This window comes from Pituophis catenifer, unplaced genomic scaffold (genome assembly GCF_029215685.1).
Source record: "Pituophis catenifer annectens isolate HBS135680 unplaced genomic scaffold, rPitCat1.0.hap2 SCAF_15, whole genome shotgun sequence".
NCBI lineage: Eukaryota > Metazoa > Chordata > Lepidosauria > Squamata > Colubridae > Pituophis > Pituophis catenifer.
In genome coordinates this window covers 18,684,276-18,756,364 of record NW_027256895.1, presented here as the reverse complement: position 1 = coordinate 18,756,364, position 72,089 = coordinate 18,684,276, and the positions used below count along the sequence as shown (strand labels likewise).

Below are 72,089 nucleotides of genomic sequence, written 5' to 3'. Positions count from 1 at the left end.
TATTCGTTGTTGTTTGAGAGCATTTGTCTTGATGCCTAGAACTAATTGTTGAATAGTTGTCCAGGAGACCATAGATAGGCAGGACCCCGAGTCTACCTCCATTTTGCAGGGTCTCCCCTCAAGGAGTATGGTCGCCGCCATCTTGTTGGCTCTTCCCGCGCTCACACGACCCACTATTAATATTTGGTGGGTTTCGCCTCGCTCTGATCCGGAATCCTCGTTTCTGCGGTTTCTTCCAAATGGCTGTTTCTTTCCGGTCGGCTTGAATGCTCGGTTGGATGGTGGTGGGCTTGGTAGGCAGTTCTAGCGGAGCGGCTTCTTCGGGTGGCTGGTTGAGATGCTCTGCAGGGTCTCACTATGTGCCATTTCTGGTTGCACCGTTGGCATATGGCATCACGGAATCTGCACTCTGCCCTGGGGTGATTTCCTTCGTAGCCTGTGCACTGGAATTCTAGCTTCCCTTTGCTTCGTGGCTTGCCTCTCCGGTTGGTTTGAAGGTGATGGACCTCATCCTCCTCTTCTTCTTCTGACTCTGTTTGTACATCCTCATAATGGACCCCGGATTCCTCCTTCCCTTGTGGTCCTTTATTGAAGCTGCCGGCTTCTGGGTTGCCGCTGATGCTGTGGCTTCTTCTAGGGCCTCTTTGAAAGTTATCTGAGGCTTGGCTAGTAGTCTGCTTTGTAATGTAAGATCACTTAGTCCCAACACTAGTCAGTCCCGCATGGCCTCTTCTAAGTTTAGGAAATCGCAGGCTGCTGCTATTTCCCTCAAGGTTGCAACAAATGCACTGATTGATTCACCCTCTTTCTGGTCCCTCCGGTAAAATTCGTGTCTTTTTACCAGGGATGATGCTTGTGGGGCATAGTGCGCCTTGAGGATGTTCTGCAGATCCATCCAGGTCATTGTTCTCAATTCTGTGGGAGCCACGAGCACTTTTGCCATTTTAAATACCGCGGTCCCATAGTGTGTGAGAAAAATTGCTCTCTTTCTCTGCTCCGATAGACTTAGGAGGTCGTTTCCTTCAATGTACAAATGGAACCTCTCCATGTACGATCCCCAGTCTTCTCCAGCTGGGTTGAATGGTGCGGGTGGGCTGATTGAAGGCATGGTGGTAGCCGATGATCTGACTGAGTCTCGTGGCCGTTGATTGGTTGGCTGTGATTGCAGTGGAGGTTTCAGTGCCTCGTTCTCTGTCCTAGGATCCCACCTACATTGCCAGTGTTAGATCATGGGCGCAAGAAAGGACAGGACACGTAGTGAACTCCAACACTTTTATTAGCTCCGTAAATTGCAATCCCAGCTGCGGCAGCTCCTTTTATAGGTAGGTGCTGTCCGCGGCTTCAGCCACTGATGGTCCTATGAATTTCCCGCTCTTGTCCCTGATTGGTCCATTCAAATCTGCCATTCAATACTCAACAGATCTCAAGTTACTTCAAGCTCTCCTGTTATTTAAAGAAAACAATGGTCTTAGAAGAAGCATTTGCATTATATAATTCAGGGGTTCCTAGTGAAATGTTTTGATAGAACTATCAGAAACCATTGTGGAATACAAGGACACATTCCTTATATCCTATTAAACAGTCCCATTCATTTGGAAACTGATTTACCCGACATTCCTTCTAAAACTCCTCTTGAATTAATATTTGACATTGCCTCCTTCTCATTGTGCATTGTTGCACCCCGTGTTTAGTGTTCTCTGGAATTATTACTTAAGTTCCCATATATCACTTATGAATTAGTTCAGTGTCAGAATACTTTTATTAGTTATACAACTCCAAAATACAGTAATATCTGAACATTTATATGACTGGCCCTTATATAAATATATAATATATTTTCATTCATGTCGTTTTTACCTGCCACGACTGTTGACTGAGATCCCAAGCATTTCTTCTTTTTCTGCTCTTAGATGAAAGCATAGCTTGCAAAGCATGGGCCACTGCATAGACAGCGTTGTAAATGCTATAACTATGCCCAGTAATACTAGATTCAATCACAGATTCAGGAAGGGTCTCCAGTGACTCCTCACCAGTGCACTGATTGTCACTGTCCTCATCTAACCCAGCATTTGGGAAAGAACATTCAAATGCATTTTCCCAAAACACTCTTGTCAAACTGTCCTCTTCTTCTGAAGAAGGCTTTCTCATCTGAGCAAATTTCTTAAACCCTAATATTTCCTTTGAGGAAACTGCCAACGATAGTGCACCATGGATGAAATCCATGGCCCTGTATTTTACAAAGGAGACTGATGTGAATTCCATCTGTGCTGGCATGACCCAAACTTTATCTTTTCTCTTCATTTGCATGTCTTCATATTCTGAAATAAATAGCAACATTCTAAGAATAGCCATGTTCTGATTTTCACCATATGTGATTACAGCGTTGGCAGTACTTTTCATAATAGTCTTATACAGCAAAACATAACCATTCAGTTGAATTTCAATATCATTGGTAACAGAGTTCTTTGACAATTCTTCTATGAAATCAAAACAGATGCCATTCTTAGAAAATATATCAAGCCTATTCTGTATGAACCTCTTCCCATTTTCAGGGTTTGGGACAATGAGCCCAATCCATTTCCACTGGAAGTGAAGCAACAATTGGACCAGTCCCATAATTTGAAGGTCTTCATTTGGAAATAATTGACGGAAGAAAGCAGCTTCTATGTTGTCATCTATCTCTGCAGTTGAACCATATATGAGCTAAGAAAAAAGAAGAAATTAGAGTATATACTTGCAAATTACTTATGTCTATTTTAAGGATCTTATTTAAATATGAATGTTCTCCAGGCAAGGGCAGAATTGATTACTATTTGCATGTTCCAATATAATTTCTATGATAGTTGTTTCTTTTTGTTTTAATAAACAGAGCTCCAGAAATGTAAGAACTGCAAGAATGAATATGAACCTCCGGATTATGCTATGTTTACACATGTTTCCATGACATGATTTACCCCATAGATTAGCTATATGCAACTTTCTAGCATTTTGAATCATTCCTCTCTGTCCCACACTGGATGAAATATATTTGGATGTTTAGCTTGATTGTGATTTTCCCCAAAACACTATATGAGGCGATGTTGGTTATCCCTTTGTTTTGAATGTTTCTGACACTAATAGATTCAAAAAGATAAAAATTTGGAATATAAATTAAACTAAATCAAGCAAGAAATACTGTATTTAGATTTGACTCCTTTCTTTATGGGATGGCTCTTACCTGTGGGATCTTATATTTGCTGAGAATGTTTGACATGAACTGACCAATGAAAGCATTATGTCCTGCAATCACAGATATTACATTGTCCTTGAGGTCACATTTGTAGTTGGGGATGAACCTTCCCTTTGTAGAGAGAAGCTCCATGGAAGCCAGATAAATCCATTTTGGCAGGTAATAGCTATTGGAGATATGGATACCGAGAGTGATGTTTCGCAAGATCCTGGAATTCTCATTGATTTCTTTGATTGCAAATTCCAAAGCCAAGATGTGCTGGTAGTTGTGCATATAATATCTGAAATGAATTTTACAACATCTGTTGCCAAATCTGGAATTGATTGCATTCTAATTGTATCACACAAGTTTAGATTGTGCAGGCCACATGCACTGATACAGGTGGAAGCACTAGCATCAAAGAAACCATTTGTTTAATATTTCAAGAAAGAGGTCTAAGCAATATATCAATCCATAGGCATTCAGGCAGCCCAATTGCAAAATGTAATAAACATCAATAATTAGTGGGTTTTTACCCCTTAATATGGAGGTCTATATTTAATTTTATTTCCTACCCTAATTTTCTAATTTACTTATTCAATACACTGGAAATTTCTGAGGAATATTGGATATAATATCTGCATATAGGACTAACTGCAATCATGCACACCTTAACATATCACTGGTATGAAGCAATGCTCTGCAGGCATTTATTTCATGTTTTCTTCATCGAGTTATAGCGATATGAAAAAAGTGTATTAAAATTTAACTGATACCTGCTAGAATGGTACCAAATCCATAGAAATGAAAACACATTGGAAAATAACTTGTGTAACATATGGAAATTGAAGCAATATTACTGAGAAATAATAGTGCAGGATAGGCAATTTAACTTTCATCCTCCATCCTAATTCAATCATGTCACAGGCTTTAACTATTTTCTGTATTTGCATTACTGAAAAACAGGAATTCCATACATTAAATCACCAAACAGTTCATCTGATGTATTTCTTCTGAATGTTATTTCATCAGATACCATGTACATTTGATAAGAAATGCCTGCAATGACCAAATCTTCTGAATGATATCGCTTGTGCTTAATGAAAGGCTGATTTCCTACAGAACATTTAGCAAGGGTTGCATCAGCTTCTACAAGGAAGGACAATATTGCTATTGCAAAGAATAATATCATTTTGTACAACAATTTATCTCTCGTCCATCTGTTCACTCCCCTGAGAATTAGGCATTTGAAATAGAACAGCCTAGAGATACAGTGTTCCATGAGGCTGCTTTAAAGTAGAAATTTACTTTTTTAAAAATCAGAATGACAGGATTTGGTCCTCTAGCTGTACCCTTGGAAAAAAGAATATTGCATCTTTATTGCTGGGGAAATATATTACTTTTAATATTTTCTGTAACTCCTTAGAGATTGAAAATAAGAATGCATAATTGATAATGATTGTACAGGTCTAGACATGTTCAGGTGCACAAACCAACTTGTGATTCACAGGGTATTGTAACCTGCAATTAAGGACAAAATTATAGTGACGGGGACAGAAAGAACTCAATGAGAAATGTAAAAAGTTTTGTTCTCCTGGATCTGCAGTTGGCTTCAAATGGAAATTTACAGCTGAATTCCAATGGAAATTTCAGTCATGATTAATTAAACAACAAAGTAAATCAAATTAAATTGCATTAAATGAAATTTGGACCTCACTGTTAAGAAGCATCGTTCTCTTCAGATATTTTAAAAATAATACAATTAATCAAAATACTGGTACTGTTTGAATTTTGTTTGATATACCAGTTGGTCACCAATGTGCTTATTTGTGTCACACTTATAATATTAGCATTAGCACTGCATACATAATTCTTCAGTGGAGGTTTTCCCCCTTGGGGAAATCAGTAACAGAAGTAGAATAACTATTACTTCTTGGCACATTTATGGCATTTCCTCCTCTTCTATATGGGTCCTTGAGTGAAGCCCAACTTGAGATAGAGGGAGAGAGAGAGAGAGAGGGAGAGGGAGGGAGGGAGGGAGAGTGAGAGAGGAGAGAGAGGGGTGAGGAGAGAGAGAGAGGCCCATACACTTTATGTGTATATAAAAAGTAAAGGTTCCCCTTGCACATATGTGCTAATCGTTCCTGACTCTAGGTGATGGTGCTCATCTCCGTTTCAAAGCCAAAGAGCCAGCTATGTCCAAAGATGTCTCTGTGGTCATGTGGCTCGCATGACTAAACACCAAAGGCACCCAGAACGCTGTTACCTTCCCACCAAAGTGGCCCCTATTTTTCTGCTTGCATTTTCTACGTGCTTTTTAGGTTGGCAGAAACTGGGACAAGTAATAGGAGCTCACACCGTTATATGGCACTAGGGATTCAATCGACAAGCTCAGTGTCTTAGCCACCGAGCCACCATGTCCCCACCTATGTTTATATACATACACATAAATATAAATGTACTATACATACATAGATTTTTTTCCAAACTTTGGTATTTCAGTAAAAGAGAATATTTGTAGCTAAGGGTTGAAATGTCTGGACCTTAGTGCTCACTGAGCTTGTTTGCTTTCTTGCAGATTTTTCATTGGATTAGTAGATAACATCATCTGTACTACAAAGGAGTGGGGTTTGCTCTCATTGTATATGGTGGCTTGCCTTGTCAGTGAGGTCTTCATGGTTCCTTAATTTGGCTGTTGTTCACTGGTAGCTTGTTTGACAGCATTACTAGTTTCTTGATTGGACTTGTTTATCTGATTGTTGGTCTAGCATTAATCTTTCTGTTTATTGCCAGTGATGAGGTATTTTAAAATTTTTGTTTTCTTTTTGGCTTTTTGATTGTCTCTTTGGAAAGATATATAATTGTTGTTACCTTTATATGCATTTTTGGACTCGTTTTGTCTCTGATTCTCAGTTGAAAGTATGGTTTCCCAGCTGAAACTATGGTTAAGACATTCCATGTGTTCTGACATAGAAATTAGCATGGAGATTAAGGCACTTCCATCATGTCTTCTGATGATGATTGGTTGTTGGTGTTCATGGATGCGCTCAAGTAGTCTTCTGACTTTTGTCCTACAAAGGGCCTGTTACAGTCCTTACACTATATGTTGTATTTCTACTCTGGGACTGCTGGGTCTTTTGATTTACTTTAGATGCTTTGGGGGGCTTTAATTGATTTATGAGAGATACAGGAAAGCCACCTAGTTTACCCTTTGCTGTATATTATTTACTTTTGTAAATAATTGTATGTTGTGTTAGTTATTTCTTTTATGAAATTTACATTGACAAGTAGATAATATTAGGGAATTGTCAAAACTGCTGAAAGATTTCAATCCCTAATCCTAGAAATACTTACACATATATCCTCTTTTTATTTTTTCAATTCTGTTTTAGATGTTTACCTACTGCCAACAGATTTACCATCATTTCTATGAGTTACATCTTTTTTAGACATACTCAAACCAACTTGTGACACACAGGGTATTGTAACCTGGAATTAAGGACAAAATGATAGTGACAGGGGACGGAAAGAACTAAATGAGAAAAGTAAAAAGCTTTGTTCTCAGACTATTGACTCTGGAGGGCCATGATTTACAACTCGGTTGGCAAGCCTTCTTGTGGCATGAGAAAATCAAGGCTCATGGTTACTTTCAAAGACATTACAAAAGGAATGCACTATTGTTAGTATGGGAGAAATTTAGAGAACATTATTTGAGGATACCAGTTTGGCTTTCAACAGTGGAAGCACTGATCCACCCAAACGTCATTAACAGTGGAAATATTGTTAGATATAAAGATATTTTGAATGAAATGGGGAAATTTAAAACCAAACAAGAGCTGATCAAGGCATCGACATGGCATGGTATTCACAAGTGCAGATACATTCTAGATATGAGAAAGATGCTAAATATGGTTTCTATAAAGAATTAAGAGTATTAGAGAAGATGTTAACAGGGACAGAAGAAAGATTGATAAAAAATTACTTATTGGTCATTATACTGGAAGATGAACAAGTGAAGGAGACAATGATAGCATGGGCAAAAAACTTTGGTTACACAATAGAATTAGATAAATGGCAGAAGTTTTTTTTTTTTTTTAATTAATTTGATTTATATGCCGCCCTTCTCCGGAGACTCAGGGCGGCTTACAATGTGCTCAGCAATGTTAGTTGTGGGACAACTAACAATGTCAACTGCATATAAAGAAAATCTGTATAAGATATTTTATAGATGGCATCAGCCCAGAGTCCTCGGAGAGTGGGCAGCATAGAAATATTATTATTATTATTATTATTATTATTATTATTATTATTATTATTATTATTATTATTATTATTTATTGGTTAATCTTTAGTGAGATTCACAGCCTTTGAGGCTGGTTAATAGCTCAGCAGCTCGAGTCCTAACCAAGGACCTAGGAACTGTTAAGGTATCGTCGGAGGATGTAAGCTGTTCCGAGTAAGGTGGTTTTTTGTAGAGTCAAAATGTTCAAGTCCGGCAAATTTAGAATTTCTAAATAGCGGGGTAGCCCTTTGGGTATTGCTCCGAGGGCTCCAATTACAATCGGGACAACACACAATTTCTTTTTCCACAGTCGCTCAACTTCAATTTGTAAGTCCCGGTACTTTGTGATTTTTTCTTGCTGCTTATCTTCAATTCGTGCATCACCAGGTATTGCAATGTCAATGAACCATACTTTTTTCTTTTCAACTATTGTTATGTCAGGTGTGTTGTGGACCAAGTGCCTGTCAGTCTGAATCCTAAAGTCCCACAAGATCTTGAGTTTCTCATTCTCTAAAACTTTCTCAACCTGATGTTCCCAGTGGTTTTTGCTGTACTCAAATCCAAACTTCTGGCACAATTTCCAGTGAATGATTTTAGCAACACGGTCATGGCATTGTAGGTAGTCAGTTTGTGAAATTTTGCTGCACCCACTGATCAGGTGGTCGACTGTCTCATCTTTCTCATTGCAGAGGCGGCATTTGCTGTTGGTGGTAACATGTTGAATTTTTGCCTTCATACAGTTTGTGGCTAGGGCTTGTTCTTGAGCTGCCAAAATAAAGCTTTCAGTTTCTTTTTTCAGTACTCCTGATGTTAACCAGTTCCAAGTTAGTTTCTGGTCAGCTTTGCCTTCAATACTTTTCAAGTATTGGCCATGCAGAGCTTTGTGTTTCCAATTTTCAGCTCGCTGCTCAATTACTTCTTTCTTATATTCTGCTTTTGTTTTAGTTGTCTTTAAAAGGCCTCATTTATTTACTTCCTTAATCATTGGTTCTTCACTTTTATGGATGTAATCATTCAAGCTGCATTTTTCTTCTTCCACAGTCTGCTTTACTTGTAGGAGTCCTCGACCACCCTCTGCTCTTGGTAAATATAATCGGTCAACATCACTTTTAGGGTGCAAGGTATGATTCATTGTCATAAGCTTCCTTGTTTTTCTGTCCAAATTGTCTAACTCCATCTGGGTCCAGTCAATTATTCCTGCAGAGTATCTAATCACAGGTATAGCCCAGGTATTTATGGCTTTTATGATGTTTCCTCCACTCAATTTGGACATTAATATCTTACGAATTCGCCGAATGTACTTGGCTGAAGTTAATTCCTTGACTTTATTATGCATTAAGTCAGAGGCTTCTAAAATCCCCAAGTACTTGTAGCCTTCTTCTGATTTTACTGCCTTTATCATTTCTTCATTCTCTAGTTCTATTCCATCCTCTTTTATGATCTTGCCTGCTTTGGTTGCTATTGTTGCACATTTGTCAATTCCAAACTGCATACCAATGTCTTGGCTGAATTCTTTTGTGTTTTCAATTAATAAATTCAGTTCAGCTTTTGTTTTACCAAACAGCTTCAAATCATCCATGTACATCAAGTGCGAGATTTTCAGTCCTTTCTTTGCAAGTTCGTATCCACAGTTCATCTTCTTCAAAATGATTGTCAGTGGTAGCATTGAGAGTATAAAAAGTAGGGGTGAAAGGGAATCGCCCTGGAAAATGCCTCGTTTAATTTCAACTTCACCCAGTTCTTCTTCATTAGCCATAAGTTTTGTTTTCCAGAGGTTCATTGAAGATTCCATGAATTTTTGTATGTTGCTGCTGATGCCTAATATTTCCAGGCATTTCTTGATCCAGCTATGGGGAACTGAATCAAATGCTTTCTTATAGTCTATCCAAGCCATGAACAGGTTGGTTCGTCTTTTCTTTGAGTTCTTTAGGATTAGCTTGTCGATCAGCAATTGATCTTTTGTTCCTCTTGAGTTTTTGCAGCATCCTTTCTGTTCTACAGGAAGCAAGTTATTTCTTTCCAGGTATCTATAGATTTGGTTTGCAATGATACCAGTAAGGAGCTTGTATGTTGTTGGCAAGCAGGTGATTGGCCTATAGTTTCCAGGGTCCTTTCCTTTTTCTTTATCTTTTTGGATCAAAAATGTCCTTCCAGTTGTCATCCATCCATCATTTTCAGGTGTTTTTAGGATCTGGTTCATCTGGGTTGCCAATCTTTTGTGCAGACTTGTAAGTGCCTTTAACCAGAAGCCATGCAGCTCATCCGGTCCAGGTGCACTCCAGTTCTTCACTTTTTTTGACTGTCTTTGCACCATTGCTTTTGTTATTTTCACGTCTTCCATTTTATACATTTTAATAGAGTCCTCAACCTGTTTGATCCATTTTGCATTTCTGTTGTGCTTCTTGTTGTTTTCCCACAAATTCTTCCAGAATTTCAGAGCTTTCTCTTTATCAGGCTTTTCATTTGTTGTTACTCCGTTTCCATTTTCTAAATTCTTATAAAACTGGTGCTGATTTGCTCTGAACTGTGAGTTTTCCTTGAACTGAGTTACTCGGTTTTCATACCTTTTAATCTTTTCAGCGATGGCAACAACCCTCTGCTTCAGCTCTTCAATTACTACTGCAATCTCCTTATTCCTTAGATCGTATCTTGCTTCCAGGCTGCTTTTGACCTGCTTGTTCTTTAGCTGACCTTGCCTTAGGTTCTTCAAGTTGCTCAAATCTCCACGTACTTTTTTGATCTTCAATTCTAACCGAATTTTCCACTTAGGCTTCCCCTTCTTGCCTCTTTGGTTCTTTTGTATTTTCAACCCCAGTTCTTTGGTGGTTATGACAGCTGCTGCATACATCAGTTGGTTAGTTTCGGCTAATGTAGTGGTTCGAATAGTTTGCACAGCCTCATTGACCATTTTTAGTACATTTCTCAATTCTTCCCGGTTCACTTGGTTCAGCTTTGGCAAACGTTTTCTTTCATCATCTTCCATTTGGTGCTTTATTTTTCCAGCTAATTGAGCACTATCTGTTGGTGTTTGTTCTTTAGTGCTTCCTTGTTCTTTATCTTCATCCATTTCAGTATCCTCTTCTTCCCTTTCTTCCTCAATGTGCTTTTGAGTCTGGAAATCATTCTTGATGTTACTCTTCTTTGTTGTTGTACTCAGACCATTAATTGCTTTCTCTTCTATTGCTATTAATTCTTCTGTAGTGAAAAATTTGTGGTTTAGGACTACACGTCGTTGGTCCATTAACCTTTGTTCACTGGTGTCACAGTCCGTATGGTTCATCTTCCAAATCTGATACATTCTTTTTTGAAATCCACGTTTTGCTGGCTCAGTCTGATAGTAAGCTTTCATAATAGAGGTGTTTCCTTCCCTGGTCCAGATTTTTCGCTTTTTGGGGTTTTCTTCCAGTAGCTTGTCAGCTCCATGCCCTGGTTGCCTAGCAGAGGGAGTTGAGCCCTGTAACTCATTTTGCGTAGAATGCCCAGGAGCCATAGCATCCAACGGAACCCTTGTTAATCCGGGCGATGGTTCAGCCGGCATAAATTTCATTTTTTCTGTATTCACCATGTTTGAATGGGTTGTGGAGCAGATTTTGTCTGGCCCTTCACCTAAGGTCTGTCTGATATGGTTGCACCTGTTCAGCATAGCCCTTAGGATCACTAGAGCACGCAAGCCCCTCCACCACGACAAGGTAGAACTCCTCGGAGGGGTTATTATTATTATTATTATTATTATTATTATTATTATTATTAATAATAATAATTGACTTAAAACCAGAAATATTTCTGTTGGGGATTTTACCTGAAGCTAAAGGGAATACACATTTAATTATACACTTATTAACCGCAGATAGAATTGTATTTGCACAATCCTGGAAAAGCAGAGAGATCCCTACTGATGAGAATGTGATTAGGAAAATATTAGAATGTGCAGAAATGAATAGATTAACCCTTGCTCTAAAGGAGAAAGGACAAACTGAATATTATATGACATGGGAATTATTTTATGAATGGTTGGGGAAAAAATAGAAATTAGAAATAAATGGAGATCAGTGAAATATAGAAAACATGTTAAGATAGAGGAGCATACAATATGATGATTCTTACTAATATGACAATTAAGATTATTATATTTAATATTATTATTATATTCTTATTAGATGATATGTTAAGAGGGAGAAATGAATAGATGTTTTATGCTCATTATTTTTATTGTAAGATTAGAGAATCAATATCATTGTAATGAATACTGTTGTAAATTTTGCTTGTTATTGCACAGATATATTTCTACCCAGACGACACACTGTTTAATGGAAGATGGAATGTTTAATAGAAGAATAGAATAGAATATAATTTTTATTGGCCAAGTGATTGGACACAAAAGGAATTTGTCTTGATACATATGCTCTCAGTGTACTTAAAAGAAAAGATACTCTCATCAAGAATCATAAGGTACAACACTTAATGATAGTCATAGGGTACAAATAAGCAATGAAATCATATTAGGAAACAGTCAATATAAATGGTAAGGATATCAGCAACAAGGTTTCAGTCATACAGTCATAAGCAGGAGGAGATGGGTGATAGGAACAATGACAAGATTAAAAGTAGTGCAGACTTAATAAATAGTTTGAAAGTGTTGAGGGAATTATTTGTTTAGCATAGTGATGGCATGCGGGAAAAAACTGTTTTTGTGTCTAGTTATTCTGGTGTGCAGTGCAGTTTAAATTTAAGTTTAATTTTTTTAAAAAAAATTAAAGTAAAAAGGTTTGTTCTCAACTTCCAACTGAGAAAACAGCTGAATTCAAATGGAGATTTCAGTCATGATTAATTAAACTCCTCCTCCTCGTCCTCCTCCTCCTCCTTTCCTTGTCAACTATTAAAATAGGTTGTGTGAATCTGAAAACAGTAACTGCGGGAATTACCTTATAGTCCTAATGGATGATCACTTAAATATGTGCTAGCAGTGTGTGGCAGCAGCCAAAGAAATTGTTCGTTGTTTAAAAAGCTAAATGTTTGTTGTATAAAGAAGCATAAAATTGGTTGAGGACTTGGGTTTGGCTAATCTGGAGAAAAGGATTAGGGGGAACATGGTAGCAGTATTCCAGTATTTGAGAGTTTGCCACAAAAGGTGTGTGTGTGTGTCAATTTATTTTCCAACGCATCGGAAGGCAGGACAAGAAACAATGCATGGAAACTAATCAAGGAGAGAAGCGACCTGGAGTTAAGGAGAAACTTCCTAACAGTGAGAACAATTAACCAGTGGAATAGCTTGCCGACAGCAGTTGTGGGTGTTTCATCACTGGAGTTTTTTATAACTGTATAGTCTCTTGTCTGGAATGGTACAGTATATGATCTCCTGTTTGAGCAGGGAGCTGGTCTAGAAGACTTCTAAGGTCTCTTCCACCTCTGTTCTGATTGAGATATAAATATTTATGCACACTTATGCTGAGTAAATAAGTATTTACTACTTATTGTTGTTTAATGAGTTGCATCTGTTAAATGAAAATTATATTAACAAGCAGATGTTATTATGTAGATGTCAGTCTGCTACAATATTTAAATGCAATCTCTAACCCTACAAATATTTACATTTATTGAGCCATGGTAGCACAGTGGTTAGAGGGCAGTACTGCAGGCTACTTCTACTGACTGCTGGCTGCCTGTAATTTGGTAGTTCAAATCTCACTAGGCTCAAGGCTGACTCAGCCTTCCATCCAGGGGTGAAATGCTCCCAGTTCGGACTGGATCGCTCAATCTGGTAGCGATGGCGGCGGGTGGTTCGGAGAACCATTAGCAAAAATCTCTGCACACCCCACCACCACCACCATGCCCAGCTGAGCTGCATGATCATCAGAGGCTTGTGTTTTTTTTACTTTTAAAAGCATTTTTTCAACAACCTCTTCCAATGAAAAAATGCTTTTAAAAGTTAAAAAAAAGAAAGCCTCTGAAGATAGTGCGGCTCAGCTGGGATCGTCATAGGCTTTTCAAAGCATTAGAAAAAATGTTTTGAAAAGTTTTTTTTTTAAAAAAAAAAGTTGGTCACATTATCCTCCCACACCAAGCCACGCCCACAGAACTGGTAGGAACAAATTTTACATTTCACCCTTGCTTCCATCCCTCCAAGGTGGGTAAAATGAGGACCCAGATTGTTGTGGGGAATATGTTGACTCTGTAAACCACTTAGAGGGGGCTCAAAAAAACTGTGATATAAGTCTAAGTGCTATTACTATTGGTATTTATATCCTCTTTTCATTCCTTTGAGTTCACTTTTAGTTGTTAACCAATCACCAAAGTTTTTCTGTGATCTACATATTTCTCAACCATTTCCTCTTTTCCCCTTTATTGTTGGGCTATTATTGTTTTTTAAAGTAGAACAAAATGAGAAAAGAAGTTCAAACTTTATCATATTTCCTCCTCCTTACTTTCCCACTCCCTCCTTACCTTTATTTTTTTCATTAGGATGTCACACCTCATGTTCCTATAGTCTCAGTTTTCTGTGACAGCCTTCAATATCTCATACGGCAGATGTAATTCTCTATTTGTCACCAAAACCCACCTAGACTTACTTACTGGCTTACTTATTTACTTACTTATTTATTACATTTCTTTGCCACCTATATTGCTGTGGGCATATTCTAGGCAGCTTACAATCATGAAACGGAAGGAAAATGAAAAGAATGTAACAGAACAGAAATAAAATAATAAAATAAACAATGACAAAGGAACACAGGGAAATAATACATCGATATGAAAACCAAAAAGATGGAATTAAAAAATAACAGAATACTAACAATTGAAGGACATGAATTACAAGCAGGCTGGCACTCTTTTTTATGGGATGAGAGATACAAAACACATATCTACTTTAAAAGACACACAATTAGGAATGCACTATTACTAGGAATGCAAATTTGGCTAAAAATTAAAAAACAGCACTATAGAAAAATTCCGATCTGGCTTTCACCATTAGAAGCAGTAAGGCACCCAAACTTAACAGAACCTAAAAAACTAATTAGATACAAAGACTTAATTGAACAACAGGAGAAATTGAAAACAAAACAACAGTTGGAAATAGACCTAAACAGAGAAATCGACTGGTGGACTTTCACACAGATCCAATCTAAACATAAGGAACACACAAAAATATATGAAATATATAGAGAGAAACAAGAACTAGAGAAAATTATATTAGAATCAGAAGAAAAACTAATTAGTAAAGTTTATAAATTTTTGTTGCGATACAAAATGGAGGAGGAAATAGTGAAGGATTCAATGATTAAATGGATGCAAAATTTTAAATACACAATAGATTTGGAGAAGAAGTGGGAAGAATTATAGCAAATGAACACAAAATTAACATTAGTTGTGGCATATAAGGAAAAACAGCTGAAGATGTTCTACAGGTGGCATATGTCACCCACAAGACTGGCAAAAATTCATCCAAAAAATAGTGCATTATGTTGGAAATGCAAGAAATCACAAGGTACTTTTTACCATCTATAGTGGACGTGGCTGGCAGCAAAGAAATTTTGGTCTAATATTAAGAAATGGTTGGAACAAATAGCAAAACTACAAATAGACAAGAAACCAGAAACCTTCCTGCTAGGAATCTTCACAAAAACATATCCCAAAGAAATAAAATACTTGATGATACATATTCTAACTGCAGCGTGAATAGTATCCGCGAAAAATTGGAAACAGGAAAAAATCCCAACGGAAGAAGAACTAATAGACAAAATTGTACAATGTGCTGAAATGGATAGATTAACAAAAGAAATCAAGGAAAAAGAAGAGACAGATTATTATAGAATATGGAACAAATGGTATCAATGGATTAACACCACCAATAAAGAAACATAAATGTAAGAAGAACAGAATAAAGATGTACGTAAATATGCACATAAATAATGTATATAATAACTGTATATAAATAATCCCTTATAGGTATAGAAATATCAAAATGGAAATCCAAAAAATAATGCTATAATTAAAACACATAGCTCCCCAAAGGGGGAAACCCAAGGGAAAAAAGGGAGAGGGAAAAAAATGTAGAAAAGAGGGAAAAAGGAAAAAAGTTCACTAGACTAAGAAAAAGGGGAAGAAATACAACAGTATCACTTGGAAAACCACTATGAAACAATGCTTAAAAAGAATAACTTTTTTAGGTTATATGTTGTATAAATGTTTTTATATGTGTTTTATATGTGTTTTAATATATGTGTTTTAATAAAGCTTATAAATTTTAATAAAAAAAGAAAAGAAAACCAAAAAGATGGATAGATGGTGGAGAGCAGAGACAAGCAGTGGGAATGGGGAGTTTGCCATCGATCTACCTCCTGTGTGAAACTCTCCCATTTGGTCCCAAAGCCAATTGGCAGAGTCATGTCTTAAAAGGAGCAGAGATGGGTTTCAGCAGGTTCTGACTAGTTCTGAAGAAACGGTAATGGAAATTTTGAGTAGTTCGGAGAACTGGTAGTAAAAATTTTGACTGGCCCCACCCCCATCTATTCTCTGCCTCTCAAGTTCCAGCTGATCTGGAGGAAATCGGGATTTTGCAGTAACCTTCCCATGGAGTGGGTGGGAATGGAGATTTTAAAATATCCTTCCCCTGCCCTGCCCACCAAGCCACACCCACCAAGCCACACCCACAGAACCAGTAGTAAAAAAAAGTGAAACCCACCACTGGACAGGAGGGTATGGGTGGATCTTTCCTTACATGGTAAGAAGTTTAAAAGGGTAGGTGCTGCAGCAGAGAAGGCTCTTCTTCTGGATCCTGATAATCAGAGTTCTTTGAACAATGGGATCCAAAGTAGGCCTCTCTGCTGGCACAAGTAGGATAGGCTAGTCCTAACAGGATGAGGCAGTTCATCAGATAGCCTGGACCGATGCCATTCAGGACTTTAATAGTCATAACCGAGACCTTGAACTGCAGTCAGAAGCACATTGGTAGCCAGTGAAGTTTTTGGAATAGAAATGGATCAACCCAAAGACCCCAAAGATTACACTGCTGCTTCTGCACTATGCACCAGCTAAAGCTTTTGAGCAGACCACAAGGGTAGCTTCATATAGATACAGTATTCCAGATGAGAGATAACCAGGGCTTGAGTAACAAAGCACAGGGTGTCAGGTACAGATAATGCAGAACTAAGGATGAAAAATTCTCAGATCCTGGAGCTCCCTATACTGAAAGCCACTCAGTTTTGCCAGGGTTATATAGAAAACATGCTGTAAGAATTGCATTCAAAATGTTATATTTCACAACTGCATATTTTTGGTTTAAAAAACCGAGTTCCGGTGGCTCTGCGTTCCACAAATGGACACTCCTTCAGGAGCTCCAGCCCCGTGATTCCATTTGCCACTAGAACAGAGAAAATCAGCTGTTCTAGCGGCTCGAAACTCTCCCCCAGGGAAAAAGGGGGAGAGAAGAGCAGAAGGGTCTGGGTAGAGCTCCCCTAGACCCCCAGGCTTTTTTTTTTTTAAGCCTGGGGTTTGCAGGGTGAGAGCTTCCTGAAAGCCCTTCAGTGCTCTGGATCCGGGACAATTCTGCTTTAAGCAGAACAAGGGGTCGCGACCACACCAGCAGCGCAATTTTAAGGATTATGAGAAAATTCGAATCTGGATGCTGGCAGAGCAAATCAGGAGAACAGGAAATGCAAGTATTAAACTTTAACTCCGTTTAAAAGAAAAAGGAAAAAAGATGGCGCTTAAGGGCGTTTAAAATGAAAGTTACAAGTGAAAGTGATAGTTAAAGCTGCAACATTGTAAACATGGCAAGAAAAAGATTTAAAGTGCTAGTGAAATGAAAAAGACTATGGTATTGATCTTAACTACTCTATACTTCTAAATTGTGTGGAAAATTATTGGATTTATTGACTTGATAGCTGAACAAATTTAAAAATAATTGGACTTTGAAAAAAAAAAAGAAAATGGCTGGCACCTTTGAAAGTGCTAAAGGACTATTATTACACACACCAGCAAATACACAAATAAGAGCTATAATACATGTAATTTTTGAGTCACAAACCACTGCTTTACTGGAAAGTCTTAAAGGTTTTTTTGATGAAAGGTCTCAGGAAGAGGCCTTTTGACTCAAAACATGGAGACAAAGGAGAATATAGTATCACTTCAAGGCTTGTTAGACAGTAGTGAGCTGTTGGAACAAGATGGGGCAGAAATTCAGTTTAATGTGACTTTGGACAAAAAGGATGCTTTCCAGACCAAGAGGGGAAAGCAAAGGAATCTGGAAGAGTCTAATCAGGAGGACTTGAGAGAGATTTATGGGGGTTTCAAATTAAATGAAATAACTTTAAGAAGACAAAAACTTTTAAAGAGACATCAACCTCAGATCTAAATTTTAAAATTCTCGAAAATAAAAGCAGGAGGAGGAGCAATGCTGAAGAAGAAAGAATTATCGAAGAAAAAGGACTGGAAAAAAATACAGAAAGAAGGGAAGAACCGAAGATTAATCTTTTGGGGGGAGGATTTTGGCAATAGGTTGAGAAGCTTAATTAAATTTGTATTTTTAAAGTTTATTCTAAGATAATAATATAAAGGAAGTGTGTTATTACATTTGGTTCTGGATATAAAAATGATAGCTTCTTAAGAGTTATCAAGGTAAAAATGATAGCTTTTTAAGAGTTATCGAGGTATTTAAATGGATAATTAAAAATTTGAGGGACACCTTTCTGAAGGGTTTGAAATTTATATTTTGAGAAATGACTTAATGTCCTATTGATGTATTAAGAGATTTCTAAAATGTTTAACATAAGATTATAGTATTTTAAGATGGTATATAAGATAAAATGTTTAAAGTTTTAAAATGTTTAATTTTATGAAGGATTAAAGAGGATAAATGTCTAATTTAGAACTTTATTAGGGAGCAATGTTGATTGAGGAAGAAGGACTGATAAAAATATAGAAATGGTTAATTAAAAATTTAAGGGATAGTTTCCTGAAGGTTTTGAAATCTATATTTTGAGGAATGAACTAAGAAGGTCTTATTGATGTATTAAGAGGTTTTTTAAAATGTTTAATATAAGATTATATTATTTTAAAAGGTATAGGTGATAAAATGTTTAAAGTTTTAAAATGTTTAATTTAGAATTTTTAATGCTGAATAGTTAGAAATTGATAATAGGTTTATGAAGGAATAAAGAAGATAAATGTCTAATTTAGAATCTTATTAGGGAGCAATGTTGAAAAAGGAAGGTGTTTGAGGGATGAAAATGAAATTTATCAATGTTTGTTAATGCTTGTAATATTGTTAAAGTTATTGGATTACATACCAAGAAAAAGGCTCTTATATTCAGGAAGAAAGAATTTAATCTAACTGATTTTGAGAATTTACAAAAGGGAGGTTGATGAATTTGCAAAAGAGGAGTTAAAGAGTGTGAGGGAGTTTTAAACTTTGTAGTAGGTTAGTATATTTTAGCCTTTGCTTGTTAAATGTTATACCCTGTTTTTGCTCTGGGAAGTCGAGGGGTGGGGGTGGGGAGGGGTGGGAGGGGTGGATTGGGATAAAATTGTTGATAAATGTGGGGAAAATGTTACAACAAATGAAACGATAATATCAGGAAAAAAGATGTATTCAGATGATACACTGATTGATTGATTATATATTGTATGTATGCGTGTTTATAAAATAAAAACTTTTTAATAAAAAAAAAGTAAAAATAAAAAAAACCAAAAATCCCCCCAAAGAACTAGTTTTCAATCAGTTCTTCAAGATGGTCAGTAGGCCTTTAATAAGGCAAATGAGGATTCTGTCACAATTTAGAGAACTTATAGTGGACCAAATAAATCGGTTTCAATTCTTTGTCAGCTGTTCCTTTCTGTTCAAATCAGGCCTCAGAATAATAATGTAACATTTGGGGGAAAAGATGCAACCCAGTAATCCAGCTGCAGAAGCCAAAATGGAAAAGATCTCCACAGCTACCATGTATTTTCCCTTGGTGCTCAGATAGGTGGGAACAAAGGATATCCAGACACTACAAAAGACCAACATGCTGAAGGTGATAAATTTGGCTTCATTAAAGCTGTCAGGTAACTTCCTAGCAAGGAAGGCTACTGAGAAGCTGACAGCAGTCAAGAATCCCAAAAAACCAAGAAGAGTATAAAACATAGTGGTTGAACCTTCTTTACATTCTAGGACAATTTCTTCAGCCATGGAGTGCATGTCAGAATCCGGGAATGGGGGGGAAATTGCGAACCACACTGAACAAATGGAGAATTGTGTCAAAGAGCATGAAAGAACTATAGCGTTGGCCAGCCTTTTCCCCACCCATTTCCTCATTTTGGATCCAGGCTTGGTGGCCATGAAAGCAAGGACCACTATGATTGTTTTCCCCAATATACAAGAAAGAGCTACAGAGAAGATGATGCCAAAAGAAGTTTGTCGCATGAGACATTTTACTTGATCTGGTTGCCCAATGAAGAGCAAAGTGCAGAGGAAGGAGAGGAGGAGAGCAATGAGAAGAATGTAGGTAAGGTTCCGGTTGTTGGCTTTGACAATGGGGGTGTCCTGATGCTTAATGAAGATTCCCAGGACCATAACTGAGATGAAAGAAAAGATGGAAGCAATAGCTGTCAGGCTAATTCCCAGAGGCTCTTCATGAGACAAAAATGTGATGTGTTTTGGAATGCAAAGGTTGTGAGCTTTGTTTGGGTACTGATCTTCTGAACATGGGAAACAGTCATCTGCATCTGGAAAAGAAATTATTGCAGTCAAGTGTTTAATGTTATAGACAACAACCCATTACCGAATTGGTCATCACTTCAGAGATATTTCTTTTCCTGACAGTGAGCATTTGAAAACTTCCTTCTTTCCTTCCTCCTTTCCTCCCTTCCTCCCTTCCTCCTTTCCTTCTTCCCTCCGTCCCTCCCTGATACATGAGGCCCTGGAGGATTTGAGAGAGTTGAAAAGAGTCAAGAGACATCTAGAGCATTGCAGGAGAAAGACAAGGGATGAATCTAAACAATGACAAGCTAGAGTCACTATTAAGTGTGTGTCACTTCTCAAAAAGTTAATACTGGACACAAACAGTTCATAACCTTTGTTCGGTCTCCCACCTGCCCTTTTTAGGGAAGGTGGTTGAGAAGATGGTTGTGCTGCAACCCCAGAAGATCCTTGATTAAATGAATTATCTGGACTATCTGGAAATGGTATTGGTCATTCTTTTGGATGATGTCTGGAGAGAATGGGATAGGGATAGTACATCCATCCTGATTCTTCTTGACCATGGTATCCTTTTGAGATGGTTTTGGGGACTGTGAGAAGAAAGAACAGTTCTGGTCTGGTTCACCTCCTTCTTCTTTGATCAGTTCCAAAGGGAGAAAGAGGTTCAGCCTGAAACACCAACTATGGGGTGCTATATAACTCATCGCTTTCTCTGTATCTTTTTATTATCTACAAAAGCAGTTTTAAGAGTCAGCATATTGCCCCCAACAATCTGGGTCCTCATTTTACCGACCTCAGAAGAATTGAAGGCTGAGTCAACCTTGAGCCAGTGAGAGTTGAACTGCCAAATTGTTGGCAGTTGGCAGTCGGCAGAATAGCCTGCAATACTGCATTCTAACCACTGCACCATCATGGCTCTTATGTACTAGTTGTAGCCTTTTTAGCTCTACTCTCTATCACTCATATCTTGGTCATCTCCCATATGGATTATTGTAATGCAATCTATATGGGACTACTCTTGAAGAGGCTGTAGCTGATGTAGAATGCAGCATCACAAACAATATTGGGCATCCTTAGGGTTCCACATATAACATATAACACCTCTGCTATACAAACTTCATTTTTTTCTCAATTGCTTCTGGGAGTTCAATTCAAGCCCTTTCTCAGATTATTTGAAGAACTGCCATCCCCACTATATGATCCTATCCCACCTAATTGGGCAGGGAGGGAATATTGCAGATTCTGTCATTTAAGGAATTTTGGCTGGCAGGTTGCAGGAAGACAGCCTTTTCTGCTGTTGCCCCTTTTCTGTGGAACACTTTACTCTCACATGTGAGGCCGGTCCTTGGTCTTCATCATCATGGAAGTTGAAGACTGATATGCAACCCTGGGTGTCATGAGGGCATTCTTTTCACCTTAAGATTTTAACTTTTAATGCTGCAACTCTTCTTTTAAATTTTGTTTTTAACTTATTCTTACTTATATCTTTATACTAAGATTTTGCTTTTATACATATAGTCTAGTGAAAAGAAGAACCAGGGGTGTCATGATAACAGTGTTCCAATATCTCAGGGGCTGCCACAAAGAAGAGGGAGTCAATCTATTCTCCAAAGCACCTGAAGGCAGGACAAGAAGCAATGGATGGAAACTAATCAAGGAGAGAAGCAACCTAGAACTAAGGAGAAATTTTCTGACAGGGATAACAATTAATCCAGTAGGTGCTTCAACATTGGAGGTTTTTAAGAAGATATTAGATAACCACTTGTCTGAAAAGGTATAGGGTTTCATGCTTGACCAGGGAGTTGGACTAGAAGACCTCCAAGGTCCATTCAAACTTTGTTATTCTGTTATACTAAGATATTTATTTATGTATTTAATCACTTACTTACCTATTTATTTATTAAATTTATATTACCACCTATTAGAAGACGGCGACTCAAGGCAGCTTACAAGAATATAAACACCTTATATGAAAACAATAAAACTAATAAAAGAGACAATCAAATAATATATTAAAAATAATATAATAAAATAACCCCCACACACCCACCCCGATGACAATATATCAAACAAACCATTTAATGGGCTCCATCCCACTCTGGGTTCCCCAGACCCTCTGGCAGTACCAGGTCTTCAGCGTCTTCCAGAAGAGTGTTAGAGTGGGGGCCATTCTAATCTCTGGGGGAATGATTTTCCAGAGAGAGGGAGCCACCATGGAGAAGGCCCTTCTGGGTTCCACCAGGTGTATTTCCCCAGGGGATGGGACCCACAACGTTACTTGCCTCCCTACTCTGATGGGTTGGGTAGATGTGACCGGTCCCTAAAATAACCTGGTCCCAAGCCATTAAGGGCTTTAAAGGTGACAACCAGCACCTTGAATTTCACCCAGAAGCAAATTGGCAGGAGATGTGATACATGTGCACACTGACGTCTGCACAAAACCATGTAGCCACTGTATTTTACACCAACTGGAAGGTGTGGATGTTCTTCAAGAGCAGCCCCATTTAGAGCAGGTTGCAATAGTCAAGACAGGAAGTGACTAGGGCATGAGTGACAGTGAGTAGGGATTGTTGGTCCAGGAAATTGTATAACTGGTGCACAACCCGCAGTTGCACAAAGGCCCCCCTGGCCACAACCACCACCTGCTCTTCGTCCAGGAGTCGCAAGTCCAAGAGAACCCCCAGGTTAAGCACAGGGTCTGTATGGGGTAATGCTACCCCATCCAAGACCAAAGGTGACAATTCTTCTTGGACCAAAGAACCCCAAACCCAGAGCCACTCAGTCTTTCAAGGGTTTAATTTCAACCCATTGCTCCCATCCAGCCCCTAACAACCTCCAGGCACTGTCAGAGGGAGGACACAGCATCACTTAACTCACCACGGGCTGAGACGTACAGCTGAGTATCATCATCATATTGATGATACCTCAGTCCATGGTGATGGATAATCTCACCCAGTAGCTTCACACAAATGTTGAACAGGAACGGAGAGATTATGTAAAATCCTGTAAACTGTCCAGATTCACATAATTCAGATGATGGTATAGAAATGTGATGAATACATAAAAACATAACATAAATCTAAATTATTGTTTGTTTCCCAAAATACACTATCCAGAAATTATGCTTGCTTAACTAACTGACATTTCTCCTTTACCATTTATTTTAAATCTTTCTGAACTGCAATTCTCAAAATGATAATAGGTTCATTCCACGCAATCTTGAAATCCCTTTACTTTCATAGAAAACATAGGTGAACATATTTATTTTTATGGTCTGGTTTATCTTTCCAAGAGTAAAAAAAGATGGCATAATATTTGAATAGACTCCTAAGTAACCAACATCTGTCCTGTATGATAGACACATTTGAAAAGAGATGGTAAACTACAGTAATTAAAGAGTAATATAAGGCATCACACAAAATAAATAGCATTGAAATCTCTGCTTTAGATCTCTTACCTGTTTTGTTTGAAATTTTTCCTTCTGGACATTTAAGGCAATCATAACAGCAAAAGGGCTTTCCTTCTATTTTTATTTTGGTGTAACCTGATGAGCATGGAGGATTGCACATAGAAAAGGGTTGTACCTATTGGACATTGTGAAGGAAAATTGAGAAATTATTACTTAACCTTTCAGGAATTCTTGCATCTGAAAATTGGATTTGACTAGTATCTATCTATTTATTTATTTACTTACTTACTTATTTATTTGTTTGTTTGTTTGTTTTAATTTGTATACCACCCTTCTCCAGCAGGACTCAGGGCGGTGAACAGCCAGAATAAAACAGAACATACAAAATTTAAAAACAGTTTAAAAATAATTAAATATTTTGGCCACAATTTAAAACAACCCAATTAAAAACAAATCAAACCCAATTAAAATCAATTAACCAAAACAGTGGGATCAAGCCAGCCCGGCTAGGTGAAATAAATAAGTTTTCAGGGCCCGACGAAAAGTCCGGAGGTCTGGTATTGTGCGTTTCTCTGGGGGGAGGTTGTTCCAGAGGGCGGGTGGCGCCACAGAGAAGGCTCTCCCCCTGGGGGTCGCCAGCCGACATTGTCTGGCAGACGGCACCCTGAGGAGGCCCTCTCTGTGCGAGCGTACTGGCCGGTGGGAGACTATTGATGGCAGAAGGCAGTCTTGTAGATATCCCGGCTCTAAGCCATGGAGTGCTTTAAAGGTGGTCACCAACACCTTGAAGCGCACACGGAAGACCACCGGGAGCCAGTGCAGCTCGCGCAGGAGAGGTGTCACATGGGAGCGCCCCGTCGCTCCCATAATCCCCTGCACGGCCACATTCTGGACCAGCTGGAGCCTCCGGGTGCACCCCAGGGGGAGCCCCATGTAGAGAGCATTGCAATATTCCAGGTGGGAGGTGACGAGCGCCTGAATGACCATGCGTAGAGTCCCAATCCAGAAAGGGACGCAACTGGTGTATCAGGTGAACCTGATGAAAAGCCCCCCTGGCCACGACTGTCATATGCTCTTCTAAAGACAGCCGTGCATCCAGGAGGATGCCCAAGTTGCGAGCCCTCTCCGTGGGGGCCAGTGATTTGTCCCCAATAACCAGCGATGGCACCAGCTAGCTATATCGGGACGCCGGAAGCCACAGCCACTCGGTCTTGGAAGGGTTGAGTCAGAACCTGTTTCTCCCCATCCAGGTCCACACGGCCTCCAGGCACTGGGACATCAGTTCAAGGGCATCGTTGGGGTGGCCTGTGGTGGAGATGTACAGCTGGGTGTCATCAGGGTACTGATGGAACTCCACCCCAAAGCCATGGATGATCTCACCCAGCGGCTTTACATAAATGTTGAACAGAAGGGGCAAGAGGACCGACCCTTGCAGCACCCCACAAACAAGATGCCTCGGGGTCGACCGCTGCCCCCCTGTCAACACAGATTGCGACCGGTCAGAGAGGTAGGAGGAGAACCACCGCAAAACGGTGCTCCCCACTCCCAACCCCTCCAATCAGCGCAACATGATACCATGGTTGATGATATCAAAAGCCGCTGAGAGATCTAATAGGGCCAGGATAGAGGAGCAACCTCTATCCTGAGCCCTCCAGATATCATCCACCAACGCGAGCAATGCCGTTTCCATGCTGTGCCCAGGCCTGAAGCCAGACTGGAGCGGATCTAGATAGACAGCTTCATCCAGGTACTGTGGCAGCTGCCGCGCCACCATACTCTCAACAACCTTCGCAATAAAACGAAGGTTGGAGACTGGACAATAGTTAGCCAGAATAGCCAGATCCAGAGAGGGCTTCTTGAGGAGGGGCCTCACCACCACCTCTTTCAAGGTGGCCGGCAGGACACCCTCCCTCAAAGAAGTGTTAATAATCCTCTGGAGCCAGCCTCATGTAACCTCCCGGGAAGCCAGCACCAACCAGGAGGGACACGGGTCCAGTAAACATGTGATCGCGTTCAGCTATCCCAGAATCCTGTCCACATCCTCGGGAGCCACAGGATCAAATTCCTCCCAGATAACACTCTCAAGACCTGCCTCAGCCATCCCGTCCGGACATACCCAGTCAGTGGCCAGACATTCCCAATTCTGAGCGATTTTATCATGCAGATACTGCACAAAATCTTCAGCTCGACCCTGCAAGGGATCATCCCGTGCTCTCAGATGGAGGAGGGAGCGGGTCACCCTAAACAGGGTGGCTGGGTGATTATCTGATGATGCAATTAGAGTGGAAAAATAACTAGATTTTTCGCCACTAGGTAGGTCTTAATATTTTCATTTTTTTTCATTTTATTAAATTTGTATACCGCCCTACTCCCGAAGGACTCAGGGCGGTGAACAGGCACGAAATAAAACACATAAATACAAAAGTTAAGACATGATTAAAACCCAATTAAATAATTTTTGCCTGAGACAATTTAAAATCCCCAATAATTTAAAATGAATTAAAATTTGAGTTTAAAAATTTAGAAGAAGGGGAAAAAATTAGACCAGGCCGGCCTGCTGGAATAGGAGTGTCTTCAAAGCACGGCGGAAAGTTGCACAGATCCGGGATAGTCCGTATCTCCGGGGGGAGCTCGTTCCAGATAGTAGGTGCCTCCACAGAGAAGGCCCTCCCCCTAGGGGCTGCCAGTCGACATTGTTTGGCTGACGGCACCTGGAGGAGCCCCTCTCTATGAGAGCGTACCGGCCGGTGGGAGGCCGTTTGTGGTAGTAGGCGGTCCCGTAACTAGCCAGGTCCTAAGCCATGGAGCGCTCTAAAGGTGGTAACCAAAACCTTGAAGCGCACCCGGAAGACCACCGGGAGCCAGTGCAACTCGCGCAGGAGAGGTGTCACATGGGAGCGCCATGATGCTCCCATAACCACCCGCGCAGCCGCACTCTGCGCCAGTTGGAGCCTCCGGTTGCTCCTCAAGGGGAGCCCCATGTAGAGAGCATTACAATAGTCCAGGCGGGAGGTAACGAGGGCATGAGTGACTGTGTGTAGGGAGTCCCGATCCAGAAAGGGATGCAACTGGCGAATCAGGCGAACCTGATGAAAAATCCTCCCAGTCACGGCTGTCAAGTGCTCTTCTAAAGACAGCTATGAGTCCAGGAGGACGCCCAAGTTGCGAGCCCTCTCCGTGGGGGCCAGCGATTCGCCCCCAATAGTCAGCGATGTGGACATTGGAAACCACAGCCACTCGATCTTGGATGGGTTGAGCCTGAGCCTGTTCCTCCCCATCCAGATCCGCATGGCCTCCAGACACTGGGACATCACTTCAAGGGCATCGTTGGGGTGGTCCGGGGTGGAGATGTACAGCTGGGTGTCATTAGCATACTGGTGGTACTTCACCCCGAAACCATGGATGATCTCACCCAGCGGCTTTACATAAATGTTGAACAAAAGGGGCGAGAGGACCGACCCTTGTGGCACCCCACATATGAGGGGCCTCAGGGTCGACCTCTGCCCCCCTGCCAACACAGACTGCAACCGGCCAGAGAGAAAGGAGGAGAACCACCATAGTACAGTGCCTCCCACTCCTAACTCTTCCAACCAGTGCAGCATGATACCATGGTTGATGGTATCAAAAGCCGCTGAGAGATCTAACAGGAGGAGCACCCCCTGTCCCGAGCCCTCCAGAGATCATCAACCAACGCGACCAATGCCATTTCCATGCTGTACCCGGGTCTGAAACCCAACTGGAACGGATCCAGATACGTCATCTCATCCAGGTGCTAGGGAAGCTGTTGCGCAACCACACTCTCAACAACCTTCGCCACAAAACGAAGGTTGGGGACCGGACGATAATTAACCAACATTGCCGGGTCCAGGGAAGGCTTCTTGAGGAGAGGCCTCATCACCGCCTCTTTCAAGGCGGCGGGGAAGTCACCCTCACCCAATGAAGCATTTATAATCCCCTGGAGCCAGCCTCACGTCACCTCCCGGGAAGCCAGCACTAACCAGGAAGGACACGGGTCCAATAAACAAGTGGTCGCATTCAGTCTGCCCAGAATCCTGTCCACGTCCTCAGGGGTCACAGGATCAAACTCATCCCAGATAACATTCTCAAGACCTGCCCCAGTCCCTCCCCCTGAGACTACCCAGTCGGAGTCCAGACCTTCCCGAATCTGAGTGATTTTGTCATACAGATACTGAACAAAATCATTGGCTCTACCCTCCAAGGGGTCCTCCCGCGCTTCCTGGTGGAGCAGGGAGCGGGTCACCCTAAACAGGGTGGCTGGGAGGTTATCTGATGACGCAATAAGAGCAGCAAAATAACTACATTTCGCTGCTTTTATTGCCACTAGGTAATTCCTAATATGGGATCTTACCAGTGTCCGGTCCGATTCAGAAAGACTGGCCCTCCAACTACACTCTAGGCGTCTTTTCCAGCGCTTCAACTCCCTCAGCTCCTCAGTGAACCAAGGAGCCAAATGAGATTGGCGCCGGGTCAGAGGCCGCAAAGGCACGACCCGATCCAGAGCTCCAGTGGCCACCCTATCCCAGGCGGCCACTAGGTCTCCAGTCGAGGCGTGTGCCAGAGCCTCAGGAAATGGCCCAAGCTCCATCTGGAACCTATCAGGTTCCATCAGGCACCTGGGGAACCACCTAGTCGGTTCTGCCTCCCTGCAGCGGGGTGTAGCGGTTAGAAAGTCTAGTCGAAGGAGTGAGTGGTCAGACCATGACAAGGGTTCGATGACTATATCCCCTATATCAAGGCCACTCAACCACTGACCAGAGATAAAAATTAAGTCCAGAGTGTGCCCGCCTATATGAGTGGGGCCATGAATTAACTGAGTCAGGTCCATGGCCGTCATGGAAGCCATGAACTCCCGGGCCACCTCAGACATTTCGTCAATGGATGGCAGGTTAAAACCCCGCATGACCAAAAGCCTGGGGGTATCAACCGCCACCCCGGCTATGACGTTGAGCAGCTCGGGCAGGGCCGTTGCCACGTGGCAGGAAGCCAGGTACATGATCAACAAGCCAATTTAAGGCATATACAGTGGTACCTTGGAACTCAGCTGCTTTGAATTCATTCTTTGGTTGATACTCAATGAAGAAGCTAGAACTTGTTGATATCAGCTACCTTGTGATTCACAACATTATTCCTTATGAGAACTATTTGTTTAAAACTCATCATTTTTTATACTTATTGTGCCTCTCAGAACTTATTAAACTTTTTTTTTTTTTTAGGGTAATCAAGTTCATGAGTCACTTTGAGAAAAGAGTCATTTTATGCCTGTAATTCCTGAAAGTACTTTCTGAGCATTGAAGCAGTAAGTAAAAATAAAATAAATTATTCACCATGGTTTGATATTGGTGCCAAAACTACCTGATTAAACATGGTGGGCCAGACAATCTCCTCTGCAAAAATAGTAAGAAGATTTTCAGGGGCAGTCACTGGAGCTATGTTTCCAATTTTGATTCGATGAAATGATTGGTTGGGGAAGGTGACCCAGTTGATAACATCAAATCCAGTTGGTAGCTCTCCTCTTTCGTCAAAGGAAACCATTTCTCCAGCACTGTTGTTAAATGAAACAGCTTTCAGATACCAATGAAACTAAATGGAAACCATTAAAAGAAATTTATAACAATTGGAAGCAATGAGCAAGTATGAATGAATGCTCTTTCATAAATTAGGTGTTAATCTTTTAAGAAAGACCAATCAGCAGATATAACATGAGAAATATTTATTGTTATGGGGTATGATAACAGAAACTTGAATACCTGCAGGAATTTGCTTCTCTCTCACAATCTCTCTTTTTTCCCGGGATTAAATTGGCATTTACTTTCTCTTAACAGTCCTTCTAATGACTTTTGCATCCTTTCTAAAAAAGCATTTAGGTATTTAGAATTCCTTTACTATTCCCATGCATGTTGGAAGCAATATTATAATCTATGTCAATTGGATTAATAATGTTGATTCTTAATGGCACCCTGGTTACTTGCTGTTTCTCATACGCTCTGGTGTACTAAAATATTGTGAGCATTTGATCTATGAAGAGCCAACAAAAAATTGTTGTGGTCTGTCTATTGATCACTCTTCAATGCCATCCTTTCTTTTTTTCTTATTTATTTCATACTCTTCTCTTCACCATGGAATCAAAATGCAGTACCCCAAACAAATAATCTAGACTCACTGCAGCTCAATGCCCTTCCTTCCTTCCTTCCTTCCTTCCTTCCTTCCTTCCTTCCTTCCTTCCTTCCTTCCTTCCTTCCTGTCATAATCTTCTCCTCACTGTGGAATCAAAACTCAGAACCCAAGCAAATAATGAAAGATAATTACAGTATTCATTGTTAATTTAGGACACTGAAAAAAATTCCATCCAGAAACTAGTGGAAGGAACTAATGAGAGAACTTATATTTCAAAAAGGAGGGCAAAAATGATTCATAAGTAATTACATAACAGATCTCAAGTTACTTCAAGCTCTCCTGTTATTTAAAGAAAACAATGATCTTAGAAGAAGACCATTTGCATCATAAGATTCAGGGGTTCCTAGTGAAATGTTTTGATAGAACTATCAGAAACCACTGTGGGATACAAGGACACATTCCTTATATCCTATTAAACAGTCCCATTCATTTGGAAATTGATTTACCCATCATTCCTGCTAAAACTCCTCTTGAATTAATATTTGACATTGCCTCCTTCTCATTGTCCATTGTTGCACCCCGTGTTTAGTGTTCTCTGGAATTATTACTTAAGTTCCCACATATCACTTATGAGTTAGTTCAGCTTCAGAATACTTTTATTAGTTATACAACTCCAAAATACAGTAAGAGCTGAACATTTATATGACTGGCCCTTATATAAATATATAATATATTTTCATTCATGTCGTTTTTACCTGCCACGACTGTTGACTGAGTTCCCAAGCATTTCCTCTTTTTCTGCTCTTAGATGAAAGCATGGCTTGCAGAGCATGGGCCACTGCATAGACAGCATTGTAAATGCTATAACTATGCCCAGTAATACTACATTCAATCACAGATTCAGGAAGGGTCTCCAGTGACTCCTCACCAGTGCATTGATTGTCACTGTCCTCATCTAACCCAGCATTTGGGAAAGAACATTCAAATGCATTTTCCCAAAACACTCTTGTCAAACTGTCCTCTTCTTCTGAAGAAGGCTTTCTCGTCTGAATAAATTTCTTAAACCCTAATATTTCCTTTGAGGAAACTGCCAACGATAGTGCACCATGGATGAAATCCATGGCCCGATATCTTAGAAAGCGGACTGATGTGAATTCCATCTGTGCTGGCATGACCCAAACTTTATCTTTTCTCTTCATTTGCATGTCTTCATATTCTGAAATAAATGGCAACATTCTAAGAATAGCCATGTTCTGATTTTCACCATATGTGATTACAACGTTGGCAGTACTTTTCATAATAGTCTTATACAGCAAAACATAACCATTCAGTTGAATTTCAATATCATTGGTAACAGAGTCCTTTGACAATTCTACTATGAAATCAAAACAAATGCCATTCTTAGAAAATATATCAAGCCTATTCTGTATGAACCTCTTCCCATGTTCAGAGTTTGGGACGATGAGCCCAATCCATTTCCACTGGAAGTGAAGTAACAATTGGACCAGCCCCATAATTTGAAGGTCTTCATTTGGAAATAATTGACGGAAGAAAGCAGCTTGTATGTTGTCATCTATCTCTGCAGTTGAACCATATATGAGCTAAGAAAAAAGAAGAAATTAGAGTATATACTTCCAAATCACTTATGTCTATTTTAAGGATCTTATTTAAATATGAATGTTCTCCAGGCAAGGGCAGAATTGATTACTATTTGCATATTCCAATATAAATTTTATGATAGTTGTTTCTTTTTCTTTTAATAAACAAAGCTCCAGAAATGTAAGAACTGCAAGAATGAATATGAACCTCCGGATTATGCTATGTTTACACATGTTTCCATGACCTGATTTACCCCATAGATTAGGTATATGCAACTTTCTACCATTTTGAATCATTCCTCTCTGTCCCACCCTGGATGAAATATATTTGGATGTTTAGCTTGATTGTGATTTTCCCCAAAACACTATTTGAGGCGATGTTGGTTATCCCTTTGTTTTGAATGTTTCTGACACTAATAGATTCAAAAAGATAAAAATTTGGAATATAAATTAAACTAAATCAAGCAAGAAATATTGTATTTAGATTTGACTCCTTCCTTTATGGGATGGCTCTTACCTGTGGGATCTTATATTTGCTCAGAATGTTTGACATGAACTGAGCAATGAAAGCATTATGTCCTGCAATCACAGATATTACATTGTCCTTGAGGTCACATTTGTAGTTGGGGATGAATTTTCCCTTTGTAGAGAGAAGCTCCATGGAAGCCAGATAAATCCATTTTGGCAGGTAATAGCTATTGGAGATATGGATACCGAGGGTGATGTTTGGCACGATCCTGGAATTCTCATTAATTTCTTTGATTGCAAATTCCAAAGCCAAGATGTGCTGGTAGTTTTGCATATAATATCTGAAATGAGTTTTATAACATCTGTAGCCAAATCTGGAATTGACTGCATTCTAATTGTATCACACAAGTTTAGATTCTGCAGGCCACATGCACTGATACAGGTGGAAGCACTAGCATCAAAGAAACCATTTGTTTAATATTTCAAGAAAGAGGTCTAAGCAATATATTAATCCATATGCATTCAGGCAGCCCAATTGCAAAATGTAATAAACATCAATAATTAGTGGGTTTTTTCCCCTTAATATGGAGGTCTATATTTAATTTTACTTCCTACCCTAATTTTCTAATTTACTTATTCAATACACTGGAAATTTCTGAGGAATATTTGATATAATATCTGCATGTAGGACTAACTGCAATCTGTTTTATTAAAATTAAACTGATACCTGCTAGAATGGTACCAAATCCATAGAAATGAAAACACATTGGAAAATAACTTGTGTAACAGATGGAAATTGAAGCAATATTATTGAGAAATAACAGTGCAGGATAGGCAATTTAACTTTCATCCTCCATCCTAATTCTATCATGTCACAGGCTTTAACTATTTTCTGTATTTGCATTACTGAAAAACAGGAATTCCATACATTAAATCACCAAACAGTTCATCTGATGTATTTCTTCTGAATGTTATTTCATCAGATACCATGTAAATTTGATAAGAAATGCCCGCAATGACCAAATCTTCTGAATGATATCGCTTGTGCTTAATGAAAGGCTGATTTCCTACAGAACATTTAGCAAGGGTTGTATCAGCATCTACATACAAGGACAATATTGCTATTGCAAAGAATAATATCATTTTGTACAACAATTTATCTCTCATTCATCTGTTCACTTCCTGAGAATTAGGCATTTGAAATAGGACAGCCTAGAGATAAAGTGTTCCATGAGGCTGCTTTAAAGTAGAGATTTACTTTTTTAAAAATCAGAATGACAGGACTTGGTCCTCTAGCTGTACCCTTGGAAAAAAAAGAATATTGCATCTTTATTGCAGGGGAAATATATTACTTTTAATATTTTCTGTAACTCCTTAGAGATTGAAAATAAGAATGCATAATTGATAATGATTGTACAGGTCTAGACATGTTCAGGTGCACAAACCAACTTGTGATTCACAGGGTATTGTAACCTGCAATTAAGGACAAAATTATAGTGACGGGGACAGAAAGAACTCAATGAGAAATGTAAAAAGTTTTGTTCTCCTGGATCTGCAGTTGGCTTCAAATGGAAATTTACAGCTGAATTCAAATGGAAATTTCAGTCATGATTAATTAAACAACAAAATAAATTAAATTAAATTGCATTAAATGAAATTTGGATCTCACTGTTAAGAAGCATCATTCTCTTCAGATATTTTAAAAATAATACAATTAATCAAAATACTGGTACTGTCTGAATTTTGTTTGATATGCCAGTTGGTCACCAATGTGCTTATTTGTGTCACACTTATAATATTAACATTAGCACTGCATACATAATTCTTCAGTGGAGGTTTTCCCCCTTGGGGAAATCAGTAACAGAAGTAGAATAACTATTACTTCTTGGCACATTTGTGGCATTTCCTCCTCTTCTATATGGGTCCTTGAGTGAAGCCCAACTTGAGATAGAGGGAGAGAGAGAGGGAGAGGGAGGGAGGGAGAGTGAGAGAGGAGAGAGAGGGGTGAGGAGAGAGAGAGAGGCCCATACACTTTATGTGTATATAAAAAGTAAAGGTTCCCCTTGCACATATGTGCTAATCGTTCCCGACTCTAGATGATGGTGCTCATCTCCGTTTCAAAGCCAAAGAGCCAGCTATGTCCAAAGATGTCTCTGTGGCCATGTGGCTCGCATGACTAAACACCAAAGGCACCCAGAATGCTGTTACCTTCCCACCAAAGTGGTCCCTATTTTTTTGCTTGCATTTTCTATGGGCTTTTTAGGTTGGCAGAAGTTGGAACAAGTAATAGGAGCTCACACCGTTATATGGCACTTGGGATTCAATCGACAAGCTCAGTGTCTTAGCCACCGAGCCACCATGTCCCCACCTATGTTTATATACATACACATAAATATAAATGTACTATACATACTGAACATAGATTTTTTTCCAAACTTTGCTATTTCAGTAAAAGAGAATATTTGTAGCTAAGGGTTGAACTGTCTGGACCTTAGTGCTCTCTGAGCTTGGTTGCTTTCTTGCAGATTTTTCATTGGATTAGTAGATAACATCATCTGTACTACAAAGGAATGGGGTTTGCTCTCATTGTATATGGTGGCTTGCCTTGTCAGTGAGGTCTTCATGGTTCCTTAATTAGGCTGTTGTTCACTGTTAGCTTGTTTGACAGCATTACTAGTTTCTTGATTGGACTTGTTTACCTGATTGTTGGTCTAGCATTAATCTTTCTGTTTATTGCCAGTGATGAGGTATTTAAAACTTTTTGTTTTCTTTTTGGCTTTTTGATTGTCTCTTTTGAATGATATATAGGTGTTGTTACCTCTATATGCATTTTTGGACTTGTTTGGTCTCTGATTCTCAGTTGAAAGTATGGTTTCCCAGCTGAAACTATGGTTAAGACATTCCATGTGTTCTGACATGGAAATTAGCATGGAGATTAAGGCACTTCCATCATGTCTTCTGATGATGATTGGTTGTTGGTGTTCATGGATGCTCTCTAGTAGTCTTCTGACTTTTGTCCTACAAAGGGCCTGTTACAGTCCTTACCCTATATGTTGTATTTCTACTCTGGGACTGCTGGGTCTTTTGATTTACTTTAGAGAGATCCCTACTGATGAGAATGTGATTAGGAAAATATTAGAATGTGCAGAAATGAATAGATTAACCCTTGCTCTAAAGGAGAAAGGACAAACTGAATATTATATGACATGGGAATTAATTTTATGAATGGTTGGGGAAAAAATAGAAATTAGAAATAAATGGAAATCAGTGAAATATAGAAAACATATTAAGATAGAGAAGCATACAATATGATGATTCTTACTAATATGACAATTAAGATTATTATATTTAATATTATTATTATATTCTTATTAGATGATATGTTAAGAGGGAGAAATGAATAGATGTATTATGCTCATTATTTTTATTGTAAGATTAGAGAATCAATATCAATGTAATGAGTACTGTTGTAAATTTTGCTTGTTATTGCACAGATATATTTATACACAGACGACACACTGTTTAATGGAAGATGGAATGTTTAATAGAAGAATAGAATAGAATAGAATTTTTATTGGCCAAGTGTGATTGGACACAAAAGGAATTTGTCTTGATACATATGCTCTCAGTGTACTTAAAAGAAAAGATACTCTCATCAAGAATCATAAGGTACAACACTTAATGATAGTCATAGGGTACATTATTATTTGTAATAATTATAAATTATTTGTTTAGCAGAGTGATGGCATTCGGGAAAAAACTGTTCTTGTGTCTAGTTGTTCTTGTGTGCAGTGCAGTTTAAGTTTAAGTTTAAATTAAAAAAAAATTAAAGTAAAAAGGTTTGTTCTCAACTTCCAACTGAGAAAACAGCTGAATTCAAATGGAGATTTCAGTCATGATTAATTAAACTCCTCCTCCTCCTCCTCCTCCTCCTCCTCCTCCTCCTCCTCCTCCTCCTCCTCCTCCTCCTCCTCCTCCTCCTCCTCCCTTTCCTTGTCAAGTATTAAAATAGGTTGTGTGAATCTGAAAACAGTAACTGCGGGAATGACCTTAGAGTCCTAATGGATGTGTATTTGAGTATTGCAGTATTTGAGAGTTTGCCACAAAGGGTGTGCATGTGTGTGTGTCAATTTATTTTCCAATGCATCGGAAGGCAGGACAAGAAACAATGCATGGAAACTAATCAAGGAGAGAAGCGACCTGGAGTTAAGGAGAAACTTCCTAACAGTGAAACAATTAACCAGTGGAATAGTTTGAAACAGCAGTTGTGGATGTTTCATCACTGGAGTTTTTTAAGAAGACCCTGTATAGTCTCTTGTCTGGAATGGTATATGATCTCCTGTTTGAGCAGGAAGCTGGACTAGAAGACTTCCAAGGTCTCTTCCAGCTCTGTTCTGATTGAGATTTAAATATTTATGCACACTTATGCTGAGTAAATAAGTATTTACTACTTATTATTGTTTAATGAGTTGCATCTGTTAAATGAAAATTATATTAACAAGCAGGTGTTATTATGTAGATGTCAGTCTGCTACAATATTTAAATGCAATTCCTAACCTTACAAATAAATACATTTATTGAGCCATGATAGCACAGTGGTTAGAGGACAGTACTGCAGGCTACTTCTGCTGACTGCTGGCTGCCTGTAATTTGGTAATTCAAATATCACTAGCTTTCATCCTGGGGTGAAATGCTCCCGGTTTGGACCGGATCACTCGATCCAGTAGCGATGGCAGGTGGTGGTTCCGAGAACCAGTAGCAAAAATATATGCACACACACACACCCCACCATGCCCAGTTGAGCTGCATGATCATCAGAAGCTTGTGTTTTTTTTTTTTACTTTTAAAAGCATTTTTGTTATAACCTCTTCCGACGAATAAATGCTTTTAAAAGTAAAAAAAAAAAAAGCCTCTGATGATCATGCGGCTCAGCTGGGATCGTCAGAGGCTTTTCAAAGCATTTTTTTAAAAAGCCACTATGACAATCCCAGCTAGTTGCCTGATCAGCAGAGGCTTTTCAAAGCATTATAAAAAATGCTTTGAAAAGTTTTTTTTAAAAAAAACTTGGTCACATTACCCCCACCACCACCAAACCACGCCCACAGAACTGGTAGTAACAAATTTTACATTTCATCCTTGCTTCCATCCCTCCAAGGTGGGTAAAATGAGGACCCAGATTGTTGTGGGGAATATGTTTACTCTGTAAACCGCTTAGAGGGGGCTGAAAAGCACTGTGATATAAGACTAAGTGCTATTACTATTGGTATTTATATCCTCTTTTCATTACTCTGAGTTCACTTTTAGTTGTTAACCAATCACCAAAGTTTTTCTGTGATCTACATATTTCTCAACCATTTCCGCTTTTCCCCTTTATTGTTGGGCTATTAATGTTTTTTAAAGTAGAACAAAATGAGAAAAGAAGCTCAAACTTTATCATATTTCCTTCTACTTACCTTCCCCCTCCCTCCTTACCTTTATTTTTTTGATTAGGATGTCACACCTCATGTTCCTATAGTCTCAGTTTTCTGTGACAGCCTTCAATATCTCATACGGCAGGTGTAATTCTCTATTTGTCACCAAAACCCACCTAGACTTACTTACCGGCTTATTTATTTACTTACTTATTTATTACATTTCTTTGCCACCTATATTGCTGCGGGCATATTGTAGGCAGCTTACAGAGCAGAGATGGGTTTCAGCAGGTTCTGACCTGTTCTGGAGAACCAGTAATGGAAATTTTGGGTAGTTCGGAGAACTGGTAGTAAAAATTCTGACTGACCCCATCCCCATCTATTCTCTGCCTCCCAAGTTCCAGCTGATCTGGAGGAAATGGGGATTTTGCAGTAACCTTCCCCTGGAGTGGGGTGGGAATGGAAATTTTACAATATCCTTCCCCTGCCATGCCCAGCAAGACATGCCCACCAAGCCAAACCCACAGAACCAGTAGTAAAAAAAAAGTGAAACCCAGCACTGGACAGGAGGGTATGGGTGGATCTTACCTTACATGGTAAGAAGTTTCAAAGGGTAGGTGCTGCAGCAGAGAAGGCTCTTCTTATGGATCCCGATAAGCAGAGTTCTTTGAACAACGGGATCCAAAGTAGGCCCTCTCTGCTGGCAAGAGTAGGCAGTTCATCAGATAGCCTGGACCGATGCCGTTTAGGACTTTAATGGTCATAACCAACACCTTGAACTGCAATCAGAAGCACATTGGTAGCCAGTGAAGTTTTTGGAATAGAGATGGGTTACCCTAGAGGCCCCAAAGATTACACTGCTGCTTCTGCACTATGCATCAACTAAAGCTTTTGAGCAGACTGCAAGGGTAGCTTCGTATAGATATAGTAGTCCAGATGAGAGATAACCAGGGCTTGAGTAACAACGCACAGGGTGTCAGGTACAGATAATGCAGTCCTAAGGATGAAAAATTCTCAAATCCTGGAGCTCCCTGTACCGAAAGCCACTCAGTTTTGCCAGAGTTATATAGGAAACATGCTATAAGAATTGCATTCAAAATGTTGTATTTCACAACTGCATATTTTTTGTTTAAAAAAACCAAAGAACTAGTTTTCAATCAGTTCTTCAAGATGGTCAGTAGGCCTTTAATGAGGCAAATGAGGATTCTGTCACAATTTAGAGAACTTATAGTGGACCAAATAAATCAGTTTCATTTTTTTGTTAGCTGTTCCTTTCTGTTCAAATCAGGCCTCAGAATAATAATGTAACATTTGGGGGAAAAGATGCAACCCAGTAATCCAGCTGCAGAAGCCAAAATGGAAAAGATCTCCACAGCTACCATGTATTTTCCCTTGGTGCTCAGATAGGTGGGAACAAAGGATATCCAGACACTACAAAAGACCAACATGCTGAAGGTGATAAATTTGGCTTCATTAAAGCTGTCAGGTAACTTCCTAGCTAGAAAGGCTACTGAGAAGCTGACAGCAGTCAAGAATCCCAGAAAAGCAAGAACAGTATAAAACATAGTGGTTGAACCTTCTTTACATTCTAGGACAATTTCTTCAGTCATGGAGTGCATGTCAGAATCTGGGAATGGGGGGGAAATTGCCAACCACACTGCACAAATGGAGAATTGTGTCAAAGAGCATGAAAGAACTATAGCGTTGGCCAGCCTTTTCCCCACCCATTTCCTCATTTTGGATCCAGGCTTGGTGGCCATGAAAGCAAGGACCACTATGATTGTTTTCCCCAATATACAAGAGAGAGCTACAGAGAAGATGATGCCAAAAAAAGTTTGTCGCATGAGACATTTTACTTGATCTGGTTGCCCAATGAAGAGCAAAGTGCAGAGGAAGGAGAGGAGGAGAGCAATGAGAAGAATGTAGGTGAGGTTCCGGTTGTTGGCTTTGACAATGGGGGTGTCCCGATGCTTAATGAAGATTCCCAGGACCATAACTGAGATTAAAGAAAAGAAGGAAGCAATAGCTGTCAGGCTAATTCCCAGAGGCTCTTCATGAGACAAAAATGTGATGCATTTTGGAATGCAAAGGTTGTGAGCTTTGTTTGGGTACTGATCTTCTGAACATGGGAAACAGTCATCTGCATCTGGAAAAGAAATTATTGCAGTCAAGTGTTTAATGTTATAGACAACAACCCATTACCAAATTGGTCATCATTTCAGAGATATTTCTTTTCCTGACTGAACATTTGAAAACTTCCTTCGTTGCTTCCTCCTTTTCTCCCTTCCTCCTTTCCTTCCTCCCTCCGCCCCTCTCTGATACATGAAGCCCTGGTGAATTTGAGATTTTTCTATGCTAACCCCTTCTGCAAAATATATTCAGTTGGTCCAGCTCCAGTGATTAATGGGGCCAGTGAGGTTCCAAAGTGAGTTGGGGAGTTGTTTCATAGGATTTGCTGCATGGGCCTGCCAAATCCCTCACTGTTACTGGAATAGAGAGTTAGCAGAGAGCTTGGATAGAATTGAAGAGGGTCAGGCCCATGCAACTTTTTTCATCCCATTGAACCAGGCATTCTCGGTGCTTTATGGAGGATTTGAGAGAGTTGAAAAGAGTCAAGAGACATCTAGAGAGTTGCCGGAGTAAAACGAGGGATGAATCTGAACAATGACAAGCTAGAGTCACTATTAAGTATTTGTCATTTCTCAAAAAGTTATTACTGGATACAAACAGTTCATAACTTTTGTTCAGTCTCCCACCTGCCCTTTTTAGGGAAGGTGGTTGAGAAGATGATTGTGCTGCAGCTCCAGGAGATCCTTGATTAAATGAATTATCTGGACTGCTTTCAGTCAAGTTTCAGGCCCGGACATGGGAAGGAAATGGTATTGGTCATTCTTTTGGATGATGTCTGGAGAGAATGGGATAGGGATAAGGATAGTACATCCATCGTGGCTCTTTTTTTTTATTATTGAAAAAGTTTTACAATTACATTTTCTCACCAATTTCCCCCCCCCCCCGGCCCTCCCTAATCTCCCTAACCCTCCCTAACCCCCCTAGCCCACCCCTCCCCCCCGGACTTCCACAAAATATAATCCAAATCAAAATCCCCTTTTTATAAAACTTGAACCCCTCCACCCCCTGTATATTTTTCATATCTTCACAAAATTCAAATATTCTATCTTTATATAATACTTTCAGTTAAAAGCTATCTGATATTTCCTAGTTTGATATTTATTCTGCACATAATCTATCCACTTTTTTCACTCCCATTCATAAGTCTCTTGTGAGCGATCTTTTAGATATGCTGAAAGCTTCGCCATCTCTGCAAAGCTGGCCATCTTCAAAGTCCATTCCTCAATAGTAGGCATAGCTTCATTTTTCCAATATTGACCTATCAGTAATCTCGCTACTGTTATCATATACAATATCAACTTTGTTTCACCCAATGTAAAACCCTTAACTATACACAATAAAAACAATTGTGGAGAAAACTGAATTTTTTTCTTCAAAACATTCTGCATAACCCACCAAATTTTTATCCAAAAAGCCTTCACTTTCTTACAAGTCCACCACACATGATAATATGTGGCATCTAGGCAATCACATCTCCAGCATTTTGGTTGAACATTAGGGTACACGGACGACAATTTCTTAGGATCTAAATGCCATCTATAAAACATTTTATAAAAATTTTCCCTCAAATTCTGCGACTGTGTAAATTTAACATTCTGAACCCATATTTTTTCCCATGTTTCCAACATCACTGGTTCTTCAAAATTTTGTGCCCCCTTAATCATGCAATCTTTAACCAATTCAGTTTCTGAATCCCTTTCTAACAAAACATTATAAAGCCTTTTAATATGCATTGGACCTTTCTCTTTTATATGTCTAACCAATTCTTCCTCATGCATCATTATACCAATTTTTTGGTCCTCTTTCCATCTCAATTGAAGTTGATTATACTGTAACCAAGTTAAATTAATCCCTTCTTCCAACAGCGTTTCTAAAATCTTCAGTTGCCATCTGCCCGCATCTGCAAAAAGAACTTCTTTATATAACCCCCCCCCGAGTGACATTATATTTGTATTCCACATGATATGACCAAGATCCAGCCATAGCAGTATTTTGTAATCCCATTTGAGTCGGTGCTTCTTCCAAACTCTCATTAAAGAGTCTCTAAGTATGTGGCTTTTAAATACTTTATCCACTTTGTTCTCATAAAATAAGTAAGCATGCCAACCAAATTCAAGATCAAAACTTTCTATATTCAATATTCCAGTCTTTTTCCTTCCAAACCAATCACTTGCTTGGGTCAAAGCTGCTGCTTCATAATATAATTGTAGGTTTGGAAGTTTAAGACCTCCCCTTTCTGGAACATCTTGCACAATTTTCAGTTTCACTCTCGGTTTTTTCTCGTTCCAGACAAACTTATTCAGTCCACTTTGCCATTCTTTCAATTGTTTATCACTTTTAAGCACCGGAATCATTTGAAACAAAAAAAGAAATTTTGGCAAAATGTTCATCTTAACTGCTGCTATTCTTCCTAGTAAAGACAGCTGCAGTTTTTTCCAAGTCTCCATATCTTTCTGTACGTCTCACCACAACACCTCATAATTATTTTGAAACAGTTTCATATTTGATTCTGCAACCTGAACTCCTAGATATTTAACCTTTGGTACTATCTCAAAACCTGCCTTGCTTTCAAGTTCGTGTTTTCGATCTTGTGTCATATTTTTAACTATCATCTTAGTTTTTTTCTGGTTCAATCTAAATCCTGATACTGTACCATAATCTTTTATAATGTCTTTCATCTGGATTATTGATTCCATCGGCTGTGTTAGGGTAACAACCAGATCATCTGCAAATGCCCTTATTCTGTAATCCTCTTGCCTTATCACTATTCCTTTCAAGGTACTCGAGTCCCGTATTGTATTCAACAAGACTTCTAATGTTAAAATAAATAACAATGGGGATAACGGACAATCTTGTCTTGTTCCTTTTTCAATATTAAAATCTGTTGTCAAAGTTCCATTAATAATAATCTGTGCCTTTTGATAAATTGCTGAAACCGCCTGTATAAATTGATCCCCAAAGTCCATCTTTTTAAAAGTCTTAATAGAAAATTCCAATCCACTCTATCAAAGGCCTTCTCCGCATCCAAGAAGACCAGCACTGCAGGGATCTGTTTATTCTTCTCAAGATATTCCAATAAATCTATAACTTGCCTTACGTTGTCCTTCATGTATCTGCCTTCTATAAATTCCGCTTGGTCACAATGAATCACCTCTTGAATAACTGGCATCAACCTGTTGGCTAATACTTTTGCAAATATTTTATAGTCATTATTCAGAAGAGATATTGGTCTAAAATTCTCAGTTTTTTTAGGACCTATTTGCTCTTTCGGTATCAATGAAATATAAGCTGTTTTCCATGATGGGGGTATTTTACCCCCTTGTTGTATACTACAAAATAAATCTTTAAGATGCTCAATCATTTCTGTTTGTAAAGTTTTATAGTACACCGCAGTTAAACCATCCGTCCCAGGAGCTTTAGCTGTTTTCAATTGTTTAATTGCGGCAATAATCTCCTCGGCTGTTATAGGATAATTCATTCTCTCCTTTTGTTGATTGGTAATTTTTGTAACTCTTTTATTTTCTAGATATTTTTCTATAAGTCCATTCTGTGTGTCATCTTTGGCATATAATTTAGTGTAATAATCTACAAAAACTTCTTTAATTAATTTTTGTTGAGAAATTTCCTTCCCTCCAATATCAATACTATCAATAATCCGTGCACTCTGCTTCTTCCTTAGTGTATAAACCAACCATCTGCCCGGTTTGTTAGCGTTGCAAAATGTGTTATGTTTCGCAAATTATAAATTTGTTGCTGTTTGTTCCGCCATAAGCATTTGAAATTGATCTTTCAGAAGTTTTATAGCTCCTCGTATTCTTTCATCTGTTGGATTTTTTATAAGTAACTGTTCTTTATTCTTTATTTCTGCTTCGATTTCAGATCTTTTCTTTTGTCTATTCAGTTTGTGTTTAGAGTTCATATGAATGAGTACCCCTCTCATATACGCTTTACTCGCATCCCACACGATTTCAATAGGGGTACCCTTATTCAAATTCATTTCAAAAAATTCTTTCATCTGCTTTTTGAGTTCTATTATATTTTTTTCATATCTAAACAGATTTTCATTTAATCTCCATGATCTTCTCTCACTCTTTTCCAGCTCAATTTTTATCCATACCGGGCTATGGTCAGTTAAAGTCCTTGGAAAAATCTTTGTTCTTTTTGTTTTTACAAGTAAATCGGTTGATAGTAAAATAAAATCAATCCTAGAGAAAGATCTATGTCTATCTGAAAAGAAAGTAAAGTCCAATTCTTTTGGATTATGTATTCTCCAAATATCTTTTAATTCCAAATCTTCTTTCATATAAAAAAAAAGTCTGTGGCAGTTTAATCCTTGACTTCGCCGAACTCTTTTTATCTATTTTTGAATCAATTACTCCATTCCAATCTCCCATAATTAAGATAGATCTATAGTCCCATTGCAATATTTTAGAATGCAAAGTTTTGTAAAAATTATCCTGTTGTTGATTAGGAGCATAAATTCCAATCACTAAAATTGGACCACTTGCTGTGTGCAGTTCAATTGCTATAAACCTACCACCTTCATCTGCTTCTATAATATTAGCTGACAGTCTTTTATTTATATAAATAACCACATCATTCTTTTTTTCCAGACTTGAGGCTATAAAATGTATTCCTAATCTTGAATTTATCAGATATTTTTGATCTTGTGTTCTAACATGAGTTTCTTGTAAACAGATTATATCATTATTAAATTGTCTCAGGTATGTAAATAATTTCTTCCTTTTCTGTGGTGAGTTCAGTCCATTCACATTCCAAGATAAAATCTTAATCATCATGTACACTTTTTTGAAGCAACGAGCAAAATTGCCGAAGATCTTCCAAATCGGTAGTCTTCGGCTTTGCTCCCCCCATGGCTTCACATTCTTGTATATTGCTCTTGGCTCCTTTCTTATATTGTTGTGGCTTGGGCCTTTCCTGTTGTTGTTTTTCTTTGAGTTGCTTAGAAATTGCTCGAGTTACACACTGATCTTTAGCTTCAGCCATCCGGGCTAGGTCCAAAGCCACATCTCTTGTAGTCTTAGGTGGGTCAATCACAATTTTCGAAGGAGGGTCTAGCAGGGGCTCCTCCAGAAAACCTCCTATAGCTCCCTGCATTTCCATTACCTCTGGCTCCACCTGCTTAAATTGCTCTTCCATCTCTTTCTGGAGTTGCTTCTCCTTGTCACTCTCCTTTATCTCCAACACAGTAGATGTACGTGGGGATGGTGAACTCCTTTTAAAAACATTAGAGTAAAATTCTTCCACCTTCTCAACAATGTTTAATCGATATCTTTCTCCATTGTACCTCAGGATTATACCAGTTGGGGCATCCCACCGAAATGGAATTTGTTGTTTTTTTAATTCATTCACCAAAAATCCAAAATCCTTTCTATCTTTTAACATCTTAGGTGGTAGTTCTTTATAAACTCCAATCTCCTTTCCCTCCACTTGGACAGTAGAGAGAAAAGACTTTTGCAAGATATCATTTCTCATTCTTCTGTCTGTAAAGTATATTACCACATCTCTAGGCAATTGTCTTTGTCTGGCCACCCACGAATTCACTCTGTAAATTTTATCAATTTTGCAAAAAATCTCTTCAGGACTAATCTTTAAAAACACTGCAAGAGCATCAGAACAAATCTGTCTCAAATCTTGTCTATCATTCTCTTTTATGCCTCTCAGCCTTATGGCAAATTCCATTGACCTGAACTGCATCATTGTGATTTCATTTTCAAATCTCTGCATTTTATTGTCAGCATCAGAAATTTTATAATCAGTCTCCTTCATTTTGACATCCATTTCTAATTTAAATTCTTCCACCTTAGCATCCGTTTTAATAATTGCTTCTGATAATCCAGTCACCACTGTCATTAATTTGTTAGTCACCTTATCATACTTTTCTTGCACCACCTCTTTAATTTCTTTAATCTCCTGCTTAATTTCAGTTGTGATTCTTTAAATTTTTCATCCAAAACCTGGGTAATAAAATCCTTTAAGCTTTCAAAATCAATCTCTTTTTTCTGGCTCTGCTGGCTGGGAGGCTGCTGTTCAGGCTTACGTGTGGGGGATCCTCCCCCGCCACCTTCCCTTCCTGTTTGGTCTGCTTAGAAGCCATCCTGCCACGTAAGCTGGCTTTTCCAAAAAAAAAGAAATCCTTTTTCCCTTTCCTCCACCACAAAGTCCTCTAAAAATTCCCCCAGGTTTAATCAGAGTAAGGGTGAAGTTGAAGCAAAATCAGACTTATTTTAAAGAGAGTTTTCTTTTCTCTTCCTCCACTTGTTACAGACAATGCAACTTTGTAACTAGTTGAAATCCACTCTCGCTTTCAGCTCGTTAACGCTGAAGCCAGGCGCCATTTTCAAAGGACTTTCACTCACTCACTCTTCTGTTTTTAAAATAAATCACAGGGCTAGTAATACTTGCAGTTTTTAAGGTTCAAGTTGTTCTTCCACCCTGGTGATTTGAATTGCTTTATTTTCAGTAAAAAGAGGTTGCTCCTGCCGCCTTGTTCTGTGCTAGGCAGACTTGTCCCACACTGTCCGGAGTCTCAGCAAGCTGAAAGGGAGCCGCGACTGTTTCCTCCCCAGAAACAAACGATAGCTATCTGGGGGCTCACAGGGGCTCAACCTGCTTCTCACCCACTCTCTTCCAATATTCCTGCAGGATTCTGGAACTTCTGAGCTGCTTCTCTTGATCGAAGCGGCTCTAACAGGCAGCGGGGCTGGTGGTCCAAAAATGGGACCGTCTTTCGGTGTCAGGAAGCAAACCGGAAGTCGATCATGGCTCTTCTTGATCATGGTATCCTTTTGAGATGGTTTTGGGAACCATCCCAGAGGAAAGAACAGTTCTGGTCTGGTTCACCTCCTTCTTCTTTGGTCAGTTCCAAAGGGAAAAGAGGTCCAGCCTGAAACACCAACTAAGGGGTGCTATATGACTCAGTGCTTTCTCTGTATCTTTTTATTATCTACAAAAGAAGTTTTAAGAGTCAGCATATTGCCCCCAACAATCTGGGTCCTCATTTTACCAACCTCAGAAGGATGGAAGGCTGAGTCAACCTTGAGCCAGTGAGAGTTGAACTGCCAAATTGTTGGCAGTTGGCAGTCGGCAGAATAGCCTGCAATACTGCATTCTAACCACTGCACCATCATGGCTCTTATGTACTAGTTGTAGCCTTTTTAGCTCTACTCTCTATCACTCATATCTTGGTCATCTCCCATATGGATTATTGTAATGCAATCTATATGGGACTACTCTTGAAGAGGCTGTAGCTGATGTAGAATGCAGCATCACAAACAATATTGGGCATCCTTAGGGTTCCACATATAACACCTCTGCTATACAAACTTCATTTTTTTCTCAATTGCTTCTGGGAGTTCAATTCAAGCCCTTTCTCAGATTATTTGAAGAACTGCCATCCCCACTATATGATCCTATCCCACCTAATAGGGCAGGGAGGGAATATTGCAGATTCTGTCATTTAAGGAATTTTGGCTGGCAGGTTGCAGGAAGACAGCATTTTCTGCTGCTTCTCCTACATTGGGGAACACCTTACTCTCAGATGTGAGGCCCGTCCTTGGTCTTCATCATCATGGAAGTTGGAGCTCTGGTAGCGCAGCAGACTAAAGCAGACTAAAGCGCTGTTATTAACATCAGCTGCCTGCAATTACTGCAAGTTCAAATCTCACCAGGCTCAAGGTTGACTCAGCCTTCCATCCTTTCTAAGGTAGTTAAAATGAGGACCCAGATTGTGGGGGCAATAAACTGACTTTGTATAAAATATACAAAAGTATGAAGGCTATTGCTTAACGCATTGTAAGCCGCCCTGAGTCTCTGGAGAAGGATGTGAGGCGGGTCCTTGGTCTTCATTATCATGGAAGTTGAAGACTGATATGCAACCCTCGGTGTCATGAGGGAATTCTTTTCACCTTAACATTTTAACTTTTAATGCTGCAACCCTTCTTTAAAATTTTGTTTTTCCAAGGTCCCTTCAATCTGTGTTATTCTGTTATGCTAAGATATTTATTCCTGTATATAATACATTAATATATATTCAAAAAATAATATCATAAAATAACCCCCATCACCCACCCCAGTGACAATATATCACACTAACCATTTAATGGGCTCCATCCCGCTCTGGGTTCCCCAGACCTGCTGGCAGAACCAGATCTTCAATGTCTTCCGGGAGAGTGTTAGAGTGGGGGCCATTCTAATCTCTGGGGGAATGATGTTCCAGAGAGAGAGGCAGCCACCATGGAGAAGGCCCTTCTTCTGGGTTCCACGAGGTGTATCTCCTTAGGAGATGGGACCCACAACATTACTTGCCTCCCTACTCTGATGGGTTGGGTAGATGTGACCGGTCCCTAAAATTACCTGGTTCCAAGCCATTAAGGGCTTTAAAGGTGACAACCAGCACCTTGAATTTCACCCGGAAGCAAATTGGCAATCAATGAAGCTCCTGCAGGAGAGATAATACGTGTGCACACTGAGGTCTGCACAAAAACATGCAGGCCACTTCATTTAGCACCAACTGGACCTTCTAGATGCTCCTCAAGGGAAGCCCCATGTAGAGCACATTGCAATAGTCAAAACAGGAAGTGACTAGGGCATGAGTGACAGTGAGTACAGATTGTTGGTCCAGGAAAGGCCATAACCGGTGCACAACCCGCAGTTGCGCAAAGGCCCTCCTGGCCACAACTGCCACCATCTCTTCGAGCAAGAGTTGCAAGTCCAAGAGAACCCTCAGATTATGCACAGGGTCTGTTTAGATTAGTGCCACCCCATCCAAGACCAAAGGTGGAAATTCTCCCTAGGCCAAAGAACCCCAAACCCAGAGCCACTCAGTCTTGCAAGGGTTTTGTTTCAACCCATTCCTTCCCATCCAGCCCCTAACAGCCTCCAGGCACTCTCAGAGGCCTTTAGAGCGCTCCATGGCTTAGGACCTGGGTAATCTATGAGGCTGCCTTCTGCCACCAATAGCCTCTCACCGGCCAGTACGCTCCCATAGAGAGGGGCTCCTCAGGGTGCTGTCAGTCAAACAGTGTCGACTGGCGGCCCCCAGGGAGAGAGCCTTCTCTGTGGGGGCGCCTGCCATTTGGAACGAGCTCCCCCCGGAGATATGGAGGATCCTGGATTTACGCACTTTCCACCATGCCCTCAAGACCTTTTTATTTCAGCAGGCTGGCCTGGCCTAACTTCCTTTTAATTGTTATTTTAAATTTGTTTTAAAACAATGGGGGTGTTTTAATTTGTTTGGGCCAAATTATTTAATGTGTTTTTACATTGTTTTTTAAATTTTTTATTATGTGTGTTTTATCTTTTGGCTGTTCACCGCCCTGAGTCCTTCGGGAGTAGGGCGGTATATAAATCCAAAATAAAGAAAAAGTAAAGTAAAGAGGGAGGACACAGCATCAATTAACTCACCACGGGCTGAGTCATACAGCTGAGTATTATCAGCGTATTGATGATACCTCAGTCCATGGTGATGGATGATCTTATTCAGTAGCTTCATATAAATGTTGAACAGGAGCAGAGAGAGTATATCTCTCCAGTGTAAGCTGTGCAGATTCACTTAATTCAGATGACGGTATAGAAATGTGATGAATACATAAAAACATAACCTAAATTTAAATTATTGTTTGTTTCCCAAAATACACTGTCAAGAAATTGCTTAACTAACTGAGATCTCTCCTTTACCATTTATTTTAAATCTTTCTGAACTGCAATTCCCAAAATTATAGTACGTTCATTCCCCTCAATCTTGAAATCTCTTTACTTTCATAGAAACCATAGATGAAAATATTTATTTTTATGGTCTCGTTTATCTTTCCCAAGTAAAAAAAGATGACATGATATTCGAATAGACTTCTAAGTAATCAACATCTCTCCAGAATTATGGACAAATGAATTAGGACAAATAAATTATGGACAAATTTGTACAGAGATGGTAAACTACTGTTTATAATTATAGAGTAATATAAGGCATTGCACAAAATACTTAGCAGTGGAATCTCTGCTTTAGATCTCTTACCTGTCTTGTTTGAAATTTTTCCTTCTGGACATTTAAGGCAATCATAGCAGCAAAAGGGCTTTCCTTCTATTTTTATTTTGCTCCAACCTGATGAGCATGGAGGATTGCACATAGAAAAGGGCTGTACCTATTAGACATTAAGAAAATTGAGAAATTATTACTTAATCTTTCAGGAATTCTTGCATCTGAAGAATTGGATTTGACTAGGATTTAAGGCAGTGGTACCTTGGAATTCAGCTGCTTTGAAACTCACTGAATTCATCATTTGTTTGGTACTCAATGCACAAGCTGTATACAAAGGTATCACTGTATTAACAAAATATTGTCCAACAGGCCAGAAACACACATTGGGAGAAGCAAGCAGCCTTAGTCATTTTACAAACAACTCTTAAGATATGAGAAATGCAACTCTATTGCAAAAATATGATGTTGAGTAAATATTAACCAATTAAATAAGTACACAGGCTGGATGCTTGGATGGCCATGTTGTACGAAGCATATATCCTTAAGTAACCATGTGACAGAAAGTGGTATAATTTAGGAAATGTAGCCATATTGGTTATTTTTTAAGACACTTTTGTTATTTGTATAATCAACCTACTCTCTAATAAACAATTTGGTTTCAGAAAAAAATATCCTGTAATCTATAACTTCAGTACTGCAAAAACCTATGGACTACAAATCTTGATCAGGGCAAAGTTATAGATGCAATTTACATAGGCTTCTGTAAAGCCTTTGATTCAGTGGTACATGACAAACTACTTCTAAAACTAAAACCCTACAGCATCTCCGGACCCCTCCATAATTGGATAACTGTGTTTCTGTCAAACAGACAACAAATGGTCAAAATAGGGAGCGCCCGATCAAATCCTGCACCTGTTAATAGCGGTGTCCCCCAAGGCAGAGTTCTAGGACCAACACTCTTCATACTATACATAAATGACCTTTGTGATCATATTATAAGTATCTGCATTCTCTTCGCCATTGATGTTAAACTATTTAACACTACCAACAATGCTGCTACCCTTCAAAAAGACCCTGACTTTGTGTCAGAATGGTCAAAAAATTGGCAACTCCAAATCTTAACCAACAAATGCTCTGTCTTACACATTGGCAAAAAGAATCAGAACACTAAATACAAGCTAAATTCACATGACCTTGTAGATGACCCTCACTCTGTCAAGGACCTTGGAGTACTCTTATCAAATGATCTAAGTGTCAAAGCCCACTGTAACAACATCACCAAAAAGGCATTAAGGGTTGTAAACCTAATCTTGCAAAGCTTCTACTCTGGTAATATTACACTACTAACCAGAGCATACAAAACATTTGCTAGACCAATTCCTGAATACAGTTCATCTGTCTGGAACCCGCACTGCATATCGGACATTAATACAATTGAGTGCGTCCAGAAATATTTCACAAGAGGAGTCCTCCACTCCTCTGCTTGTAACAAAATACCCTATGACACCAGACTTGAAATTCTGGGTTTAGAAAATTTAGAACTACGCCGCCTTCGGTATGACCTAAGCATAGCTTATAAAATCAACTGCTACAATGTCCTACCTGTCAATAACTACTTCAGCTTCAACCACAACAATACATGAGCACACAATAGATACAAACTTAAAGTAAACCGCTCCAGACTCGATTACAGAAAATATGACTTCAGTAACAGAGTTGTTAATGCCTGGAACCCACTACCAGACTCTGTGGTCTCATCCCAAAACCCCCAAAACCTTAACCTAAAACTGTTGACCTCACCCCATTCCTATGAGGTCTGTAAGCAGCATACATATATATTTTTTTCTAAAAAGTGATATGGTATCTAGGTTAGTCATCCAATCATCACATCTTAATGAAATATTTCTAATGTGTTTGGAATGTAGTTTTCTCTGAGGCCCATGGTAATTTCTTTTAGTGTAGAATCTGCATCTACTGACCAAGTCAAAGCAGAACCCTGAAAGATGTACCTAGTCTCCCCTTCTGGAAATGCCTTAACCTTTGAGGCACATTCAGTTGCAAACCATTCTATATTCAAATATGCTATGAAAATTCAACCATCACGAGTCACCATTTCAGAATCATTTATTTCTTCAGTTTTAACATAAATGAACCACTCAGTGAATACTGTATGTTCAAAGACAAAACACTTGTAGAAATATGTGTAAATAATGAATTACCATTTGAATATTCAGGGTCCAAAGAGCCTTTTCTGCCATGAGTCCCACCCTCTGGGACATTGTTCTCCTTGAGAGAAAATCCACCTGTACTCTTTTAGTCCTGTCAAGAGTATCAAAACCTCACTCTGCTGATAGGCCTGGAGCTCCAATGGCGGTGTTCCATGTTGGAGATGGTTAGTAGACTAGGGAGAAGATGCTGCCTCTGCCCCTTTGTATACTGATGATCTAATTTTAGTTAATTTTTAATTTTTACTCGTTTGTATATTTGCTTTTATGATGTTGTCAGTCAGCCAGAGTAGTCTGACGATGAGATGAGTGGCATATAAATTTAATTAATAAATAAATTTGATCAATTCGAAAATAATAATAATGGAAGTTAGTGCATAATATTGTTGAATATGGTGGGCCAGATAATATTCTCTGCAGAAATATATCAGTGCAATTTTAAAGGCTGATACAGATCCCCATATTTTGTAGAAGCTATGACCGAGTAAGAGGTTAGATACCCATATTCTTTTCAGTATATGCTTTTTATATTGTAATAAAATGCCTATAGTTTTTAATATAATATTAAATATTGAAGAATGTTTTTTTAAAAAAATGATATATTTTAATCTTTTCTGATAATGTTTATATTTTTTATTTTTTCTTAAGACTCAGAAAAATCTGGAGGATGAGAAAAAAGGTTGCATTCTCTTGTTATAGAATAACGATTATATTATGCACCCTAACAAATTCAGTTCAAGTGAGTTTTTATATTGGGTTTTTAATTTATTATTATTCAGCTTTTTTCCCCTACAAAATTAAGCTAGAATGGTTTCATAAATGCAAAACAAAAACAAAACCCAGGATGGAAACACAACTTTGGTTAATTTATGCTTTACTGCTACCTTTGTAGAGAAATACAGGCCTTTCATCTATGTACTGCATTTTTTAAAAATGATGCAAACATGTTTAGTAATTCTAACTCTGGGGATAAATCATAACTTCCTCAACGGCTTTAGCGTCTCTTTTTCTGATATGGAGATTCAGTGAACACTAATTTGATGGAGTATTAGGGAGATGGTGGGGAAATGGAGAGTGTCTTCTACCCAGCAGTCCTTATAACTGCATTTACTGCATAATCATCTTTGTTTAACAAGCCCATCATCCCTTGCGGGGTGGAGTCTGGGCAACTGAATTGAGTGTTAGCAGAGTGTTTACTAGCCAGATGCCCTTCCTGATGACAATGTGGAGAGTGGTTCAGCAGATATATTCTCATTGTGTCCAGAGAGAGAAATATCTGCCTCTACCTAGAATTGAACTCACAGCCTCCTGATTGTGAGGCGAGAGCTCCATCTCTAGGCCACCACACCACTCCTAACTGCATTTACTGCATGATGCTAATTAAATGAAGCTGACTTCATAATAGGAGTGTTTGGTGTCTGAGTAGGAAAACTGTTATAATACTTGTATCTGTTACACAGGGAATGTCTCAGGTTGCAATTTTTAGCAAGCTGAGTGTTACTAAAGCATGCCACTTTACATAGTGTTGCTATTTGAGGTCCTGCTTCTAAAACTCCAACATTCCCAGAAATCATGTAACCTCTTATATTTTTTAAATCCCCCTTGATAGAAATCTCTCTTCTAATCAGTGCAAATGTTTTGTGTTGGTTTTTTTATTTTAGGGTAATCATGTTCACAAGTCACTTTGAGAAAAGAATCATTGTATGCCTGTAATTCCTGAAAGAACTTTCTGAACATTGAAGCAGTAGGTAAAAATAAAGTAAATTATTCACCATGGTTTGATATTGGTGCCAAAACTACCTGGTTAAACATGGGGGGCCAGATGATCTCCTCTGCAAAAATAGTGAGAAGATTTTCAGGGAGAGTCATTGGAGCTATGTTTCCAATTTTAATTCGATGAAATGATTGGTTGGGGAAGGTGACCCAGTTGATAACATCAAATCCAGTAGGTAGCTCTCCTCTTTCGTCAAAGTGAACCATTTCTCCAGCACTGTTGTTAAATGAAACAGCTTTCAGATGCCAATGGAACTAAATGGAAATCATTAAAAGAAATTTATAACAATTGGAAGCAGTGAACAAGTATGAATGAAGGATCTTTTATAAATTAGATGTTATCCTTTTAAGGCAGATCAATCAGCAAATATAATATGAGGAATATTTATTTCTCTTAACAGTCCTTCTAATGACTTTTACATCCTTTCTAAAAAGCATTTAGGTATTTAGAATTCCTTTAGTATTCCCATACATGGTGGAAGCAATATTATCATCTATGTCAGTTGCACTGATAATGTTCAGCCTTAATGGCACCCTGGTTACTTGCTGTTGCTCACAAGCCAAAATATTGTGAGCATTTGATCTATGAGGAGCCAACAAAAAAATTGTTGTGGTCTGTATATTGATCACTCTTCAATGCCATCCTTTCTTTTTTTATTACTGTATGTATCTCATACTCTTCTCTTCACTGTGGAATCAAAATGCAGGACCCCAAGCAAATAATCAAGACTCACTGCAGCTCAATGCCCTTCCTTCATTCCTTCATTCCTTCCCTCCTTCCTTCCTTCCTTCCTTCCTTCCTTCCTTCCTTCCTCTCATAATCTTCTCCTCACTGTGGAATCAAAACTCAGAACTCAAGCAAGTAAGCAAAGATAATTACAGTATTTATTCTTAACATAGGACACTAAAAAAATTGCACCCAGAAACTAGTGGAGGGAACTTCTGCAGAGAGCTTATATTTCAAAAACGAAGGCAAAATGATGTATGCATACCTATTCACAAGTAATGACATAATAGATCTCGAGGTACTTCAAGCTCTCCTTTAATTTAAAGAATACAATGGTCTTACTTAGAAGAAGCTTTGCCTTCATAAGATTCAGAGGATCCTAATGGCATATTTTGATAGAACTATCACAAACCACTGTGGGATACAAGGACACATTCCTTATATCCTATTAAACAGTCCCATTCATTTGGAAACTGATTTACCCCACACTCCTTCTAAAACTCCTCTTGAATTAACATTTGACATTGCCTCCTTCTCACTCTGCATTGTTGCACCTCATGTTTAGTGTTATCTGGAATTATTATTTGAAGTTCTGACATATCACTTTTGAGTTAGTTCAGCTTCAGAATATTCTTATTAGCTATACAACTCCAAAATACTAGCTGAACATTTATATGACTGGTCCTTATATAAATATATAATATATTTTCATTCATGTTGTTTTTACCTGCCACGACTGTTGATTGAGTTCCCAACCATTTCCTCTTTTTCTGCTCTTAGATGAAAGCATGGCTTGCAAAGCATGGGCCACTGCATAGACAGCATTGTAAATGCTATAACTATGCCCAGTAATACTAGATTCAATCACAGATTCAGGAAGGGTCTTCAGTGATTCCTCACCAGTGCATTGATTGTCACTGTCCTCATCTAACCCAGCATTTGGGAAAGAACATTCAAATGCATTTTCCCAAAACACTCTTGTCAAACTGTCCTCTTCTGAAGAAGAAGGCTTTCTCATCTGAATAAATTTCTTAAACCCTAATATTTCCTTTGAGGAAACTGCCAACGATAGTGCACCATGGATGAAATCCAGTCCCCTGTATCTTTGAAAGCGGACTGATGTGAATTCCATCTGTGCTGGCATGACCCAAACTTTATCTTTTCTCTTCATTGGCATTTCTTCATATTCTGAAACAAATGGCACAATTCTAAGAAAAATCATGTTGTCTGTTTCACCATATGTGATTACAACATTGGCAGTACTTCTCATAATAGTCTTATACAGCAAAACACAAGCGTTAAGTTGAATTTCAATATCATTGGTAGCAGATTCCTTTGGCATTTCTTGCATAAAATCAAAACAGATGCCTTTCTTAGAAAATATATCAAGCCTATTCTGTATCAACCTCTTCCCCTTTAGAGCGTTTTGGAAAATGAGTCCAATCCATTTCCACTGGAAGTGAAGCAACAATTGGACCAGCCCCATAATTTGAAGGTCCTCATTTGGAAATAATTGACGGAAGAAAGGAGCTTGTATGTTGTCATCTATCTCTGCAATTGAACCATATATGAGCTAAGAAAAAAGAAGAAATAAGTGTATATACTTCCAAATCACTTATGTCTATTTTAAGGATCTTATTTAAATATCAATGTTCTCCAGGCATGGGCAGAGTTGACTACAATTTGCATATTCCAATATAATTTCTATGATAATTGTTTAGTTCTAGCATTTTGAATCATTCCTCTCTGTTCCACCCTGGATGAAATAGATTTTGATGTTTAGCTTGATTGTGATTTTAACTATATGAGGCGATGTTATCTCTTTGGTTTGAATATTTCTGACACTAATAGATTCATAAATATAAAATTTGGAATAGAAATTTAACTAAATCAAGCAAGAAATACTGTATTTAGATATGACTCCTTTCTTTATGGGATGGCTCTTACCTGTGGGATCTTATATAAACTCAGAATATTTGACATGAACTGACCAATGTAAGCATTTTGTCCTGCAATCACAGTGATTACATTGTCCTTGAGGTCACATTTGTAGTTTGGGATGAACCTTTCCTTTGTAGAGAGAAGCTCCATGGAAGCCAGATAGATCCATCTTCCCATGAAATAGCTATTAGAGATATGGATACCGAGGGTGATGTTTGGCAAGATCCTGGAATTCTCATTGATTTCTTTAATTGCAAATTCCAAAGCCAAGATGTGCTGGTAGTTTTGCATATAATATCTGAAATGAATTTTACAACATCTGTTGCCAAATCTGGAATTGGCTGCATTCTAATTGTATCACACAAGTTTAGATTCTGCAGGCCACAAGCATTGATACAGGTGGATGCACTAGCATCAAAGAAACCATTTGTTTAAAATATTCAGGAAAGAGGTCAAAGCAATATAACAATCCATATGCATTCAGGCAGCCCAATTACAAAATTCAATAAACATCAATAATTAGTGGTTTTTTTTCTTAATTTGGAAGACTATATTTAATTTGACTTCATACCCTAATTTTCTACTTTACTTATTCAATACACTGGAAATTTCTGAGGAATATTTGATATAATATCTGCATGTAGGACTAACTGCAATCATGCACACCTTAACATATTGCTGGTATGAAGCAATGCTCTGCAGGCATTTATTTCATGTGTACTTCATTGAGTCATAGCCATATGAAAAAAGTGTATTAAAATGAAACTGATAACCTTGTAGAATGGTACCAAAGCCAAATAAATAACAACATATTGGAAAATAACTTGTGTAACAGATGGAAATTGAACCAATATTATTTAGAAATAATAGTGCAGGATAGGCAATATAACATTCACCCTCCATCCTAATTCAATCATGTCACAGGCTTTAACTATTTTCTGTATTTGCATTACTGAAAAACAGGAATTCCATACATTAAATCACCAAACAATTCAACTGATGGACTTCTTCTGAATGTTATTTCATCAGATATCATGTAAATTTGAGACAAAATGCCTGCAATGACTAAATCTTCTGAATGATATTGCTTGTGCTTAATAAAAGGCTGATTTCCTACAGAACATTTAGCAAAGGTTGTATCAACATCGACAAAGAAGCACAATATTGCTACAGATGCAAAGAATAATATCATTTTGCAGACCAATTTATCTCTCAGCCATCTGTTCACTTCATGAGTATTAGGCATTTGAAATAGGACAGCCTGAGATACAGTGTTCCATGAGGCTGCTTTAAAGTAGAGGTTTCCTTTTTAAAAAAATCAGAATGACAGGACTTTTTCCTCTAGCTGTAGCTTTGGAGAAAAAAGAATATTGCATCTTTATTGTTGTGGAAATACATTACTTTTAGTGTTTTCTGTAACTCCTTAGAGATTGAAAATAAGAATGAATTATCATGATTGTAGAGAACTAGACATGCTCAGGTGCACAAACCAACTTGTGATACACAGGGTATTGCAACCTGCAATTAAGGACAAAATAATCACGAGGGGGTACAGAGAGAACTAAATGAGAAATGTAAAAAGTTTTGTTCTCCAAGATCTGCAGTTTGCTTCCAACTGAGAAAACAGTTGAATTCACATAGAAATTTCAGTCATCAATTAAACAATAAAGTAAATCAAATCAAATTGCATTAAATGAAACTTGGATCTAACTGTTAAGTAGCATCTTTCTCTTCAGATATTCCTTCCTTCCTTCCTTCCTTCCTTCCTTCCTTCCTTCCTTCCTTCCTTCCTTCCTTCCTTCCTTCCTTCCTTCCTTCCTTCCTTCCTTCCTAGAGAGACCCATACTCTTTATGTATATATACATACACATGAATATAAATGTACTATACATACATAGATCTTTTTCAGATTTTGCTGTTTCAGTAAAAGAGAATATTTGTAGGTAAAGGTTGAACTGTCTGGACATTAGTGCTCTCTGAGCTTGGTTGTTTTCTTGCAGATTTTTTATTGGAATAGTAGATAACATCATCTGTACTCCAAAGGAGTAGGGTTTGCTCTCATTGTACATAGTGGCTTGCCCTGTCAGTGAGACCTTCGTGGCTCCTTGATTAGGCTGTTGTTTACTGTTAGCTTGTTTGACTGCATTACTAGTTTCTTGATTGGACTTGATTACTTGGTTATTTATTTATTTTATTTTATTTATTTTATTCGGCTTATATGCCGCCCTATCTCACAATGGACTCAGGGCGGCTCACAACAATAAAACACAAGCCACAATAAAAATAAAGACTAAAATCTAAAAATTTAAAATTAACCCATTAAAACCCTTAAATCCCCGTCATCAGACCAGATCAAGGGATTTGAAAAGCCAAGTTTTTAATTCCCGGCGGAAGGTGCGAAGGTCAGGAGCTAGTCGGAGCTCCAAGGGGAGTTGTTTCCAGAGGGTGGGCACCCCAACTGAGAAGGCTCTACTCCTGGGGGCTGCCAGCTGCCACTGTCTAGCCGACGGCACCCTGAGTAGGCCCTCTCTATGGGCGCGAACCGGGCGATGGGATGTTGTTGCTGGCTGTAGGTGGTCCGCCAAATATCCTGGTCCTAAGCCATGTAGGGCTTTATAGGTCAACACCAGCACCTTGAATCTCACCCGGAGGGCAACCGGTAGCCAATGCAAACCGCGCAGGAAGGGTGTAACATGGGAGTATCGGGATTCTCCCATCACAACCCGCGCGGCCGCATTTTGCACCAGCTGAAGCCTCCGAGTGGTCCTCAAGGGCAGCCCCATGTAGAGAGCGTTGCAGTAGTCAATCCGTGAGGTGACCAGCGCATGAGTAACTGTGTGTATGGCAACTCGGTCCAAGTAGGGACGCAACTGGCGCACCAGACGTATCTGGGCGAATGCCCCCCTGGTCACGGTCGTTATCTGGTCTTCTAAGCTCAACCGTGAATCCAAAAGGACGCCCAAGTTGCGCACCCTGTCTACAGGGGGCAAAACTTCACACACCCCTTTTTTTTTAATTTGATTTATATGCCGCCCTTCTCCGAAGACTCAGGGCAGCTTACAATGTACTCAGCAATAGCCTTCATCCTTTTGTATATTTATACAAAGTCAGCTTATTGCCCCCACAAACTGGGTCCTCATTTCACCTACCTTAGAAAGGATGGAAGGCTGAGTCAACCTTGAGCCTTGGCTAGATTCGAACCCTGCAGTAATTGCAGGCAGCTGGTCTTAATAACCAGCTTAATAACAGGGTGCCCTAAACCCCTGTACTACCAAGGCTCTTATAGTCAGCGATGGCACCTCTCCCCTGAACCGAGATGCCGGTACCCACAGCCACTCGGTCTTGGCCGGGTTGAGTTGCAATTTGTTTCTACCCATCCAGACCCGTACCGCTTCCAGGCATTGTACCGCTTCCAGGTACCGCTTCCAGGTTATTGGTCTAGCATTAATTGTTCTGTTAATTGCTGGTGAGGAGGTATTTTGAACTTTTTGTTTTCTTTTTGGTTTTTGATTGTCTCTTTTGAATGATATATAACTGTTGTTGTTATCTCTATATGCATTTTTGGACTTGCTTGGTCTCTGATTCTCAGTTGAAACTAGGCATTTCCATCATGACATCTAATGACATTTACTGGTTGGTCTTCATGGATCTGCTCTACTAACTTTCTGACTTTTGTCCTACACAGGGCCTGTTACAGTCCTTATACTATATGTTGTATACACTATATACAACATAGTGTATACAACAATATACACTATATACAATATAGTGTTGTATATACAATATACACTATATATTGTTGTATATAGTGTATATTGTATATAGTGTATATACAATATACACTATATACAACAATATGGTGTATTTCTACTCTGGGACAGCTGCGTCTTTTGATTTACTTTGGATAAATCCATGTGGTTTGCACTTTGCTGTATATTATTTACTATAGTAAGTAATTGTAAGTTGTATTAGTTATTTGTTTTATGAAATTTATATTGATAAGCAGCTAATATTATGGAAATGTTAAGACTGCTGAAAGATTTCAATCCCTAATCCTAGAAATACTTATACATATATCCTCTTTTTATTTTCTCAATTCTGTTTTAGAAGTTTATATATTGCCAAAGATTTACCATCATTTATATGAGTTACATCTTTTCTTTCTCTTTTCTTATGTCTTTGGGTTATTAATTTTTTTTAATGGTAGTACAAAATGGCAAAAACCAGATTCACATTTTATTATGACAAACTTATATAATTCTTACAGCAGCTATGTTATATTTTTATATTTCTCACAAAATAGCCCCCAATATGATGTGTAAAGAAACCATTTTATAAGGACTACATTCCATATTTAATTCCTGCACACTTGTTTTCAATCAATTTTACAAGATGGGCAGCAATTTCTTAATGAGACAATTGAGATTTCTATCACAATTTGGAAACTTTATAGCATGCTGGATCAAAAGAGTGAATTTTGTTTCTTTACCAACTGTTCTTTTCTGTTCAGATCAGGCCTCAGAACAATAATGTCGTATTTTGGGGCAAAAATGCAGCCCAGCAAACCAGCTGCAGAAGCCAAAATAGAGAAGATCTCCACAGCTGCCATGTACTTCCCCTTACTGCTGAGATAGGTGGGAACAAATGATATCCAGACACTGCAAAAGACCAACATGCTGAAGGTGATAAATTTGGCTTCATTGAAACTATCAGGTAGCTTCCTAGAAAAGAAAGCCACTGTAAAACTGATAGCAGTCAAAAAACCCATAAAACCAAGGAAAGTATAAAACATGAAGGCTGAACCTTCATTACATTCTAGGACAATTTCTTCAGCCATAGAGTGCATGTCTGAATCTGGGAATGGGGGAGAAATTGCCAGCCATATACTACTGATGGTGACTTGCACTAGGGAGCAAGAATAACATTGGCCAGCCTTTTCCCCACCCATTTCCTCATTTTGGAGCCTGGCTTGGTGGCCATGAAAGCAAGGACCACTATGATTGTTTTGGCCAATATACAAGAAAGGGCTACAGAGAAGATAATGCCAAAAATCATTTGTTGCATGAGACACTTTACTTGATCAGGTTCCCCAATGAAAAGCAAAGTGCAAAGGAAAGAGAGGAGGAGAGCAATGAGAAGAATGTAGGTGAGGTTTCTATTGTTGGCTTTGACAATGGAAGTGTCTTGGTGTTTAATGAAGATATGCAGCACCAAAGTTGAGATGAAAGAAAAGAAGAAAGCAGTAGTTGTCAGACTAACTTCTAGAGTTTCATCATAAGTCAAAAATATGATGTGTTTTGGGATGCAAAGATTGTGAGGTTCATTCGTATATTCATATTCTGAACATGGCAAACAGTCATCAGCATCTGAAAAAGAAATAATAGCACTCATATTTATAAATGTTTTGATCGAACTGGAAAAAAATGACTAATGAACTAATGAAACTTTCAAAGCTAAATGTTTTCAGTTTGTTTTCATAGAGTGTGATCAAGGAGATTTAACATGCCTGTCGTCAACATTTGTATGATAAATAGATGTTGAGACTCTAGAACAGTGGTTCCCAATGTGGGCAGTACCACCCCCTGTGGGCGGTATGAGGCAAGGGGGGGCGGCAGGGTGGTGCTAGAGGCAAAAGGGGGTGGCAGGGGGGTGCTAAGTGGCAAGGAGGGTGGCCCTCACCCTTTGGCCTGTGCCTCGCAGCAGTTACCTCCTTGCAAGCAAACAGCAAGGAAAAACAGCTCCTTTCAGCTTCAGCATAGGCTAATTAGCACAAGTTGATTAAAATGGCCTCCCGACTCTCCGCTGATTTGCTCTCAGCTGTTTTGTGCAGGGCTCTGCTGCTTGCTGCAAAGAGCTAAATTGCTGGAGCAGATTTTTTTTTCTCCTTCTGCTAATCAAGCTGAAAACGAAACTGAAAGTAAAGCAGGCTGTTGGCTGTTGGCTGTTTGCTGCAACGTTGGAAAATTAGGCAGAGGCTGATTTCTTTTTCTTCTTTTTCCTCACCAAAAAAGGTAGGTGCAAACAATTGGAAATTTAGGGCAAAAGAGGAGAGTTCAAGATTTTAAAACACAAAAGAAAAAAAGGAGAAAGAAAAAGGCAAAAAGAAAAATAGGAAGAAAGAAAAAGAAATGAAAGAGAAAGATTTATATTTAGAATTGAAATATGAATAGTAGTAAGAAATAAGTGGGAAATCATGATTGTAAAAATGAAATGAATAATAATTGGAATATTTGTCTTTGTATTTTTGAAATCTAGACAATGATATGTTTTTCTTTTCTTTCTTTTTTTTTGAAATATGAATAAGTATAAACTGTAAAAATTGAAATACCTTTAATGGTATATGGTGGTGAAAGTAAAAAGGATTAAGTTGTAGCTTGGATAACAGCTAGAATATTTTTAAATTTAATTAGGGAAATTGTAATGATTGAAATATTTTTAATTATATATTGTGATGAAAGTAGAAATGATTAAGTTGTGATTTGGAGGATTATATGGGCAAAACGATTTGGGTTATTGGGGGTATTTAAGATGTGAAAATGAGTAATGTAAGGGGAAAACTCTAACTAGGGAATTGTAATAATTGAGATACTATTAATTGTATATTGTGTTGAAAGCAGAAATGGTTAAATTGTGGTTTGGAGGAATATATGGGGAAAATTATTTGGTTTATTATTATTGGTAAATATAATTAATTGATTTGTAAGAAATTGGATTGAATGGAAATAATTGGAATATTCATGTTCATATTGATTAATATACAAAAAAGGTAGTTATATAACTAATTGATTTATATTAAAATGTTGAATTTGTATTAAACAACTGTAATATTACATAATTAACCAATGTGAGGATGGATATAAAAATAGATGACAATGGGAAGGGGTATAATATAGAATAGAAGTTGAATTTGATTAAGATTAGAGATGAGGATGAAGGGTAATATTGGTTTTTTAAAAAAATAGATGAGGAATAAAAATGGCAAAAAGGAAATATAGAAATTATAAATTTAATTGAAATGACTAATCATTGTTTAAATTTGTGAACCAGCCAAATACTCTGTTCAAAGAAAATACATTGTATGTTTGTATGTGTGTTTCTAATTATTGCTATTTATTGCTATTTGTTCTCTTTTATTCTTTAAAGTTTAATAATTCATTCTTTATCTTAATATCTTAATATTTGTTTGGGGTTGCCCTTCTTCCCTTTCATCTTTTTTATTGTACAGCAATCTTTCTCCTCAAACCTACCACCTCTCTCTTTTCTTTCTTTCTTACTTTCTCTTCCCCCCCTCTTTTTCTCCTCCCTACTTCCCCTTCCTTTCTCTTTCTCCTCCTCTCCTCCTCCCTCTCTTACCCTCACTCCTACTCTAATTTCCCTTCCCTTCCTTTTTCCCTTCTCTTCCTTCCTTCCGTCTCTCTCCTTCCTTCTTCCATCTCTCTTCTCCTTCCTTCATCCCTCTCTGTTGTTTTATTCATTTTCAATTTTATATTTTCCACTATGGAGTCCAGGCAACCCCGGTCTTTCTTTCATTTATCAAATATATTTCTCAAAATTTCCCCTCATCTTTTTAATTATTAGCAGTATATTTCATCTTATTCCTTTTTTCTTTTAAATCTTTACTCAAACAATCTTCCAATCCTTAGACTTTTTACTTTTAACAATATATTTTACTTTACTTCTTACAAGTATATGATTTGAATCATTTTTGCATTTCAATTTCATTCAATTTTACATTTAATTTCCATATTCCATCTTATTCAATTAATTCTTATATTATAATTTATTCTGTCCTTTTAGTGCTTCTTCCAATATCATACTTTCTTTCACATTACATTGTTCTATTTTTCATTTAACAGCATTTTCATATATAATTTCTACAACTAGCATCCTTCTCTTTATTAACAAATTAACATTTTCACTGACTCTTAACCATTTTCTCTTAGTCTCTCCAAAGTTCTCTTTCTTGATGTTTTCCTCCCTTTCTCCCATTTCTTTAGCTTCTTCTTTTTCCTGTTCTTATATCTCCCCTTCAAACTAAACAAGAGCTGAGTGATCAAGGCATCGACATGGCATGGTATTCACAAGTGCAGATACATTCTAGATATGAGAAAGATGCTAAATATGGTTTCTATAAAGAATTAAGAGAATTAGATAAGATGTTAACAGGGACAGAAGAAAGATTGATAAAAAATTACTTATTGGTCATTATACTGGAAGATGAACAAGTGAAGGAGATAATGATAGCATGGGCAAAAAACTTTGGTTACACAATAGAATTAGATAAATGGCAGGAGTTGTGGGACAACTAACAATGTCAAATGCATATAAATAAAATCTGTATAAGATGTTTTATAGATGGCATCAGCCCAGTGTCTTCGGAGAGTGGGTGGCATAGAAATATTAATAATCATAATCATAATCATAATCATAATCATAATAATTGACTTAAAACCAGAAATATTTTTGTTGGGGATTTTACCTGAAGCTAAAGGGAATACACATTTAATTATACACTTATTAACCGCAGATAGAATTGTATTTGCACAATACTGGAAAAGCAGAAAGATCCCTACTGATAAGAATATGATTAGGAAAATATTAGAATGTGCAGAAATGAATAGATTAACCCTTGCTCTATAGGAGAAAGGACAAACTGAATATTATATGACATGGGAATTAATTTTATGAATGGTTGGGGAAAAAATAGAAATTAGAAATAAATGGAGATCAGTGAAATATAGAAAACATATTAAGATAGAGAAGCATACAATATGATGATTCTTACTAATATGACAATTAAGATTATTATATTTAATATTATTATTATATTCTTATTAGATGATATGTTAAGAGGGAGAAATGAATAGATGTATTATGCTCATTATTTTTATTGTAAGATTAGAGAATTTCTACCCAGACAACACACTGTTTAATGGAAGACGGAATGTTTAATAGAAGAATAGAATAGAATAGAATTTTTATTGGCCAAGTGTGATTGGACACAAAAGGAATTTGTCTTGATACATATGGTCTCAGTTTACTTAAAAGAAAAGATACTCTCATCAAGAATCATAAGGTACAACACTTAATGATAGTCATAGGGTACAAATAAGCAATGAAATCATATTAGGAAACAGTCAATATAAATGGTAAGGATACCAGCAACAAGGTTTCAGTCATACAGTCATAAGCAGGAGGAGATGGGTGATAGGAACGATGACAAGATTAATCGTAGTGCAGACTTAGTAAATAGTTTGACAGTGTTGAGGGAATTATTTGTTTAGCAGAGTGATGGCATTCAGGAAAAAACTGTTCTTCTGTCTAGTTGTTCTTGTGTGCAATGCAGTTTAAGTTTAAGTTTAAAGTAAAAAGGTTTGTTCTCAACTTCCAACTGAGAAAACAGCTGAATTCAAATGGAGATTTCAGTCATGATTAATTAAACTCCTCCTCCTCCTCCTCCTCCTCCTCCTCCTCCTCCTCCTCCTCCTCCTCCTCCTCCTCCTCCTCCTCCTCCTCCTCCTCCTCCTCCTCCTTTCCTTGTCAACTATTAAAATAGGTTGTGTGAATCTGAAAACAGTAACTGCGGGAATGACCTTAGAGTCCTAATGGATGATCACTTAAATATGTGCTAGCAGTGTGTGGCAGCAGCCAAAGAAATTGTTCGTTGTTTAAAAAGTTAAATGTTTGTTGTATAAAGAAGCAGAAAATTGGTTGCAGGACTTGGGTTTGGCTAATCTAGAGTAAAGGATTAGGGGGAACATGGTAGCAGTATTGCAGTATTTGAGAGTTTGCCACACAGGGTGTGTGTGTGTGTCAATTTATTTTCCAACGCATCGGAAGGCAGGACAAGAAACAATGCATGGAAACTAATCAAGGAGAGAAGCGACCTGGAGTTAAGGAAAAACTTCCTAATAGTGAGAACAATTAACCAGTGGAATAGCTTGCCGACAGCAGTTGTGGGTGTTTCATCACTGGAGTTTTTTATAACTGTATAGTCTCTTGTCTGGAATGGTACAGTATATGATCTCCTGTTTGAACAGGAAGCTGGTCTAGAAGACTTCCAAGGTCTCTTCCAGCTCTGTTCTGATTGAGATATAAATATTTATGCACACTTATGCTGAGTAAATAAGTATTTACTACTTATTATTGTTTAATGAGTTGCATCTGTTAAATGAAAATTATATTAACAAGCAGGTGTTATTATGTAGATGTCAGTCTGCTACAATATTTAAATGCAATTCCTAACCTTACAAATAAATACATTTATTGAGCCATGGTAGCACAGTGGTTAGAGGGCAGTACTGCAGGCTTCTTCTGCTGACTGCTGGCTGCCTGTAATTTGGCAATTCAAATCTCACTAGCTTTCATCCTGGGGTGAAATGCTCCCGGTTCAGACCAGATCACTCGATCCGGTAGCGATGGCGGCGGGTGGTTCGGAGAACCAGTAGCAAAAATATCTGCACACACACACATACCACCATGCCCAGCTGAGCTGTATGATCATCAGAGGCTTGTATTTTTTTTTTTTACTTTTAAAAACATTTTTGTTATAACCTCTTCTGATGAATAAATGCTTTTAAAAGTAAAAAAAAAGAAAGCCTCTGATGATCGCGCGGCTGAGCTGGGATCATCAAAGGCTTTTCAAAGCATTTTTTTTAAAAGCCTCTCTGACAATCCCAGCTAGTTGCCTGATCAACAGAGGCTTTACAAAGCATTAGAAAAAATCCTTTGAAAAGTTTTTTTTTAAAAAAAGTTGGTCACATTACCCCCTCCACCAAGCCACACCCACAGAACTGGTAGTAACAAATTTTACATTTCACCCTTGCTTCCATCCCTCCAAGGTGGGTAAAATGAGGACCCAGATTGTTGTGGGGAATATGTTGACTCTGTAAACTGCTTAGAGGGGGCTGGAAAGCACTGTGATATAAGTCTAAGTGCTATTACTATTAGTATTTATATCCTCTTTTCATTACTCTGAGTTCACTTTTAGTTGTTAACCAATCACCAAAGTTTTTCTGTGGTCTACATATTTCTCAACCATTTCCTCTTTTCCCCTTTATTTTTGGGCTATTATTGTTTTTTAAAGTAGAACAAAATGAGAAAAGAAGTTCAAACTTTATCACGTTTCCTCCTACTTACCTTCTCCCTCCCTCCTTACCTTTATTTTTTCATCAGGATGTCACACCTCATGTTCCTATAGTCTCAGTTTTCTGTGAGAGCCTTCAATATCTCATACGGCAGGTGTAATTCTCTATTTGTCACCAAAACCCACCTAGACTTACCCACTGGCTTATTTATTTATTTACTTATTTATTACATTTCTTTGCCACCTATATTGCTGTGGGCATATTCTAGGCAGTTTACAATCATGAAACGGAAGGAAAATGAAAAGAGTGTAACAGAACAGAAGTAAAATAATAAAATAAACAATGGCAAAGAAACAAAGGGAAATAATACATCGATATGAAAACCAAAAAGATGGATGGGTGGAGAGCAGAGACCAGCAGTGGGAAGGTGGAGTCTGCCATTGATCTACCTCCTGTGTGAAACTCTCCCATTTGGTCCCAAAGCCAATTGGCAGAGTCATGTCTTAAAATGTTTGTGAAAGGACAGGAGCAGAGATGGGTTTCAGCAGGTTCTGACTAGTTCTGGAGAACCAGTAATGGAAATTTTGGGTAGTTCGGAGAACTGGTAGTAAAAATTCTGACTGACCCCACCCCCATCTATTCTCTGCCTCCCAAGTTCCAGCTGATCTGAAGGAAATGGGGATTTTGCAGTACCCTTCCCCTGGGGTGGGGTGGGGTGGGAATGGAAATTTTACAATATCCTTCCCCTGCCATGCCCAGCAAGACATGCCAACCAAGCCAAACCCACAGAACCAGTAGTAAAAAAAAAGTGAAACCCAGCACTGGACAGGAGGGTATGGGTGGATCTTACCTTACATGGTAAGAAGTTTCAAAGGGTAGGTGCTGCAGCAGAGAAGGCTCTTCTTATGGATCCCGATAAGCAGAGTTCTTTGAACAACAGAATCCAAAGTAGGCCCTCTCTGCTGGCAAGAGTAGGCAGTTCATCAGATAGCCTGGACCGATGCCGTTTAGGACTTTAATGGTCATAACCGACACCTTGAACTGCAGTCAGAAGCACATTGGTAGCCAGTGAAGTTTTTGGAATAGAGATGGGATACCCTAGAGGCCCCAAAGATTACACTGCTGCTTCTGCACTATGCATCAACTAAAGCTTTTGAGCAGACCGCAAGGGTAGCTTCCTATAGATACGTCCAGATGAGAGATAACCAGGGCTTGAGTAACAAAGCACAGGGTGTCGGGTACAGATAATGCAGACCTAAGGATGAAAAATTCTCAAATCCTGGAGCTCCCTGTACCGAAAGCCACTCAGTTTTGCCAGTGTTATATAGGAAACAAGCTATAAGAATTGCATTCAAAATGTTATATTTCACAACTGCATACAGGTGAAACTCGAAAAATTAGAATATTGTGCAAAAGTTCATTTATTTCAGTAATGCAACTTAAAAGGTGAAACTAATATATGAGATAGACTCATTACATGCAAAGCGAGATAGTTCAAGCCTTGATTTGTCATACTTTTGATGATTATGGCTTACAGCTCATGAAAACCCCAAATTCACAATCTCAGAAAATTAGAATATTGTGAAAAGGTTCAATATTCTAGGCTCAAAGTGTCCCACTCTAATCAGCTAATTAAGCCATAACACCTGCAAAGGGTTCCTGAGCCTTTAAATGGTCTCTCAGTCTGGTTCAGTAGGAATCACAATCATGGGAAAGCCTGCTGACCTGACAGTTGTGCAGAAAACCATCACTGACACCCTCCATAAGGAGGGAAAGCCTCAAAAGGTAATTGCAAAAGAAGTTGGATGTTCCCAAAGTGCTGTATCAAAGCACATTAATAGAAAGTTATGTGGAAGGGTAAAGTGTGGAAGAAAAAGGTGCATAAGCAGCAAGGATGACCGCAGCCTGGAGAGGATTGTCAGGAAAAGGCCATTCAAAAGTGTTGGGGACTTGCACAAGGAGTGGACTGAGGCTGGTGTCAGTGCATCAAGAGCCACCACACAGAGACGGATCCGGGACATGGGCTTCAAATGTCGTATTCCTCTTGTCAAGCCGCTCCTGAACAACAAACCGCATCAGAAGCGTCTTACCTGGGCTAAAGACAAAAAGAACTGGTCTGTTGCTCAGTGGTCCAAAGTCCTCTTTTCTGATGAGAGCAACTTTTGCATCTCATTTGGAAACCAAGGACCCAGAGTCTGGAGGAAGAATGGAGAGGCACACACTGCAAGATGCTTGAAGTCCAGTGTGAAGTTTCCACAGTCTGTGTTGATTTGGGGGAGCCGTGTCATCTGCTGGTGTTGGTCCACTGTGCTTCATTAAGTCCAAGGTCAACGTAGGAGATTTTGGAGCACCTCAGGCTTCCTTCCGCAGATGAGCTTTATGGGGATTTCATTTTCCAGCAGGACTTGGCACCTGCCCACACTGCCAAAAGTCCCAAAACCTGGTTCAATGACCATGGGATTACTGTGCTTGATTGGCCAGCAAACTCGCCTGACCTGAACCCCATAGAGAATCTATGGGGCATTGCCAAGAGAAAGATGAGAGACATGAGACCGAACAATGCAGAAGAGCTGAAGGCCGCTATTGAAGCATCCTGGTCTTCCATAACACCTCAGCAGTGCCACAGGCTAATAGCATCCATGCCATGCCGCATTGAGGCAGTAATTGATGCAAAAGGGGCCCAAACCAAGTACTGAGTACATATGCATACTTATACTTTTCAGAGGTCCGATATTGTTCTATGTACAATCCTTGTTTTATTGATTTCATGTAATATTCTAATTTTCTGAGATTGTGAATTTGGGGTTTTCATGAGCTGTAAGCCATAATCACCAAAGTTATGACAAATCAAGGCTTGAACTATCTCACTTTGCATGTAATGAGTCTATCTCATATATTAGTTTCATCTTTTAAGTTGCATTACTGAAATAAATGAACTTTTGCACGATATTCTAATTTTTCGAGTTTCACCTGTATTTTTGGTTTAAAAAACCAAAGAACTAGTTTTCAATCAGTTCTTCAAGATGGTCAGTAGGCCTTTAATGAGGCAAATGAGGATTCTGTCACAATTTAGAGAACTTATAGTGGAACAAATAAATCTGTTTCATTTTTTTGTCAGCTGTTCCTTTCTGTTCAAATCAGGCCTCAGAATAATAATGTAACATTTGGGGGAAAAGATGCAACCCAGTAATCCAGCTGCAGAAGCCAAAATGGAAAAGATCTCCACAGCTACCATGTATTTTCCATTGGTGCTCAGATAGGTGGGAACAAAGGATATCCAGACACTACAAAAGACCAGCATGCTGAAGGTGATAAATTTGGCTTCATTAAAGCTGTCAGGTAATTTCCTAGCTAGGAAGGCAACTGAAAAGCTGACAGCAGTCAAGAATCCCAAAAAACCAAGAACAGTATAAAACATAGTGGTTGAACCTTCTTTACATTCTAGGACAATTTCTTCAGTCATGGAGTGCATGTCAGAATCTGGGAATGGGGGGGGAAATTGCCAACCACACTGCACAAATGGAGAATTGTGTCAAAGAGCATGAAAGAACTATAGCGTTGGCCAGCCTTTTCCCCACCCATTTCCTCATTTTGGATCCAGGCTTGGTGGCCGTGAAAGCAAGGACCACTATGATTGTTTTCCCCAATATGCAAGAAAGAGCTACAGAGAAGATGATGCCAAAAGAAGTTTGTCGCATGAGACATTTTACTTGATCTGGTTGCCCAATGAAGAGCAAAGTGCAGAGGAAGGAGAGGAGGAGAGCAATGAGAAGAATGTAGGTGAGGTTCCGGTTGTTGGCTTTGACAATGGGGGTGTCCCGATGCTTAATGAAGATTCCCAGGACCATAACTGAGATGAAAGAAAAGAAGGAAGCAATAGCTGTCAGGCTAATTCCCAAAGGCTCTTCATGAGACAAAAATGTGATGCATTTTGGAATGCAAAGGTTGTGAGCTTTGTTTGGGTACTGATCTTCTGAACATGGGAAACAGTCATCTGCATCTGGAAAAGATATTATTGCAGTCAAGTGTTTAATGTTATAGATAACAACCCATTACCAAATTGGTCATCATTTCAGAGATATTTCTTTTCCTGACTGACCATTTGAAAACTTCCTTCTTTGCTTCCTCCTTTTCTCCTTTCCACTCTTCCTCCTTTCCTTCCTCCCTCCGCCCCTCTCTGATACATGAAGCCCTGGTGAATTTGAGATTTTTCTACGCTAACCCCTTCTGCAAAATATATTCAGTTGGTCCAGCTCCAGTGATTAATGGGCCCAGTAAGGTTCCAAAGTGAGTTGGGGAGTTGTTTCATAGGATTTGCTGCATGGGCCTGCCAAATCCCTCACTGTTACTGGAATAGAGAGTTAGCAGAGAGCTTGGATAGAATTGAAGAGGGTCAGGCCCATGCAACTTTTTTCATCCCATTGAACCAGGCATTCTCGGTGCTTTATGGAAAATTTGAGAGGGTTGAAAAGAGTCAAGAGACATCTAGAGAGTTGCCGGAGTAAAACGAGGGATGAATCTGAACAATGACAAGCTAGAGTCACTATTAAGTGTGTGTCATTTCTTAAAAAGTTATTACTGGATACAAACAGTTCATAACATTTGTTCATGTTATGTTAGCATGGGCCAAAAATATAGGACAGAATATAAATTTGAACGAATGGGATTCAATATGGAATAATAACCTTAAAATGACAAAGGCGACGGCTTATAAGGAAAACCAATACAAGCTGTTTTATAGATGGCATATGGCCCCAGCCAGGATAGCGAAGATCTACCCCAATTCGAGCCCTAAATGTTGGAAATGTGACCATCAGCAGGGTACTTTTTATCATTGCTGGTGGACATGTAATCAGACACAAAAATTCTGGAGGATTATATGGATGTGGATTAGAGAAATAATAAAAGAAAATTTTGATTTTGACCCAAAAGCTTTTCTCCTGGGAATTTTGAAAACTGAATATGCAAAAAAGAAAAAGTATTTAATTATACATATTCTGACAGCCGCTAGAATTTCCTTTG

General features: G+C 38.7%; 2 protein-coding genes across 2 annotated transcripts; both read right to left on the bottom strand.

The window, feature by feature from the left end:
- Positions 1–19,296: 19,296 nt before the first annotated feature.
- On the bottom strand, positions 19,297–34,682 carry LOC139324520 (vomeronasal type-2 receptor 26-like). The gene is made up of 7 exons (XM_070954233.1): positions 34,595–34,682; positions 32,684–32,843; positions 31,826–32,117; positions 30,466–31,311; positions 28,949–29,176; positions 23,624–23,750; positions 19,297–20,192 (listed from the first exon to the last, which is right to left on the bottom strand). Exons 1-7 carry the CDS (start codon positions 34,680–34,682, stop codon positions 19,297–19,299), a joined length of 2,637 nt encoding a protein of 878 aa, XP_070810334.1.
- Positions 34,683–38,437: 3,755 nt separating this feature from the next.
- Positions 38,438–60,826, bottom strand: LOC139324519 (vomeronasal type-2 receptor 26-like). The gene is made up of 6 exons (XM_070954230.1): positions 60,474–60,826; positions 55,987–56,278; positions 54,767–55,612; positions 53,340–53,567; positions 49,351–49,477; positions 38,438–39,333 (listed from the first exon to the last, which is right to left on the bottom strand). The coding sequence occupies exons 1-6, from the start codon at positions 60,824–60,826 to the stop codon at positions 38,438–38,440; spliced, it is 2,742 nt and encodes a 913-aa protein (XP_070810331.1).
- Positions 60,827–72,089: the final 11,263 nt, after the last annotated feature.

Bases quoted from the DNA above. Each gene is read 5' to 3' on its own strand.
- LOC139324520 (XM_070954233.1), bottom strand. From the start codon at position 34,682: ATGGAATGTCTTAACCATAGTTTCAGCTGGGAAACCATACTTTCAACT. The intron at 23,751-28,948 runs GTAGTTTTGGCA...AATGTCCAATAG, and splicing joins GGCCCACCATGTTTAATCAG to GTACAACCCTTTTCTATGTG. The intron at 20,193-23,623 runs GTAAGAGATCTA...TTTCTTTTCCAG, and splicing joins AAAAATTTCAAACAAAACAG to ATGCAGATGACTGTTTCCCA.
- LOC139324519 (XM_070954230.1), bottom strand. From the start codon at position 60,826: ATGCACTCTATGGCTGAAGAAATTGTCCTAGAATGTAATGAAGGTTCA. The intron at 55,613-55,986 runs GTAAGAGCCATC...CTTTTTTCTTAG, and splicing joins GTTTATATAAGATCCCACAG to CTCATATATGGTTCAATTGC. The intron at 49,478-53,339 runs GTAGTTTTGGCA...AATGTCTAATAG, and splicing joins GGCCCCCCATGTTTAACCAG to GTACAGCCCTTTTCTATGTG.